This window comes from Suricata suricatta, chromosome 15 (genome assembly GCF_006229205.1).
Source record: "Suricata suricatta isolate VVHF042 chromosome 15, meerkat_22Aug2017_6uvM2_HiC, whole genome shotgun sequence".
Lineage (NCBI taxonomy): Eukaryota > Metazoa > Chordata > Mammalia > Carnivora > Herpestidae > Suricata > Suricata suricatta.
The window spans coordinates 13,810,192-13,882,280 of record NC_043714.1 but is presented as its reverse complement, the minus strand read 5'-3'; the positions used below and the strand labels follow the sequence as shown (position 1 = coordinate 13,882,280).

At 36.4% G+C, this 72,089-nt stretch overlaps 1 pseudogene; it reads right to left on the bottom strand.

Moving 5' to 3' along the window:
- Nucleotides 1-44,197: 44,197 nt before the first annotated feature.
- On the bottom strand, nt 44,198-69,704 carry LOC115278784 (annotated as a pseudogene).
- Nucleotides 69,705-72,089: the final 2,385 nt, after the last annotated feature.

Here is a 72,089-nt window from a genome sequence, read left to right as displayed (position 1 = left end):
CCTGAGGTTGAGGGTACAGGAAGGTGAGCCTTCTCAATCCTGGGAGGCGGGGAGGCTAGGGGGTGATAAAAATAAGCAAGCCAGGGGTGCCTAGGTGACTCAGTCAGTCAAGCTCCTGACTCTTGATTTTGGCTCAGGTCAAGATCTCATGGTTTGTGAGATTGAGCCCCTTGTCAGGCTCTGCTGACAAAGCAGGTTTTGCCTTAGGATCCCCTTTCCCTTTCTTTGCCCTTCCCCACCCTGTCAAGATAAATAAACATTAAAAGTTCAGTTATCCTTCTGAGAGCAAAGTTCCTCTACCTGATTAGGATTCTCTCTATCTCCTACCCAGCGTAGAATTTTATTACATAAGGCTCCTTTGTGTTGCATCAGCCCCAAAAAGTATGAATGTGTTTGTGTGTGCTTGCATGGGGGAGGTGGCATGGTGAGGGGTGAGGAAGGGGAAGAAAAACTCCTGTCATTATGAAACCATATAAAATACATCAAGAGAACAAAACTCTAAACAATCTTGTTCAGTTTTGATTCAAGAAAAAGTCATTGTTCATTATGAGTTTCCAGGTCTTTATATGAAATATTTTTTTTTACTAGGAAAAGTACTGTAGATTGTAATTTTTGGCATCATTTGCACCTCACTTCATAAAGATGCTAATCCCTTTTCACCCAGTAATCCATACCAAGAAGCCATGCTTCTTGATAAACTGCCTACTATTTCATCATCAGAATGTTGTAAGCGTAGCTTTAATCCCTAATCAAGCTCTCAGCACCAAACAAATCATAGGTTTTATATATAATATGTCATAAAAGCAACTGTAAAACAACTATAAACATCTGTGATAATGTTATCATAAAATAAACTTACTTGTTCTATAAAAGGAGCATAAATATCCAGTACACATTATTTATAAAATGGGCCCCAATGTCCAATAAAATGTACATATGAGATTTAAAAAATGAAAAAACCTCTAGTGTTTGTAATTCGACCCATAACTAATAAGATTGATAAAATAAGTACACATATTAATAAACAGAAACAACAGACTCTAACCATTTTGCTTATCTTAAAATTTGGAAGATACTTTAGGAAATAATTTTAATTTTAATCCAAATTTCTTTAAAAATCTGTGAAAGAGTGAGTGGATTCTTTCTTTTTTTTAACTCTCAAATATCTTGGAAGCTAGAAAAACACTTCAAGTTATTTTAATTTTAGAATAGTTGAAAAGCAACATAGTGAGCATTCTATATTTGATAAATTTAGGAGCTTATTCTGCTTAGAATATTATATTGAGGCAATAATTGAGCCATCAACAATAATGATGGATACCATTTATTGTGGACCTTCTGTTGTGCCAGGTACAGGGTTATTTGTGTTCTCCATTACCTCGCCTGATACTTTCATTGTCTCTAAATTTGCAAATTACCTGTGACCACATAATTTTAGATCACATCAGAACTCCCAAGAATATAAATCATAGCTGTAAAAGTACTTCATTTTATTTTTTATTTATTTATTTATATTTTTTTATGTCTTTATTTTATTTTGAGAGAGAGACAGAGACAGAGTGGGGGAGGGACAGAGAGAGAGGGACACACAGAATAAGAAGCAGGCTCCGGGCTCTGAGTTGTCTGCGCAGAGCCCATGCAGGGCTCCAACCGATCCCATGAGTTGTGTGATCATGACCTGAACCGAAGTCAGATGCTTAACCGACTGAGCCATCCAGGCTCCCCAAGTACTTCATTTTAAAGAATAAGAAAATTTTCCTGGTCACCAGGAAACTTGACAGTTCCCAAACCTCTTTCCCCTGCTGTCTCTCCACGTGTGTATTGGAAGTCTGGCTGAAGCCATCCACGGAAAAGGAAAGTATTAGTTCATTTGGAAGTGAGCTGTGGTGTGTTTAAAAGTGCTTCCAGTCTCATATTCTCTACACATAATAAATAATCTATAAAAACAACACTTAAATGTACCACCATTTAGTAGGACCCTGCTATATTGAGGGACATGTACCTTACAGAAAATATTTAGTAATGAACATAAGTATCTCTTATTTACCTATTTGTCATATAGTGAGTTATATACTTAAGTAAAGTATCCTTCTGAGAAAAGCAATCCCCTACCCATTTCACTGTCTCTACTTACGTTAGACTAATTTATTTTACTGAATTGGAAAAATTGATTTCCACTAGAATTATATATTTACTACATTAGAATATGTTGCATGAACAGTGATGACTGGTATGCTTTCTATCAGCTCTTAAATAAAAGAAGACCTTCAAATACCCTTACCAATGTCTAGCAGCAGTGCCTTCCTGCTAAAGGAAGTGTTTTCATATAAATTCCCTCTACTTGGAGACAAGTTCTTGTGGAGTTTCAAGAGCATCTTGACTCTTGAATATTTGTTTTTGTTTTTCCTCAGATGGAGGCCATCTGTGAGCCCTAAATATTCAGAATTATAAACTGGTGAGAAATACAGATGGAAAATTAAAGCTGATATATCTAGTGAGCAAACTATCCTCTGAAAACAAGTCTTTCAGAAAGCATGTGGTCTTCACCTCCATTATGCTATATAAATAGTATTTTAAAACAATAAAATGAGATAGATGTTTTATCTTTTTCATGTTTAGCATACACTTGTATAACTGCAGGTTGTGTGGGGATATTTTTTTGGCCTTTTCTTTAAAGCTGGGAAACCAGGTTAGATGTTATTGTCCCTTGTTTTTCCTTCTATCTTGTTTTATAAGTGTTTATATACTTATAAAGAAATGTATACTAGAAGTACATATGTAATAAATATTTAGAGTATGTATAGTTAGAAATATACATACATATATATTTTTACACAATCTTCACAAATATGGTTCATTTATAGAAATAGTTATTGCAATGATAGCTTTAATAGTAATAATTTTTGTTGATGTGAGTTTTATGTATAGAAACAATGTTTTACAGTTTGATAAGTGACACCAATATATGCAGAATAGCTAACAGAGAAGTGAGTCAAGCCTGATGAATTGATCAGGGAGCAAAGATCAAAGATAAGAATTCTGCAGAGGACACCATACACAAGCACCAGATATTACAGATGTTTTTACTAAGTAAATATTTATTGTGTTATATCTATTTTATCTAATAATGACCAATTCTACTATTTTATCTATCATACTTTGAAAAAAAACAAATTTTAGGTGTTGGTAGGTCAATAAAAATATTTAAACTATGTCAAAAGTATCATAAGTTATGTAAAACTTACAGATTCAGTTCTCAAGGGATTCCTGTAATTATAATAATATCCTAATGGTATGTACTAAAAATATTAATGTAACAATTATTATAATTGTGAACACTAGCCAATCATGTGCTATATTAAACAGTTTACACATGTTGTCTTAATCCCCCAATAAGCCAATTATATCTCTATTATATGTGAGGGAGGTAATGAGGTAATGTAGTTATATGACTTATACAAGGGTCACATAATTAGGATAATATAAATAAACTTAAATTATGTAATACATTATAAATTACAAAATACTCTGTCTTAGAACAATTTTATGATATTATTCTACTTTCAGATTTAAAGAAATTAAGGTTCAGAACATTTAAATGATCTGTTCACTGTTAGTCCTTTAGAAGGACCACTGTTAGCAGGGGCCAAAGCAGAGCACTGTTGGTGAGGTGCAGAAACATTGCCAGTTCATTAGGAAAAGCACATTTATTGAATGGCAGCTTAAAAACTATTAAAAACTATTTGTAGATCATCCATTTGTTTTTCAAAACCAGTGTGGTTAGTTATAGAAATCCCATTTTGCAGGTGAGAAGACTGACATTTAAGAGACTGAGATTTGTCTCAAGTTACAGGGCCAGAGACTTATGTAGTCTGATGTCTAATTTAGTGCTTTTCCATTGCACATTACTCTTTTCAGGAATCAGCAAAATGATTCTTAAGATAATAAATAAGTAAATTAAACATGCAATAAAGTGAGCACTCATATGAATGGATTGTGATTACTGTAAGTAACACAGAAATTGAAAGTCTGGGAAGACAATGTAGGATTATAATAACCAGTAATTTGTTCCTTGCTCCTGGCCTCTTGAATCATGTTAATCTTAATATTCTTCCATTTTTAGATATTTTTCCAATTTGATCTGCAGATCTTCTAGATTAGAGATATCTCAATCCGGTAAAGGATACTTCATATGCTTCATTAATTAGTCATTTAATCAATTAATTCTTTTTTCTTCCAGTTAGTAATTGAGTAGTCTATATGACAAGTACAGAGTATATACAGATATATCAAGTAGTCTTCAAAAGTACACAGACATCAAAAGAAATGGTTATAAACAAGTAATTAAAGTGTTATTCTAAAGTATAATGAAGATTATATAGCAATAGTACAAGCAAAGATCTGATCAGGATAGTCCAGGAAGTCCAAATGTCTCACTGAGGGGAAGATTCTTCTCTGAATCACTAAGGATGAGTAGCAGTTTGCTGGTTGGTCTGGAGAAGAGGTCATCGGTGAAGGGCAACCTTATGTTCTGTGAATCAGCGTGACAATTTAGGAGAACTGCAGGTGGTTGGATTTGTCTTTCTAGAGTATTGGCTGTTTGCCTATGTTTGGCAGAAAATGACATTGGAGAGTCAAGCCGGGACCATAGTGTCTTGTGTGTCATGCCAGATACTCTGAATGTCATATGGTAAACAATATGAGAATTGAAATGTTTTGAGCTCAGGAGAGAATTTACCAAGAAGATAAGGCATGTAAGCACTATGGATAAGCTCTTAGAGAGGGGTGAGATGAAAGTCAGGGAGTCTCTTTGGGAGTCCCATTTGTCTGCTTTGCCTGACATAACAGAAGAGCACACACTGGATAGCTTAAACAACATATATTGGTTTTTTCATAGTTCTGGAAGTGGGAAGTCCAAGATCAAGATGTCAGCAGGTTTGGTTTCTCTTGAGGGCTTTCCCCTTGGTTTGTAGATGTCTGTCTTGACTCTGTTCTCTTCCATGGCTTTTTCATTGTGCATGCACATTCCTGTCTCTTCCTCTTCTTATGACACCAATCCGATTGGATTAGGGCCTCACCCACATGATCTCATGTAACCTTACTTATCTCCTTAAAGATTCTGTCTCCAAATATGGTCACATTGGGGATTAGGCCTTCAACATACGAATTTTGGACAGATACAATTCATTCCATAACATTCTACCCTGTGGATCAGCAACTAATGTCTTCTCCTGTGCAAAATACACTCATCCTATACCAGATATCTCCAAAGTCTTAACTCATTTCAGCATCAACTCTTAGTCCAAGCACTTATCTAAATCTCATCTGAATCAGGTAAGGGAGAGCCTTGAGGTATGATTACTCCTAAAGCAAAATTCCTCTCCAGCTATGAGCCTGTGAAATCAAATTTATGTGTTTCAAAAATACAATGGTGGGAAAGGTATAGGATAGTCATTTCTTGAAGAATGGAAAAATTAGAAAGAAAGAGGTCATGGGTTCTGAGCAACTCCAAAACCTAGTATGGTAAATTCCATTAAACTTGAAGTTTTTAGAATTTTCTGCTTGATGCTCTGTTCTCTTGATGTACTAGGGAAGCAGTTATGCCCCCACAGTCCCAGAAAGTGGCCCTCCTTCCATGGCTATTAGTGGCATCCCTGTGTCCGAGGGTTAAAACAGCTGCATCCTGGCCCCTTGAAATGTGGGGAAGGATAGCCTTGCCTATGGGTAAGGGCACTCTCAGGGTCATTCTTTCCTTTTCTTGAAGGATAAGAAATGTTTGCATCTGGATAACTCTAATGTCCCAGCTTCAAGAATCTCAGAAGTTTAAAGGTCTTCCTTTATTTTGTTTCATCTCTGCCTCCTTTAGTCAAAACTAGAAATGTCCTTTCTCAATTAATTCTATCTCTAGTTCTGGCTTCTGCCTGAGATGCTTGATTTAGTCCATGGATAATCTCTTTATGGGGTGACTGTACAGCCATACCCTTGGCATTCTCTTTGAAACACACTTTCTCATTTTTTGCAAAATAGATAGGCTGAGACTATTCTAAGTCTTCAAATTCTGGTTCCTTTTTGCTTAGCAATTTCTTCAACTAATCTCACCTCTAGTGTTTTACTATTTTCAGCAAGGAGAAACCAAACCATGCCTTTCAACATTTTGCTAGAAATCCCCTCAACTAAATATCCAAATTCATCACTTTTTTTTTTTAACTCAGTGAATTTTAACAATTTATTTTATTTTTTAATTCAAGTATAAATAACATATAGTATTATAATAGTTTCAGATGTACAATATACTGATTCAACAATTCTATACATTTCTCAGTGGTCATCAAGATAAATGTACTCTTAATCCCCTTTATCTATCGAATCCCTACCCCCCAACATACCTCCCCTCTGGCAACCACCATTTTCTTCTTTGTATTTAAAAGTCTTTTTTTCCTTTTTTTCATTGTTTGCTCATTTGTTTTGTTTCTTAAATTCCACATATAAGTGAAATCATATGGCATTAGTCTTTCTCCAACTGACTTAGTTGACTTAGCATTATACCTTCTTAGTTCATTCGTGTCATTGCAAATGGCAACATTTCATTCTTTTTAATGACTGAACAACATTTAATAATATATATTATATTACTATATTACATATAACATATATTGTATTATATATTATATATAAAATGCATGTATACCACATCTTCTTTATCAGCTCATCTATTGATGGATAGGTGGATTATTTCCACATCTTGGCTAATGTAAATAATGCTGCCAATAAGCATAGTGGTGCAGATATCTTTTTGAATTTGTGTTTTCTTTTCTTTAGGTAAATACCCAGTAGTGGAATTATGGATCATACAGCAGTTTATTTTTTTAAGTTTATTTATTTATTTATTTTGAGGTAGATAAATAGAGATTGCATGCAAGCATGGGGGAGGGGCAGAGAGAGAGAGAGAGAGAGAGAGAGAGAGAGAGAGAGTCCCAAGCAGGCTTGGTGCTGTCAGCACAGAGCCTGATGTGGGGCTCAGTCTCAGGAATTGTGTGTTTATTACCTGGGCCAAAATCAAAAGTCAGATGCTTAACCAACTAAGCCACCTACGCACCCCTGGTAATTCTATTTTTAAATTTTTGAGGAACTTTTATATTCCAAGTTCATCACTTTTAACTTCTACTTTCCACAAGACACTGGAAGACACTTGAGTCAAATTTTTTGCCACTTTATAATAAAGATCAGCTTCTCCCCAACTTCCAACAACATGTTCCTCATTTGTCTGAAATCTCACCAGAATCAAGTTTATGTCCATATGCCTACTAGCTGTCCCTTCAAGGCAATCTAAACTTTGTTTTTACATATTTTCCCAAACTCATCCAGCCTCTGCTCAATATCCAATTACAAAACTACTTCTACATTTTTAGACATTTGTTACTGCAGCACTTCATTTTTTTGGTACTAAAATCTATATTAGTCAGGGATTTTCAGAGAAATAGAACGAACTGCATATATAGTTTTGAGAGAGAGGGGGGAGAGAGATTATAAGGAACTGGTTCATGTGATTCTGGAAACTGGCAAGTCCAAATCTGTGGTACGGACCAGCAGTTCTCAAGACCTAGGACCAATGATGCCGATGAAGTCCAAAGGCAATCTGCTAGTCTTTTGTTCTATTCAGGACTTCTACTAATTGGGTGAGGCCCTTCCACATTATGGAGAGCAATCTGCTTTATTCCAAGTTCATCTATTTGAATGTTCATCTCATTTAAAAACACCCTTCAAATTGACACATAAAATTAGCCACCCTAGGAATGTGTTGTTTACTCAGAGCAAGAGATTATGAATATTTGATCTACAGCAGCACTATGAATGTGAGGTCAATAACTTTTAATTTTCAGACTAGGGTAACTGAGTAGTTGGTGCTATTACAAACTAAAGATGCACTTGCTTAAAGAAGAAAAGCTTTGTGAATTCAGTTTTGAACGTATTGGGTAGGGTGTGGCTATGGAATAAGAGTACAGGATCTACTGCAGGGAGAAGAGCCTATGATAGAAAAAGAGATTTGGGAATTCTCAGCTTATAGACAATTGTAGGATTTGTGTGGACATGAACAAGGCATCACTGAAAATAGAGAGAGAGATGGGAACAAAATGGGATTTTGATATGTTAGTATTCAGTTGGTTTTAGGCAATGAAAACTTACTAGAATAAGCTTAAGTAAAAAGGAGAATTTGTTTGAAGGTTATATGTTTTTCATGGAAGCCAAGGGTTCTAAGTCAGCAATGAACTAAAAGCAAGTTTATTTGTTTTTTTAAATTTATTTTATTTTTTAAGATACAAAATATATAAATTTTTATATGTTTATATGCAGTTAAGAAGGAGCCAGTAAAAAGGAAAGATGTTCAAATTTATAGATGAAACCCCATATACTCATTAGCCAGTTTTGATAATTACCAGCATTTTGAAATCTTGTTTCATTGTCTCTTACCAACACCAATCCTCTCACTTTACCCCTAACTCTGGACTATTTTAAAGAAAATCTCATTTATCTTTTTGTTCATAAATATTTCAATATGTATCTCTAATAACTAAGAATTAAAACCAAACAAAAAGTGCCATGAATCAATTCAGAATTATTAATTGTCTCAAAATGTATTTTCATACTCTATTCTTTTGAATTCGAATCCCACAAGGTTCTTACATTCATTTTTCTTGACTTATCTATTATGTATATTTTAATATAGAACAATTACTCCTTCCCCTTCATCTATCAAGGCATTTATTTGTTGATTAGACTGGGTATTTTATTTTCTATATCACCTCCCACACTCTCCCATTCTCATGGCATCTTCATGTGATGTTATTTAACATGATCCACTATCCACTTGTTTCCTGTAAGATGATAGTGGATCTCGTGAATTGATTCAATCTGTTAATTATTTCTCGACTAGAATACTTCATGGACAGTGCTCTGTAATTCTTTGCATCATATCACAAGGCATGAAATTTCTTGTCCTAGTTTGGTGATGTTAATATTAATTGTGGGTTCAGGTGTTGTCAGCCTCCTCTATCCATTTTAAATTCCCTATTAATTTCTCATGTATGATATTAACAGCATTGATGATTGCAACTTAGATACATTATTCTAACAGAAGTTTCAAAATGGCATTTTTTATGACATTTCTTTTGTATTTATTAACTGTAATTCTTCCGTAGAGAAGAATTTTCTATGATCAAATGTTTCATGCCAGAAAGACAAGATAAATAGATTAGTTTTATACTTAATCGTTTTCAGAAGAGTGATTGGTACCCTAGCAATTTCCAAGAGTGACCACAGAGATGCAATTACCAAATTCAGATTATGGGGAAAATCCATAGAATGAAATTCTCAGTTTCTGCAACTTCAAATTGAAAGAGGCAAAGATAAGAAGATAGTAGAGCAATGAACCTATAGATTAAAAGATTCTAAGTGCTTACTTACCACTTTTAGTGTGTGAGTCTTATTTAGCCCATTTTAAAATAAATTTTAAATATGACATCTAAAAATCAATTTAATATGGATCCTGATGAAATATCCGATGTTAATAAAGTACTGCTAATTTTAAGCATGATAATAATATTGTGTTTATCTTTAAAGATACATACTAAATATTTATGAATGAATGATATGGTTTAATAATATAGAAGAATATGGGATAACATGAAAAAGGATATGAATAAACAAGATTGTCCATGAGCTGATAATTGGTTAAGTTGGTGATGTAAACATGTGAATCCATTATGATCAGCTGTCTTTTTTGTATATGTATGAAATTTATCATAATGATAATTTTGACAGTCTACCCAGGACAGGAAAACTAACGTAGGAGGCAAATTAAAGTCACAGGGTACATTTTCTTCTTTATTTGAGAGCCTTAAACATTTGCATATATTGTTTTGATATTCAGAAATAGCTCTTATCATATATATAATTTTATCTATTTAGTTGTTTCATTTTTTAACCATTTGGTGACAAGAAAGCAGATGCTTTTTTGTTGTTGTTTTATATTTTCAGCATCTAGCACAATTTCTGATACATAGAGTTCTTATCAAATGTTTGTTTGGAGAAATGGCTAATGTTTTCAATACCAGCCTCATATGTAATTAGAATTCTAATAGAGAATTTACCATTTGAAAGACCACATGCATATGGTCAAAATGATCATCAAAAAGGCTAAGGGATAAAAAAATTAGGTAATAGCATAAATTCAGATCTATTTAAAACTTCGGGAGCTATTGTCACTGTCCCACAGGACAACCTTATCTGTTCCATCATCTTTTTCTTTGGGACTTGTTCATATGATATTTTATGTTTTCAAATCGTGATGGAAAGTGTATTTTATTAAGAAATCATTGGATTCTTGCATTAATCAGAAGTTGAAAATGAGGACTGATTATTAGTTTCTCTAATGCTCAACTTACTGCATATTTGGTTGCTCTCCAGTGCGCCTCTCAGGGCAGATTGGAACTCTAATTAGGGGTCTAGTTTCCCTTTGATGTTGACGGCAACTCTTATTAGTATTAATGTATATGGAGGAGAGAATAGATCTTTAAATAATTTAAAAACAGCTTTGTGTATTATGAATACAGACATATAAAAGATTTAATGATCTGACTTTTACATATTTATACTGTGGTGCACATAAACACACCCTCCGTGTATTGTATATAACTATGTCTTGGGGACTAAATGAAGTTCATAAAATCTTCCCATTAATTATGTTGACGGAGAGAATATCCTTTTGTGTTTATTCATTCATTCCTAGAAATGGCTGGAGCTTCTTTTAACAATGATCTGCCTAAGTTTTAATGCTCCGTCTCTTAACAGAGAGCCTCAGCTTAGATTTCCCTAAGTTGAGGAACATTTTACAGGAGTGGGAAATTAACAAAAACGGAGGACTCAGCTCTATGTCTTTATATGTCAGGCATATGAGAGTATACATTTCTCAATAAAAATGTTTCACAATAGTTGACATTTTCTCTTTTTTTGTGTGTGCGTTTCTTTCATAAATATTGGGAACTACAACTGTAATCCTTCCTTGGGCACAAGTGACCTACAGTGCGATTGTATCATATTGTATTTTTAAGTCATAAGTGGTGCTTGACATGGCAGTAAGAATAGCTTGTCTGTGACTTCCACTGTGAGAGGAGCTGGGGTTTTGTTGGTCAGAAGGTGTATTTTTCTCCTATTATGACACAGCTTCTGTATTTGAATGGTCTAGTTACGTTTAACCTACACACTCTGGCTTTGTATATGGATTACTTAACACCTAAATTGTATCTTAAAGAAATTTTCAAAAGCAGAAAGGGGGGGGGGAATAATGCCAAGCAGGTTTTCATTCAGGGATCACAGAAAAAAAGCTAGAACAAACTTCTTCTGGGTTTATTCTATTAGCTTAGATGTAAGACCAGAGCATCTCAAATTTCCTATATGCATAATAATTTTTTCTCTTTTGAAAACCTTGCCCCTGAAAAGAAGCCCTGAAATGGTCATAGTAAAGGCCCTTTTGAAGGACTCTCAGCTCCGGTCAAGGAACAAACAATGCCAAGGGGCAGAGTCTTTGTTATGCAGGAGGCTGCTGGCCATTTCAGAGCAGCTCTGGGTGTCAGGGAACCCGGTTCATGACAGATGGTGTGACTGTCCTTGCAAATTTTTCACCTTAAAATGACAGCCTATGTGGAAATACCCTGTAATCATTGGGGAAAGATACTCTAACAGCCTCTTGAAAATTACATAAAGGGAAACAGTTTTTATTTCAGACATAGGTCTGGGTTTTTGATATTGAAGAAAGCTTAGATGTTTGTGATGAAGAAAAAAGAAAAGAAGGAAAATGTTTCAGTTCAAAGGGCCATGCCTCTACACACAAAGCAATAAATGGCAAAAAGAAAAATAAAATATAATCAATATCTTTTCAGATCCGACCTTTTAAGTGCATATATTGTTTGGTTTGGTATACTAAGTCGGTTAACCATATAGTCTCCATTTTGGATGAAAGACAATCTTGAGCTAACTTAAATTACTGCAGAAACTGATAGAAATAGGGAGCTGTTCGAGTTATATCCCAGGCCAGATGTATGATACAAAATTAAGCAATAAACTGCTTAAAGCAACTTGCTTCAAAAATTATTATCAGTATATGATTGGAAGATTTAAAAAAAAAACGTTTCTCCTTTCTCCTTTTGTTCTTACTAAATCTACAAAGGAAGATGAAAATGGGAAAAGAATTCTACAACTTCAGCAACAGTTTTGTATTTCCGATACATCTTTTAAATTTTTAATTATGTATGTTTGTTCAAAATCATCAAGGAAATATTGCTAAAATTCCAAATGACACTGAGGGCTTTCTAGCTTATGTACTCTATAGATTTCCAATGATACTCAGTATCATAAATTAAGATATATTAAAAAGACTTTGTTAATTCTGAATGCAAATATGGTTTTAGGTTGGTTTTAATGAAAAAATCATAGCTGTCATTTCTGCTTCACCTTCTCCTTCACGTGCCATAATTTGCTGATATAATACAGTGTGGTCTCAAAGTCTATGCGAAGGAACAGATTGAGTTCACAACAAAAAAATCAATAGTTCATTATTTTTTGATTTAATTACTTGTGTGTTCCTTTGAGCAACTTCGTGAAAATTAGAAGACTGAAAGTTAAAACAATATTGAGATCAATTCATTAAGTTGTTGGTTTATGTTCTTAAATGAGATTTTGCTTTAAGCTTTGTGTAAGAAAGGTATTGGTTTTCTTTCTATAAAATGTGAGCAGTGACTAAGGGAGGTGCATTGTTAATGGGGAGCAGTGCCTTCCTCACATATCCCAGATTGGCCAATTTTATAAAACACATTCTTCTGTTGTTCATCAGTTACTCATTTCTGCTGTAAATTCCTGTGGTCCACTATCAGGATTATGATTCTTGAGGTATGGATGGAGTTTAGCTATATTTTATAGTTTACTCTCTTATTTTTAGGGAATGTAAACTTGACTAAATTTGAGGGACTTGCCTTTGGCAGACAACTATATTATGAAAAGGTAAAGAAAGGCAAGGAAGGAGGAACAAAAGAAAGAAGGAAAGGATAGAGGAAAGGAAAGAAGAGAAAGAATTTGAAGCCTTCCATACAGATATGGCCAATTCTGCTTTAATTTACTTTTTATTTTTTGAATGTATTTATTGATTAATTTTGAGAGATAGAGAGAGCACACGAGCATGTGGGAGTGGCAGAGAGAGAGAGAGAGAGAAAGAAAGGGAGAGAGAACCTCAAGCAGTCTTGGCACTATCAGTGTGGAACCTGATGTGGGGCTTGCATGGGGCTCCAACTCAGCAATGGTGAGACGGTGACCTGAACCAAAAAACGGGTCAGATGCGTAACCAACTGAGCCACCCAGGTGGCCTGAATTCCACTTTGATGTATAGGAATTCGAAATTAGTAATTTTCCTCTATAATTTTCTAGTGTGGCCACGTGCAATATAAAAATTGTAAAACTGTCTCCCAAAAGGCCAAAAAATTCTCTTCAGAAATGGTCACTTGACGTCATTTCCCTACATGGGGAAGTTTGCTCAGGTGACAGAAAGGGAGTGGGAGCTCAGAGCTCTGCTGAAGGCTCACCTTACCGTCTGTAGCTCACTCCCATCCCATTTGCAGTGGTCTTGTTATCTTTCTCAGCATTCTTCAACACTCTCTCTCCAAACTGTAGTACACTGTTCCATATGTCATCAGTTAGTTTCAATATGTTAAAAATGTGTTCTGAGATTTGCTAATGTTGAAGTGTGCTATTCAGATAAGTTTAAATAGGTTTCTCACAGACGCTACTTCTTAGAACCTTTGTATGTTAGATTGTGAGGGTCAAAACAGAAGCTATACTATGCAGAAGGTTTCAAACTTAATTGACCATCAAGAGGTACTTGCTGCCATTCTGGAAACAGTTCTCTGGAATTCTGGTCCAAGGACATTTGGGGGGAAATTCTGACTTGTGTCATAGTGCCCTGAAGTTATACAACCGAAGGCCATGAATCCGGGGCAGGATTTAACAGAGATGGGTGGAGACAAGTTTCATCTCAGTCCTGGTCTGAAAAACTAGTCTGACTGTGTTCGCTAAAGGAACATGCGGTACACAGAAGTAACATGTGTTTGTCAGATAAGAAGCACCAAAGTAGGTACTCACTTAATACCTACTCACTGAAGCAGCCTTAGCTGTAAGATCAGCTAACTCTGTCAAGGCTTTCTTTACAGTGTTATAGAGAGTAAATTATGTTTGCAAAAGCACTGTAAAAAATAGCGAAGTACTAATACCAATTTATTATTGTTGGATGCAGTCATAGAGTGAAAAAAAAGTACAGGATCTAACTTTGTTAGTTTGTGATCCAGTTTTGCAGTCATCAACAGGCATAAACTTGGAAAGTCTCAATTTCATCATCCATAAAATGGGCAGGGCGCCTGGGTGGCTCAGTCGGTTGAGTGACCCATGTCAGCTCAGGTCATGATCTCACAGTTTGTGGGTTCAAACCCCACATTGGTCTCCGTGCTGACTACTAGCTCAGAGCCTGGAGTCTACTTCAGCTTCTGTGTCTCTTTTCTCTTTCTGCCCCTCCCCTGTTCACGCTCTGTCTCTCTCTGTATCTCAAAATTAATAAGTATAAAAAACCAACTAAGCTTAGGATCGTCAGTACTAATTTAAAAAAATGGGCGTAACCATGTCTTCACCAGAAGCTGCTGAGAAAGCCAGATGAACAATGTCTCAAAGCTAGGGTCATGCAAATGTGATACACACAATTCTGTTAGAGTTTCTTGCTGAGAAATATTCTTTTGGGCCTGACAACTCCTGGGATACTCTGAGAAGATGATTAAAGTTCCTTCTTATCCAGGCCTTGAGACTTTAGCCCTACTGCATTTATGAAAGAATATTCAAAAAAGTAATAGGGCATGAATAAGGAACTAAGATTTTATTTATCTATTTCATTTATTTATTTAACATTTTTTTAAATGTTTATTTATTTTTTAGAGAGGGAGACAGAGACAGAGTGTGTGAGGGGGAGGAACAGAGAGAAAGGGAGACACAGAATCTGAAGCAGGCTTCAGGCTCTGAGCGGTCAGCACAGAGCCCAATGTGGGGCTCGAACTCACTAACTGTGAGACCATGACCTGAGCCACAGTCGGATGCTTAACCGACTGACCAGGCACCCAAAGGAACTAAGAGTTTAGAAGTAAGAAATAAAGAAGTGGCATAAATGGGAGTCATCAAAATAGCCATAAACTCTATTAACCACTTGGTAAACTGCTCTGAAAATGGCCATATATTCCAGTCTGAGAGGATTTAAGTCTTATGCAATTATTGGAGAGAAAAGCTCTCTCTCATTCTTTCAGAGTTCCCTGTGTGGCTTGTATGACTTCACCAAAAGACAAAAGAAGATGAATAAATGCTATTTAAATCAATCACTTAGATATCATGCGGTATCATGTATTATGTGCCCTTATATTTAGATTTGATGATATTTGTTTCCCATAAGCCTATGGCAAAACACAGAATGCACCATTCATTAGTCATACTGTAAACTATGGAGGGAAGAGCCTCCTTTGCTGCTCCAGATTCCCATCTTCACAAGTCTATCAACAGGAAGATGCAGACTTGGCTCCAAGCACATAAAATGCACATAGGAGAGAGAATGTGAGACTTGTTAACAGCCCCATAGAAAGGGATTCTTAGTTTTCTTTTTCTTTTAGACGTTATACATAAGATAAAAATGTATACTTTCACAGGAGTTGATTAAACATTTGCCATACAATAGGAAAGGGACAATGCCATCAGACTTTCCCACCTCAGAGGCTGCACCCTTGTTTCCTTTCCTGAGAACACCCTGAGGTCTCCCCAGGAGGCTTTCCCTGCTTCTTTTTCAGATCTTGGCTCAAATGTCACCACTTCAGAAGGGGTTTCTTTGACTACCCTCTTTAACCTACTCCCCACACCCCTGATCCCTTCTACTTATTGATTACATGTTTACTTATTATTTGTTTATTGTCTGTTTCCATACCAAGCACTCTTTTCTTCCCCTTGAAACTAGGTAGGTATTTTAAAAAATTGTTGAGGGGCGCCTGGGTGGTGTAGTTCCTTAAGTGTCTGGCTCTATAGTTCAGCTCAGGTCACAATTTCAAGGTTTGTAGGTTCGAGCCCCATGTTGCGCTCTGTTCTGACAGTGTGGGGCCTGCTTGAGATTCTCTCTCTACCTCACCTTTGTTTGCATTCTCTCTCTTTCAGAAATTAAAGAAGTAAACATGGAAAAAAATATTTTAAATTGTTGAATAAAAATATGTACTAGTTTGGACTAACAAACATGTTCTTTTTAATATTTTGCTATATGATGATAATTATTGAATACGTATTACAGTGAAACCTTGGTCTGTGAGCATAATTTGTTCCAGAAACATGGTTGTAATCCAAAGCACTTGAATATCAAAGCAAATTTCAAGAACCATTGACTCAGTTATGATCATGTGGTGTTTGTCATCACATACTACTTTTATTGCAAAGGATCACTCCTTTATCAAGGTAGAATTTATTAAAAATGTTTGCTCATCCTGTGGAACAGGATTGTGAGAACAAGTTACTCACAATTGAAGATTTTACTGTATAAGTATTAAGTATTATGTGTTCGACATTGTTCTGAGCCTTTTGTATGTACAATTTCATTTAATTGTATTTAAATGTAAAAACATATGTATTTAAATTTTGTACAATTTCATTTAATTATAATAACAACTCTACGAAATAGATACCACTGTTAACCCCACTTTAAAGCTGCATTTTTAGTAAAGGAAGAGAACTGTAGAAAGCTCAAAACATTGAATAATGATTTTCCCATTCAATGGTTGTATAATCTTAGACAAGCAACTTAATTTTACTATCTTAGTTTCTTCATCTGTTAAAATAAAATATTAATACCTTGCTCTTGGGACTTTCCTAAAGATTGGCTAGACAGAGGCAGAGGACAGTATTATTAAGGACAAACTGCTTTGCAGAAAAAAATGAGTATTCTTCCTGTGTTTTCATCCCTCTACTTTTACCCCATTCTTTTCATGATATCATTGGAATTTGCTTTTCCAGACAGCTCACTCCTGGTTACAGTCCTCTTATAAAACCTAGGTAAGATGGTAAGAAAGATTCAGCCTGGTCAGATATTTCTAAAATATAAAGCTCTCCAAGCTCCAAGTGAGTCCTGCCTGGAGTTGACCATTCATATGAGAAATGGGGAGGTGAGACAAGGTGGATGCTTCCCACCATGGAGAGATTTCCCTGGGAATAGAACTTCTAGACTCTGTGCATGGCTGACATCCATGAACCGGTAGACAGCACACATGGGAAAGCCAGAGGCAGCCAGGCAGCAGTGGGGCCTCTCCTTTTGCTCAGTTGTCCTAATATGTCTTCTGTATTGAGATTATGGCTATAAGTTTAGCAACTGAGCAACCGTGCAGAACTCAGATAGAAAGTTAAAACTGTGGGACATTAGAGATCAGTCGGTGATAACATATATAGCTTAAACACATTTATATATCTGAATATAGGTACATATGTATGATATTGCATATGTATGTATATATATGCATGTACATATCAGCATACACATGCACACATATTTAGAAAAAATAGAATTAAGAAAAAAAAACTTTCCCAGGATCTAAGGTTATTTTGTGGCAGGCCTGGGATTGTAATCTGTGTCTGACTCTAATGCTTGTTCTAGAATATTATACTACCATTTTAGGTTTGTAATTCCATATACACATAGGGTTATAGTCACTCTTTTTTCAGCATTTGCTCACTGTCCTGTGCTTATGCTTATGCTGTGTCATATAAGCCTTCTAATTAGTTTACAATATGGATATGTTGAGGTTCACTTTACAAATGAAAAAATGACTTTGAAAAATTTATCCAAGGTTGCATAGCTGGTAAAAATCACAGTCTCAGAGCCAAACCATGTTCTTTCTTATCCCAAGTTTTAACCAGGCTTTCTTTTCCATTGTTTTCCCTTTCCACTATGCTGCTGCTCCTAACTTACTAACTGTAGCCAAGATCAGAGCTGAAAACATGTCTTTTTTCTTAATGTTCCTTCCAGCATGATCGAGCCTACTTACTAGTATTAATCACTCCTGTTGTTTTCTTTCTAACCACACACAGGTATTTGATTTAATGGTATAGTGGGAAAATGTTAAAAGGAAAAAAAAAACAGAGGTCAAACAGTTTCTATATAAACTCCACTGTCTCTTCACTATTTGGCTACGTTATAGTAAATCAAATCCACTTTATATAATGAAGCCTGTCTTTATTATCCCATTATGGCTGCCTTAGAAATGAAATCATGTGTATGCTTCAGTTTGGGGTCATTTGTAATTATAAAAAAGATATACAGGAAAGCTATGTACTCCTTGTATGCTTTTAAAATCTTCTCCTTTGGTTGTTCTGCACGTTTTTACTGTTTCATAAAGAAAGTGTTGGAAAGCTGTGTTTTTATTGCCTTGATGCCTTTAATAGTACATACTGTGAAGCTAAGCTGGATAGCTGGTTGATGCCATCCCTACCTGTCTAGGAAGATAATGATCAAACATCGAGGGGTCTGTTCTCCAGGTGATGTGTGCATGGAACTCCCATTAATGTTAATGGGAGTCCTGCCGCTAAGCGCAATGACTGGAGACAAGAGGCTGAAGGTGTGGTAGGTCCATTAATACTCCTTTCTTTCATAGCAGCTGGTTGGAATATAAGTGGTAGGCAGTCCTTTTGGAGCTAACAATCAGCCATATTTAAAAAGTACTGCTTGTGCAAGATACACAGATGTATTGTCGACAAACTCTTTGTATGAAGCATACTTAAGCTGAATTTTACTATTCTGAAAGTGCTCATATGACATGCTTGCTTTTTTTGGGTAATAATGCCATCCATACTTCATCTTCTTCAAATGGCTGATTGTAAGTTTATGAAGAATGTTGATAATTGGTGGTTAATTGAAAAATACCACTACAAAATTTAAGAGCCAAAAAAAGAGGCAGTTTAAAAAATTGATGACTTCCACTGATTAAAATCTAGACAAGAGGGGAAAAAAAGAATAATGCACAGAAAGTACAAAATTTCATGCTTAGGCTGAATTATTTAAAAATATGACTTTTTAGGGTGCTCAGGTGGCTCAGTTCGGCTCAGGTCACGATTTCACAGTTCATGAGTTCAAGCCTGCCATCGGACTCTGCCCTGTGTGGAGCCTGCTTGGGATTCTCTCTCTCTCCCTCTCTGCCCCTCCCTCTCACTCACTTTTCTTTCCTTCCTTCCCTCTCTTTATCTCAAAATAAAAGAATAAACTTAGGGGCACCTGGGTGGCTCAGTCAGTTAGGCGTCTGACTTTAACTGAGGTCATGATCTCACGATTTGTGGGTTTGAGCCCCCGTCGGGCTCTGTGCTGACAGCTCAGAGCCTTGGAGCCTGCTTTGGATTCTGTGTGTGTCTCTCTCTCTCTGACCCTCCCCTGGTCACACTGTCTCTCTCTCTCTCAAAAATAAATAAAACATTAAAAAAATAAAGTGTTAAAAGAATAAACTTAAAGAATTTTAACTTCTTATATTCTCATTGTAAAAGTTATTTTAATGGTTGTACAATGTTCTATCAGGTAAATCATTCAAAATGTGTGCTTACTCTTAGGGTCCTACACATTCCTAATTGTTATGCTTTTCAGATGGATTATTCTTGTTAGTAGTGACTCTTTTAATCCCTAATAAATGTCTTTTGCATTTAAGTCTACTTTATTTGATATGTATATGTAAATATATGAGCTTTCTTTTGGTCATAATTGCCAACTCTGTTGTTTTCATTTTTTTACTTAGAAGTTTCTTATGGCACTATGTTTTAGGTTCATCTTTTTGTATACTATAAAACTAGTATAGTCTTTTTGTATAGTATAAAACTAGATGTTAGTTGAATCTGAAAATATGTTTTAAATAAATATATAATACTTGAAAAATGCAGCATAGTATATTTAATATATTTATGTTTATATAAATTTGTGTTATATATATATTTATATAGGCATACTTTTCCAAAAATAATACTAAAATGAATACTTGTGAGCTCACTACCCAAGTTAAGAATTCAGATATTACCAATTCAAAAGAAATGAATAAGTAAATAAATAAATAGCAAGTTGAGAGTCTATATCCATGGAGAGAATGATGGAGAGGGAGTATTGGAGATCAAACAAATATTGATTGAGAGAGGCATTGAATACTAGGCAAGGAATGTGGGCTCAATATTAAAAGGATCCAGAAAGCATTACAGTGGAAACAGAGAATACAATCAGATGAATGAATTTCAGGTGATATTTTGATGGTTGTTGAGATGGACTGAATTGAAAGATGGTTTTCAGTCATCAATTTGAATATATAAGTGATCTTTGAAGCAGGAGGAAATAAGGGCTGGAAAAGGTAGAAATCAGAGTGAAGACAAATTTTAATTGAGAAATATTGGACGGTGGATTTACAGGCGTTGGTGACTACTTAAATGGGAGAAGGAAGAAGATTTAAGAAATAGCTTTAAGAGAGAATGGCATCTTGTGAGTTGTCAAAACCCAACAGATAGGGGAAGTACCACAGAAAAATGGAAGAGATCTGAGGACAGGGTGCTGGGGCGCAGAGATTATTTATCAGGTTACTGAAAAAGAAAATAGGGCATGTGAAAATAGATGAGGAAGAGTTGGTGTCTGAGGTTTTTGATTATTTATTTCCTATGATGAAAACATTTATTCCTTATGGATCTTAAAAGTAATGGTTAAAACGGAGATTGCACTCTATTGCAATAAGCTACCTGAATTTAATTGAATAATAAAGATTGTTGACAGCCACAGTATGAGATTGATATATTTTGGATTGGATTTGAAAGTGCTTTGAAGAGTGTATACTTGTAAGAATGTAGGCTTCTATCATCATCAGCCCAGTTTTACCTTTCATACGAGGTCATACATGGGGTGCCTGGGTGGGTCAGTTCGTTAAGTGTCCAACTTTGGCTCAGGTCAGGATCTCATGGTTTGTGGGTTTGAGCCCCGTGTCAGGCTCTATGCTAGAGCCTGCTTTAGATTCTGTGTCTCCCTTTCTCTGCTCTTCATGTTCTGTCTGTCTCTCTCTCTCAAAAATAAATAAACATTAAAAAAATTTTTGGGGGGCGCCTGGGTGGCTCAGTCGGTTGAGCGTCCGGCTTCGGCTCAGGTCGTGATCTCACAGTTCGTGGGTTCGAGCCCTGAGTTGGGCTCTGTGCTGACCACTAGCTCAGAGCCTGGAGCCTGCTTCGGATTCTGTGTCTCCCTCTCTCTCTGACCCTCCCCTGCTCGTGCTGTCTCTCTCTGTCTCTCAAAAATAAAATAAATAAAATAAATAAAAAAACATTTAAAAAATTTTTTTAATGTCTTTATAAGAGGTCATACAGTAGACTTCTCTTAAGTCATCTACCAGCAGTAGAATGGTGCTAGACTTAGTAAATACACATTATATATTCTAAATTAACTTAGGTATTTGGAGTATATCAGGCCAGAAAGATAAGCAACATATTAATTCAATGCTATACAAACTTAAACTTGATTATACTTTTCAAAAATTCAGATATTGTGATATAGGATATATTTTTTAATTGTCCTACCCACTTTTTTCAATTAATTTAAAAAATGTTTTAGAGTTTTATTTGTTTTGAGGGAGAGAGAGAGGCACGGGTGTATGAGTGGGGGAGGAGCAGAGAGCTAGAGCAGGAGAGGAGCCAAGCAGGCTCCTCACTGTCAGTGCAGAACCCAACACAGGGCTCAAACTCACAAACTGAAATCATGACCTGAGCCAAAGTTGGACATTTAACTGACTGAGCCACCCAAGGACCCCTGTTTTACCCACTTTTAAATGCATCTGTCATACAGTCTTGCCTCACAAGCTAGAAATTATGGTGACCGAGTGATATTTCTACAGTCCACTTAAAAAAGGAAATTACTAATTCAACCCTTTTCTGATGTGGTTAGCTGCCTGGGGCCTCAGTGGCTTCCCTTCCTTTAATAGGAAGCAATATAAACCGGCATAAACATGCCCTGGAGGGCCCAGTCAAAACTGTTATTTTTAAAAACTTAATAAAAGTTTTTATACTCTATATAAGGCCTTTAAAATATCAATATTCTTTTCTAAATAAGCACACTAATTTATGTCTCATTGCAGAAGGCTATAAATTTACATTTTCTTCTATATGTACTCTTGTTTCTATGCAGTCTTATAGAAGCCATAATATCATTTTATCATCATCACTATATAATAAAAATATTAATAAAGCATTTATTACATTCGTTAAATCGATGTATTATAATTCACATAAAATAAACTGAATACACCCATTTTAAGGCTAATACTTTGGAGAGTTTTGATACATGCATATACCATATAACCACCATCCTAATCAAGATCTAGTACATATGATTATCCAAAAACTTATGTCCCTGATGCCCCTTTCTGGGTGGTCCCCTCAGCACCCTCTCACTTTTCATCTAACTTCTATATCTATCAATTAGTATTGCTTTTTTAGAACTTTATGTGAATGGAGTATATACACTTTAATGCCTAGGTTCTTTCACTCAGCATTTTGTTTTAAGATTCATCCATGGTGTTTATGTATTGATTGCTTGTTCCTTCATACTGCTAACTAGCCTCTTGCTGTATGAATATGTCACGATTTGGACATTTGGTTTCCATTTCGTGATGATTCCTAATAAAGATCTGTGAACATTCATGTTCTAGTCTTTTTGTGGTTAGGTTTTCCTTCCGTGAGTAAATACAAAGAGGTGTGATTTTGCAGAGTCCTGTAGCAAGTGTATATTTAACTGCATAAGAAACTGTCAAACTGTTTCTAAGGAGATTAAAACCTAGTAAATCCAAGGAGCAAATTTTCCCAGCAGGAGTCCTGCTCCTCACCAACTCTTGGTGCTATCAATTCAAAACATTTAGATATTCTAGTGTTAAGTAAAGATAAGTCACTGCAGATTCAGATTATGTTTGATGGTTTTTAATGATGTTGAACCCTTTCTCGTAAGCATATTGATAATTTTTATCTTTTTGTGGAGTATCTTTTATATTTTTGCCCATTTTTATTAAATTGTTGTCTTTTTCTTTTCTTTTAATTTTTGACAATCATTTATTTATTTTTGAGAGAGAGTGAGTTCAAGCAGGGGAGGGACTGAGAGAGAAAGGGAGACGCAGAAGTGGGAGCAGGCCCCGGGCTCCCAGCTGTCAGCACAGAGTTCCACAGCAGGGCTTGAATGCATGAACCGTGAGATCATGACCTGAGCGGAAGTCAGATTCTTAGCCAACTGAGTAACCCAGGTGCCCCCCAAATTATTATCCTTCTATTATTGAATTGTGTTCTACATGTATTCTGGACACTGGTTTTTGTTAGGTTTATGTATTATGACTATCTTCTTCCAGGTTTTGTTTCACTTTACATTTTCTCAATATAAATAAAATACATTAAAAAAAAAAAAAGGAGTGCCTGGGTGGCTCAGTTGATTAAGCATCTGATCTCGGCTTAGGTCATGATCTCACGGTTGGTGGGTTTCAGCCCCGCGTCAGGCTCTGTGCTGACAGCTCAGAGCCTGGAGCCTGCTTCGAATTCTGTATCTCCCTCTCTCTCTGACCCTCCCCTGCTAGCACTGTCTCTCTCTGTCTCTCAATTATAAATAAAAAACATAAAAAAAAATATTTTCTCAATAGTGTCTTTTGAAGAACAGGTTTCCAATGTATCATCTGTTTCTTTTGCGGTTTGTGGTTTTTTAATGTTCTGTTAAACCAATCCTTGCTTATCTCAAGTTTGCAAAGATTATCTCTTGTTTTCTTCTTAGAAATTTTAATTATTTAATTTTATATTTTTTTCTATGATCTGTTTTAAGTTTAATTTTGTGTATGGTGTGAGATAGGTTTGATCTTATTGTATATTTCATTCCAGTTCAAAAAATGTTCATTGAAAAGATTAATTCTTTACTCACTGTATTGCCTTGAAATCAATGGGTCTTATTTTTGTGAGGCGAGTTTCAACTTTTCATTCTATTGTGTTGATATATATGTCTATTTTTATGCCAATTCCACATAGTCTTGATAATTTTAGTTTTATATTGACTATTGCAAGTCTAACAAATTATTCCTTCTTTTTCAGAATTATTTTAGCTATCCAAGGACTTTCATATTTCCATATATATTTTATTTTATTTTATTTTTTAAATGTTTTTATTATTTTTGAGGGAGAGATAGACAGCGTGAGCAGGGGAGGGTCAGAGAGAGAGGGAGATACAGAATCCAAAGACAGGCTCTAGGCTCTGAGTTAGCCATCAGCACAGAGCCCAACACTGGGCTTGAACCCACAAACCATGAGATCGTGACCTGAGCTGAAGTTGGACGCTCAACTGACTGAGTCACCCAGGCACCCCAATATTTCCATATATATTTTAGAATCAGCTTTTGAATTTCTACAAAGAACCTGTGGCATTTTGATTGAGATTACACTGAATTTATATGTCAATTTGAGGTGAATTGATACCTTAATAATGTTAGTCTTCCAAACTACAAAATGATATATCTTTCCTTTTATTTAGGCTTTTTAAATTTTACATGACACTGGTCGTTTTCAGTGCATTTTGATGGTGAGTGTAGCCATTAAATACTTTATACTTTTAATGCTATTGTAAATGGCATTGAAAAAAATTTTTTTAATTATTTATTTATTCTGAGAGAAAGAGAGAGATAGAAAGGCAGGAAGGGGCGGGGGGGCGGGGGGGGGGAGAAGGAGAGAGAGAGAATCCCAAGCAGGTTCTGCACTGTCATCCCATAGCTTGATATGGGGCTCAAACTCACCAACCATGAGATCATGACCTGAGCCAAAACCAAGAGTCAGATGCTTAACCAACTGAGCCACCCACGTGTCCCATAATGGTATTTAGAAAAAATTTTTCTCTTGTCTAGTGCCATTGAATTTAGAAAACTTTGGTCAGACTGGGTCACTCCTCTGCTCAAAAACTTCTAATAGTTTCTGAGTTCATGTAATAAGATCTAAATTCCTCAGTGAACTAAAGGATTTAGTCCCATATAATCTTGCCTTTGCTACTCTACTGGCCTCTTGTCCTTCACTCACTCTGCACAAAGCATTCTGCCTTTCTTGCTCTTATTTAAATATACCAAACACTCTTCTACCTGAGGGACTTGCTCTTTTTCCTTGAAACTGCCTATATTCACACCATAGGGATGCTCGCTTTCTGGGAGGCCTTCTCCGAATATAGTAAATAAAGTACAGCCTTCTCCTCTGCAAGCTCCAGATACTTCCTGACTCCATACCCTCACTTGATTTTGTTCCATGACCTCACATTCTCTATATTTATTTGACTATTTTTTCATTTCTTGTCACTTCCACCAGAAGCTCCCTAGGAAAGAACGTTGTTTTGTTTACTGCTGGAATTATAACAGTGCTTGCATTTTTTAGTTGGCACTCAATAAATCCTAGAATGAATGGCCTGATAATAAGAATTATTTCAGCTCTGAGGGCAGAGATCAGATTGCTATGGGTTATAGGGTGACAAGGCAGTAGAAGAAAGGATGGCTAGTAAATAACAGTACTCCTCAAGGAGGCTTGTTTGAGGGGAGTATCTGAGTAAAATGGAAGCCACTTGGGGAGTTGGTGGCAAAAGAAGACTTTGTTGCTCGTTATTTTAGCAACAAAGGAGAGATTTAAGCATATTTATTTAAGGTATCCAGGAAGTTCTCTTAATAAAATCAAGTGAAATTCTTAAGTTTCCTAGCGAAGGGGGAATTTTTACATAAGTTGAAGCAATGGGCCCTGCAACTTTAATATGTAACTCTTGTCATTCTTCACAGTAGAGCTACTTGCTCATATCTGCTGACCCTGAGTTGGAGGGGTGTGTGTGTGTGTGTGTGTGTGTGTGTGTGTGTGTGTGTGTCAATGTCTTCCCTTTGTACACTGGCCAAAGCCTAAACCAATCGTTGTTCCTTCACCAACTGAGACAAGGATAGTCAGCATAGGAAATCCACGGTTCTCAGACTCATTTGGGAATGGGACAACCTCAAGGGCTTGGAACCAGAACAATTTATGATGGAATCCCAGTTCTGTCTTCTTTTTAGAGATTTAAAAAAATTGTTTTTTTTTTAACATTTATTCATTTTTAGAGAGATAGCACGAGCAGGGGAGGGGCAGAGAGAGAGCAGGAGACACAGAATCCGAAGCAGGCTCCAGGCTCTGAGCTGTCAGCACAGAGCCCCACGCAGGGCTCGAACCCATTAGCAGTGGGATCATGACCTGAATCAAAGTTGGACGCTTACACAACTGAGCCACCCAGGTGCCCCCGTTCTGTCTTCTTCATTGTGGTTTTTAATTCTCTGAACCTCAGTCCCTGTAATAGGCTTTCTATAGGCTTTCTCCATATAGAGCTATTAAGGGAATATAGTTAGATATTATATGTAAAACATAAAGTTTCTGGCATGTAATAAAAACTCATTAATTGGTGTCCACATATATCATTCATTTTGAATGAGCATTAAATTCTGATATAATTTTATCATTCATATTTTGATCTGGCATATATATTTAATTATTTTTTGCTTAAATTTTAAGTTTTTTTAACATGTTAATATGATTAACTTTGTAAACTGAAGCACAATATAAAATCAAAAGCATTGTTTTCATTTAAGAAAGCAAGCTTCTGAATTGAATAGGGCCAGGTATTTGGAGTTTTTGGTTCATATTTTTAAAAATATTTTTCATCTGTTTTGTTGCCTGTTAATGACACGAACATGTAATCAGGAATAGGTACCAAATGTTTAAGATAAACTTTAAGGTCAACAAAATGTAAAATCTAGAACATCCTATTCATCATATAATTTATTTGTCATTTTAAAATAAAATATAATTCTTTTTTTTAAATTTTAGTATTCCAGCACAAATCACATGAGTGTATTGTAGTGGAATATGTCAGTGGTCCCCACAGTCTAGCGTATGTCAGAATTACTTGGATCCCATACCAGAGTTTCTGATTCTGTAGGTGGGGAATGAGAAGCACAGATTTTTGTTTGTAACACCTTCCCAGGTAATAATGCTGATACTGGTTTGGAGACCACACCATTAGAACCTTTGGTCTAGACTTAAAGCAGTGGTTCTCAAACCTGGCTGCACATTAGACTCATCTTTGAGCATCCCTTCTGATGAGCTTGAGCCCCACTTTGGATGAGCCCAAGCCCCACTTCTCTCTCTGCCTCTCACTCACTTGCACTGGCTCTGTCTCAAACAAACAAACAAACAAACAAACAAACACTATAGATGCCTGGTCTTAGCCCCAAAAGTTTTGATTGAATGGTTCTAGAGAATGTTCTGAGCAATAGAATTTGTTTTTTTAAATATTTATTTTTGAGAGAGAGAGAGAGAATGCAAGTGGGGTAGAGGTAGAGAGAGGAGAACAGAGGATCCAAAGTGGGTGTACCATGATAGCAGCAAGCCCAGTGTGGGGCTCAAACTCACGAACTACAAGGTTATGACCTGAGCTGAAGTTGAATGCTCAGGCACCCCTGAGCAATAGAATTTGTAAAAGGTATTAATTTAATTTTTAATTTTGAGACCCATTTCTCTTGTTTTTCTTTGTTCTTTAATGTTAGGCTGTTTCCTTATACCTCTTTCTGATGACATACACATATCAAAAATCTATTATGGGCAAAGTGTTATGCTAGTTATAACATAAAATATGAAAGGAGAAGGTAAGTCTTTTTCTTCAAGTAGACTACAATCTAATTGAGGAGATTAAGGGCTATAGACATGAAAAGTTAACTAGAAATATAAAATGTCTGGGATTACTCTGCCTGAGAAGATTAGAAAAGACTCATGTAATACAAGTGAATTTAGTGTTTCAATCCTAGCTAACTGAAGCTTTGAAGATATTTGATTTCTGGATTTTAAAATATAACATTTAAAGTAAAGAGAGATACCAATGAGAGGCAAGATTTGCTTAGTCACTCAAATATATTAAAATATAATGAATTAATTTTAACAATAATAGTACTTATGACATAGTTTCTGGCAAAGACATCAATTATTGAAAGACTATTTTTGAAAAGTATGTAAAATAATTCTTATCTTTATTGTGAATTTTCAGAATATTCACTTATATTTTGTCTTACAAAATGGTCAATGTGGCTCCTTTTTCCTGTGTAATTTGGAGTTAAATTAGCACATTTGGTTAGAGGTTTGTGCTAATGATGCTAATCTAATTAGTTTGTTCTCTCACATAAACTAGGTAGCTTTGCTTTGTTTTCTATCCCCAATTGCACCCCAGTGACCATTTTGAAATTGTATGACAGTTTTATACAAGAGGGTGTCTTAACAAGGAACTGTGGATATATTTGTGAAATCCATAACCTTTATTTCAAATAATAAATGTGCTTTGCTTGATTGATGCTGAGTCAGTGATGTAATCTTTATGTGTTAATTTCATCTAGTTACCTGTCTGCCTCTTCATGTGGCATTTCTTCTTGGGCATCTGGTAGTGTGAGGCTTATCTGGGTGACCCACAGCTCCGCTGACGACACTTCTGCGTTCTATTTAAGGCTATAGCTAAAAACTATTGTGAAAACTTTGTCTCTTGAGAAATGCCATGGCCTATTTACTTTAGAATTCACAGATCCTGAGTGTTACAGGATGTTGGTGGATTTAAAACTTAGAAAACCCATTATCCTCATACGCTTTCCTTAATATGTATATCCAAATGCCTTTTTAGAATGTAGTGGATGTCTAGTTCATGTCTCCAAGGTTGAAAACCATACTCCTTGTGTTTTTTTAATTGCGTCATGCTTTAACAAATTAAAAGAGTGGCAGTACTTTTAGTAATCTCACCATGCCATAGTAACAAACCATTGTGTTCTTAAACAGGATGGAGAAGAAAATAACTTAGTTATAAACAACATGAAAAAGGAAAGAGGGAGACTGCTTTAAAATAGCCCTTGTTTAAAGGCTAATGTCGGAAGCTTAGAAAAGGACCACTTAACCACTTAACAGCCTTGATTCCTAGTCTTGAATGAAACATAACCCTCTCCCAAAATTTTTAATATACCACACAGGAGTTTTTGATATTTCATGGAGACAGAAATTTTTGGATAGCAATAGTGAGAGCAGTAGTACGCCAAAGAGTGGGTAAGTATGGGATGCGTGCTGGCGGCTGAATAGACAGAAGACTTAGTAGGTGACTGAATGTCACAGCATCAAGGATGGTCCCCCAGGATCTGTCTAAGTAAGAGCATGGATGGGGTTGCTATTGACTGAGATGCGGAACACTGGAATTGGGCAGTGATAGATGATCAAGGACTGTTTTTGATATAAGCTCGAGATCTTGGGTGACATATATGCTTTGGATTGGATTAAACATTGAGAATATAACTGAGCTGGATATATAAATTGAGGATTTGTTGGCAAATGGGTAACATTTCAAGGTGTAAGAGTGATGACATAATCTAGAAAATATGGTATGGGTTGGATTGTCAAATTTCCAGATTCACAAGTCTCCAAACCTCTCACTTCCCACTTCCCCCTAAAAAGAACTGTGGAAGTCTTAACTTTCCCACCATGTGGACTTATTTGGAGATAGAGTCTTTACAAAGATCATCAAGTTAAAAAAAGGCTATTAGGATTCCAATCCAATATAACTGATGTCCTTATAAAAAGGGGACATTTTAGCACAGACACATTCAAAGAGAGACTGTTATGTGAAGATTAAGGCAGAGGTTGGGATGATGCTTTTTAGCAAAAGAACCCTAAAGATTGCCAGCAAACTACCAGGAGTGAGAAGAGAACAGATTCTCCTTCATGGCCGCCTGGAGGACACATTGATCTTGGACTTCTGAACTCCAGAATCATGAGAGAATACATTTGTGTTGTTTAAATCACCCAGTTCGTGGTACTCTGGCAGTCCTAACAAACTAATACAGAAAGCATGTTAAATGAGAATATAAAATATTTCAAAACTGAGCCCTGCTGTGCTCTGCTATATAACAGAAGAAAAACTCCTAAATGAGGCTGAAATTGAGAGGTCAGAGAATTAGGAAAAATTGCAAAGATGTGATATGAAAGCCAGGAATAAGGAGGAAGTCCAAGGAGGGCTTTATCAACTCTCCTGCATGTTACTGAGAGAGAGGCACTGTGTCTTTAATGTGGTATCTGATTCTAAAATGCTATGAATCTATGGGGCAACTGGGTAGCTCAGTCAGTTTAGCGTCCAACTCTTGGTATCAGCTTGGGTCCTGATCTCATGATTAATGAGTTTGAGACTCTCATTGGTCTCTGCACTGACAGTGTGGAGCCCGCTTGGGATTCTCTCTCTCTCCCTCTCTCTCTCTCTCTCTCTCTCTCTCTCTCTCTCTCTCTCCCCCCTCTCTCTCACTCTCACTCTCATTCTCCTCTCTCTCTCAAAATAAATAAATAAACTTAAAAATAAATAAATGCTATTATTCTATTATCTGCTTTAGGTCTGAGGTTGATCAAGGAAGAATAAACTCATTTTTTTTATAGTTATAGTCCTAACAGCAAGATCACAGAGTGTCTGTTGGGCTCAGAGCTAATCTGTCTTCTCCTAGAGATCCTGAATGATGTTTTCAAAATTTTATCAGTAGATAACTCCAATTCTGATACCAATTCCGATGCGTGGGTTTTCCGATACCATCAAACAATTCTTTGACACCAACTGGAAGTTCCACAATTCAACTCAATTCTGAACCTGCTTACCTAGATAGTCTCTGGTCCCACAGGGTAAGAGCTCGTCTTAGTCCTACAAGACTGTCTCTCACCTCAGTCCTACAAAACTGTCTCCCACTTCAGATGCCAATTGCAAGTTCAGTGCTTCTGAACAACTGCCTATAAAGCAGTGTTTCTGACCAACTCCTTATCAGGGTCATTTAATTTGCGATAGCAGTTTACAGAACTCTGAGAAACATTTTGCTTACTCGATTACCAGTTTATTATAAAAGAATATAACGCATGGGCAACCATTTGGAAGAAATACACAGGGCAAGGGATGGGGGTGGGGTACAAGAGTGTCCAGCCTCTTTGAACATACCACTCTCCCTAAATCTCCACATGTTCACCAACCCTGAAGCTCTCCAAAAGCCATTGTTTACTGTTTTTATGGAGGCTTCATTAATAGGTGTGCTTGATTAAGTCATTGATTGAACTCCATCTCTAGCCCCTTTCCCTGTCTCTGGGGGACGGGGCTGAAAGTTCCAACCCTCTAAATCACAAGTTTGGCTCCATTGGCAACCAGTTCCCATCCTTAGGTTACCTAGGGGCTTTCCAAAAGTTACCTTATAAACATGACAAAAGATGCCTTTTCTGCTCTAATCTCTTAGGAAATTACAGGTGCTTTAGGAGTTGTGTGACACAAATGGGGATAAAGACCAAATATATATTCTTTCCTATAAATCACAATAGCACAATAACATAGTAACTTGGTTCAAAACTAAAAAGTGAATAGCCTGCTTCCTATGCCTCCCGAAGTGTTCCAGTGTCCCTCCACAGGGGTATCTATGTTACTATTGTATTTTGTAGGCTTCCTGAGATCCCTTAGGCATATACAAGTATTTACAAGAAAATGTGAACATATATTCTCCCTTCTTTATAATACATAGAGTGGCATGTTATAAGCATAGTTCTGTACCTTACTTTTCCCCTTGATAATGTGGGGAACAAAGGCAAAAGAAAAAGAAATTAAATTTCCTTATATAAAGAAAGTATATTTCCTTAACAGTCCACTGAGAAATCCTTGAGATAGGCAGAGTGACCTTCCTTCCTCTAGGAAGTCACCTCTCTCTCTAAAAAATAAATAAACATAAACTAACAAATAAATAAATTCCTTTGGAAAATTCCTTTATCTCTACACCTCCAAGATGTATGTTAGCAATCATTCTCCATGCATATGGTCCACTGATATACATCAGAAGGGTCTCATGACTAAGGTTTTATTATTAGACAGTAATAAATGACATGACCTTTTCCTAACAATAGTGAGCCCCTCAAGATCCTGAAACACTTGCTTCCAAAATTCCTTAGAGACTTCAACTATACCTAACTCCCTCCCAACTTGAAAGTGTATAATCAGTTGCTTCTCATAATCCCAGAGCAGCTCCTTCTGCCCATGGTTCCTTTCCCTGGGCTTTAATAAAACCACCATTTTATATCAAGGATGTCTCAAGAATTCTTTTCTGACCATTTGCTCTGAACCCCATCATTTCCACGTCACTAATAGATTTCCAAGTTCTTTCCATACTAGTATGCAAAGAACTTTCTTATTCTTTTGTAGAGTTGACTTATGTTCCATCTCCTGGATATAATTTTTCTAATCAGTCTTCAGTGGATGAACAATTTCCCTTTCCTAGTAGAAAATGTTCTGTCATGAATGTACTTGTGTTATTTGAATGTGATCAAGTTTATCTGTAGGATAAGTTCCTAATAGTGGAATTACCAGGTCAGTGATGATGAGGTTTTAATTTTGATGACTAGTGCCAAATTGCATTATGTAGGGGTTTCATCAGTTTGAATTTACACCTTCCAAATAAAACAGAATCTGTGTTTTCTATACTCTTAATAGTGCAGTTGTTACCAAATTCTTAATCCTTGTCAACGTGGTAGGTAAAAAATGTCATCTTAGAATAAATAGTTTGAATTTGGGTTTCTCTAATGCTGAGTAAAACTGAACATCTTTTCTTATGTTGAAACATTTGCCCATTTTTCTGTTGGGTGGTTAATATTTCTTATCATTCTATAAGGAGAAAATTATATATTAGGGAAATAAGTTCTTTTTCTATGATGTGAACTTGGAAAGTTTTCCAAAGTTGTCTTTTTTTACCCCTTGCTTACAGTTCCCTCCACCCCCTCACAGACTGTTGATTATTACAAGGTCAAATTCATCAACCTTTTCCTTTATAAGCAGGCCCTGCTTTTCTGTCCATTGGGCACACTTTAGAGTATGGTGTAAACTACTCTTGCCTTAACCTGAAATCATATTATGACATTAACTGCATTGAGTTAGGATATTAATGCTTGTTAATGTATGCCATAGATTTCTTAGAAATCAGTTATGACTTCTTAAGTCATTTAAGATTTTTCTTCAATCTTATTTCAGTCGTAAAGATAGTTTGAAAAAAAGAAAGAAAATGGAAACTGTAATTTAATTCTGATATTACGTAAGTAAAATTGAACTTAATGAGGATATGAAATAAATAAAATCTTAAAACATATTTGTTAGGCATAGCTAGCATTCCAAGTGTTGATTTTTTTCTCCTTTTCCTCTGGTGTATATTAAATTACATGTAGCCAGCCAATTTTTTTTGTGGTATTATGAAAAGATAAACAAATCTTTCAGAAGCAAAATTTTAAAAAGGATTCTATAACGAAGTCCTTTAAATTATCATTACATTTGAATTTTGATATGGAATCAAAGTATATTTTTTATAGATATATATATATATATATACAATATATATATTTTGTGTGTGTGTTTGTACATATATATACTGTTTGCTTGTTTTTTTTGGATATTCTATTTAAAACAAATTGTAAAATAGGTAATATTGACAATAAGAAAAACCCAGGATGGGATTGCTTAACAGTCACTCCATCCTGTTCATATTAAAAGAATTTTGTTGTAACATGTACTCCTTATGAAAGAAAAATGATTTCAAGAAGCACTTTTATATGACCAAAGTCAGAAGTGAAAGATTGACCCCAGGAGCAGAACCACAGTCCTGCAACTGAGAATGAGACAAGTAGAATTGATATTTGGTGGGTTCAGGAGGAAAGATGTCTCTTGATGCTTAAAGGGAAAGTTTTGCAAATGATATCTGATAATGTGAGTTTTTATCTGGATTGAGGTGAGGAACCCCTGATTGTTCACTGGACTTGACTTTTCTTTGACTTAAAAAGAAGTGGGTTTTGCCAAATTTGTCCCAGGTAAATAAGACGGAAGCTTACAAATGACCAGAATTTATATTATCTTATACTTGTGTGCTCCTGCTTATAGACTTGATTGGAAGAGCTATTAGAAAAAAGAGAAAAGGGGAAAAAACAGGCTTTTTAAAAAAGTGTTAGATACAGAGGCTAAGCATAAATTCCAGACAAACAAGTTCATTAGGTCTCTGTGGGCCTAATTCACTAGAGGTTTGAACAGATCAATGCTCTTCTTGTAAAAGGTGTTTAAAACTCTCTGTGGTCTTGGAAGGCTGTCCTGATGAGTAACACATCACAGTGTGTGGCAGAAGCGGGTGAGCCGGTTCACTGACTTACTGCCTGACCTTGGCCAAGTCACTCTACTGCCTGTAATTCGGGCCACTTGCAGAGTCGACACAAAGGGACACGTTCCATTTCAGGGAGGATTTTATAGAGCCAGACTTTAAAATTAGTTTAAATTAGTCTAAAATTCTTGGCACAAATTTTTGTTCATACAGTCATGTACCTGCTGACAGGATCCATTTAACTTTGTCCATTTTGTATTTGTGGTTACGATATATTTCACTATATTTAAATTCATTATTTATTTATTTTTCCTGATAAATTGACGCTCAGGTTACCGCAAATAAAAGCTGTAGTTTAATTTCAACAAAATCTGTGTTAAGATAAAAAGGATTGCCCTTTGTTAAGAATGATTCCATTTAAACATCATGCATTAACTAACTCTATGCAATTGATAGAGTTTAACACTTTATTTGCTACTCCAGCCACATTTTTTTTCCATAGAAGAGCTAAAAAAAAAAAAAAAAGAATGAATATTCACACTTAACTTTTAGCTTCAGGCTAAAATGTATTATGCACCATATTTTGGTTTTTAAAAATAATCACCTTGTCACAGTTCAATGGCAAAGTGAAGTCAACTCTGTCAATAGAGACAATTGGAGGGGGGAAAACACTCGTCACCCCCTTGAGTATCATTTCATTTGAATGCTCCTGATTTTTTTACCTGCTACTTTTTTGGGAATGCACCATGGGAAAATATAATGAAGTCTAAAATACCATACGGTGAGAACTCATCTTTGCTGACAGCATATAGCTGACAAGTCCTGGTGTTCTCATACATTGTCCCTATTTGAACACTATATTTTATGTACCTAAAATGCATGTCTAGAAGGTTCCTTTTAAACTCCACAAGCACAGAGAAAACCTGGATGCCCATATGTCTAACAATGTATTGCATGAATATATTAACACCATTCCAGCACCAACTGCTTTCATTGTTTTGCTCTAAATGGGATCGCAGTCAGGATATACATTACTTAAATTGTATTTTTCAACGTATCTGAGAAGAAAGCAAAATCATTTGTTAAAAATATTTAGGTAATAAAAGAAAATGAAATAAAAGTAGTATATGTTATCTATAAAGAAGACATTGGCAACTGAATACAGCTGACATGATTATTTTTTGACAAGTGGGTGATAAGGATGTAGAGGTTTGTGTTCTATTATTTTAGAATCTACTCTCCAAGAAAGACCAGAATGGTTTCCACCATTTTGTCTTGATATTTTAAAGACCAGAGACTTTTAAATTTGCCTTTGTCTCAAATAGAGTACATTAATATTAATCCTTAAGAAAATCAAGATATCTTTAATGACTTTAGTAGTTCAATTTTCCTATCACATTATTATTATTATTATTACTAGAGATCAAAACCTTTAAATAAGAATGGCTACTACTCTGGCATGGAGTGTTTTCAGATAATGCATGGAAAATATGAATAAGCAAATCAAGGAATTAATGCTTAAGAACAAATAGAAGAATTCCAGCATCCTTCTACAAATTTTAGAAAAAAAAGATTATTCCTCTTATGCATGTGGATATAATGAATATAGGTTTTGCTTTAAAATTTTATTTTTGGCCCTGGTTTTGGCCTTGATGAAAATCACTTAAGCTTTCAAGGTTTGAGATGACAATGGCCACAGGACTAATGGTATCAGGCTTTGCCTTCTGAGAGTGATATTCTGAGGTCCTAAGAGAGAATTATAGAGACTTTGAGCTCCCTAGAAGAAAAGCTGCATATGAATTCAAGTGGCAGTCACTGCCAGGACTTAAATATACTGCATCTAAGAAAATCTTTGGTTTACTCTTTTCTTAAATTTCAGGAGAAAAAGTTAAGAAAACTCATATTATGACAGGAGGCAAAAAGCCAGAAGTAGTTCAAAATGGTTGATCCAAGAAAGAAATTGTATTGAGCTGTGGTAAATGAGCAGGGTAAGAATAACTTCAGTGAATTTCATAAAGGTCAAAGACAGCTTTGAAGACAAAAGTCCCAAGCTGTGTTCTGTAGCTCCTCATGAATTTTTTGTTGTAGAATTCCATATATGTGGACCTATTTTTTTCTAGGGGGTTATGATAAAAGCCACCAAAGCAAGTGTAGGCAACTATACAAACTAATAAGTATATCTACAGAGAGCTCCATAAATGCCAAATACATACACATTTAAGAGACAAGTATAGTTTGTGAGTATTTTAAATTTCATTTTATAAACTTATAAACTTTCTAGGCAAAATGAGAAAGATAAAGATATGCAGACAGTATGAGATTGTCAATGTGAGAAAGATTAATGAACTAAGGATATTTTCACCATGGTTTACAACTGTCATGGGGTGCCTGTGTGGTTCAGTTGGTTAAGCGTCTGACTTCGGCTCAGGTCATGATCTCACAGTTTGTGAGTTTGAGCCCCATGTTGGACTCTGTGCTGATAGCTCAGAATCTGGAGCCTTCTTCAGATTCTCTGTCTCCCGCTCTCTCTGCCCCTCCCATGCTCATGCTCTGTCTCTGTCTCTCAGCAGTAAAAATATTAAAAAATTTAAAAAAATAAAATTGTCATCAGTTGCATGCCATTTAGCAAAAGCCAGTTAGGTAGTCAATTATAGGCTGCTCATTTCTTTACGTTGTGTCTCCTTTTTCTTCTAAGATGGTTTATTAACAAGATAAACTCCTTGTGCTATTTGAGAACAAAGGAGGTGAAAATCACCTTGAGTCTCTTTCTGATATCACTAATGCCTGTGCACAGTGTTTGGGGATTAAGTAGTTTTTATTGAATTGAATGGCATGCTGTCCATATGCTCAAGAAATACCACAAGGTGGTGTCTCAAAAGGAAGGTTTTGCAACTTTAGTAACAGCTTAAAAGAGGCATGGAGAGCCTTTAAACTATTAGGGTAACCATGGTCTGCATCAATCAATACATAACAATGAAACGTAATGGTATACCTCTTCTGGGAAGACTATATTGGGAGTAATGTGACTATTTCTCAATAACGTATTTTGGGAGGTCATTTGTACAATATAGTTGGAGAAAGGCTTGAGAAAACTAGAAAAGTTCAACCTGGAGAAGTCTTTTGGGAGCATTTTCTTTGTTTTGGTTTTGTCAGTTTCTTATAAAGCATGATTATATAATTTTTTGTGGCTTCAGAGGAAAGAATTAAATGAGTAGCTACAGTTAGAGAGAAGCACATTTAATTGTGTCTAAGAAATTTTGATTTTTTTCATTTTTAGTACTTTCAATAAAGACAAATACATCATTCCATTTGCTATTACCATTTTATAAAGGTAACAATGTATTCACATTAAAGTAGAATAGTCATCATCTCATAGTAGAGGATATTCTGTTAATATGAATAAATTTAACCTTAAGAAAAACTCAGTGCATTCTTATTCTCTCAGTTTTCATGGGCCAGTGAAAACATTGTGAATGGCCTTGACCAAAGAACTAATTTTGGGAGGGGCCCTTGGGTGGCTCAGTTGGTTGAGCCACCGACTTCAGCTCAGGTCATGATCTCATGGTTTGCAGGTTCGGACTCCACATCAGGCTCTGTGCTGACAGCTTGCACAGAGCCTGGAGCCTGCTTCAGATTCTCTGTCTCCTTTTCTCTCTGCCCCTCCTCCGTTCATGCCCTGTCTCTGTCTCTCAATAATAAATAAATGTAAAAAAAAAAAAAAAGTAAAAAAGTAAAAGAACTAATTTTGGGAGCCATTGGCCTCAGTTCTGGGAATTCAATGCCAGGGTAAAAGACAACTATTGGTAGTAATTTTAAATCAAAGATTCTAAAGTAACTTTAGAGTATGAAAGCATATTTTATCTTTTATTAATGGCTAAACAAAATAGTAATCCCTCTTGAAATGGAAGAGAAAGATCAGATTAAAAAATAAAAGAAGTCTTCACTTGCTTAAAGCCTTCTAAAATGCATCTGGGCTATTTCTGTTCTTTGCATTAGGCTCTATTTAGATGTTGGTGCAAATTGGTTAGTGAAATGGACTTTTCTGCTCCTCATTTTCTCTTCATTCTTTTGATGGGCCGACTGGTTTCAAATATCATGCACTACAATGATGGGCCGTAATTTATATGTCAGAGTTAGCAAACTCTAGATGAATGGTTGTATGAATGGCAGAATGTAGTCAGTATTTTTCAACTGTCCTACAGCCTTTTTCAGCTTAAGAAAGGAATGTGAAGCTATACAGAGAGCTAATAACTTCTTCCACTGGAAAGTAGCCACCTTTCTATCCAATTGCAACTAAAGAAAATTGTATTTAATTTATTATTTCAATTTACAGAAGTGCATCCACAGCCCAGGCCTCAGTGTAACATAGAGTATATATTTCATTTCAGTAAAGAAAGACCGAGCTGAATCAATATTTGAAGGACCTGCGCTGTGTGGAGGTCAACAGATTCTGGATCACTCAGACAACCCAGGCTATTGGTCTGTTTGAGTGGCTGAGTATGTGTTCCTTACTCATTGCCCTACATATTTAAGAATGACACACCTATGGGTGTTTTTATCTGAGTGCACAAGAGTCCCTGTGAAATCTGATGCATAATCAATTCCTAGTCCTTGCCTCCATCACCACACATGCAGCTTGTCTGAGGCTTAAACAGAATCATTAATTTCAGAACCTTACTCTTTACTTTCTGGACTGAACAATTCCCATATTCAAAACAATGCATTTATTTCTGAATTGCAGGCTAAAGTGATCTATTGGAACATTGTAAATAAAGTTTTAAGTTTCTTCAAAATCTTCCTTTAGAAGTGTTCATGCCCCACTTTTCTTTTCTTTTCTGAGTTTCCACAAAGTTCTAAGAGTTTAGCTGCAATATCACTAACTACCTTTGTTTAAGCACTCCCAAAGCCTTGAGTTCTGTTATGCACTGAGTTAGTCTTGTTTCTGTGTTCAAAGTTGTATGCACTTTCCCCCCTGGTGATCACAAAAGTAGGCTAGTGATTCCAGCAGAATAGAAGATAATCACTGTTACAGAGGATCATCCCAAAGCCACTGCTGATATGAATCTCCTTGCTAAGTTAAGCAAAAAGAAAGAGCACAGAATGAGTCTTCTTTAAACAAAGACATTCCGAGATCTAAACTTAAACTTAACTTCAAGATCAGTCCTCCATCATAGGACCCTGTTTTGTGTGTGTGTTTTGTTTTTGTTTCTGTCTCCCCATCCCCCAGCTCTTCTCAAAACGTTCTATATATTCAGTAGTGTGTGTATGTTTGGGTGTATGTTTTCTTCATTCGTAGAATCAGTCATACTACAGCATTCTGAAGAACATTCTACAACATCTCATTGGACATCCGGGACATGATCAAAGTCGTCTGTGTAAAAGTTAGTGAAAGGCGTGAGGTAGTCTGAAGGAAGCATTCCATGATTCTGTCATGGTTTGGCACGGGAGTTCTGAGATAGACATCCAGAATAGGATTAACAAAAATGAAATTGTCTCCAGCTGAAGGGTATATACACTTACTTTCATCTTTATCATAAGACTCATTACATTTTGATATTGGCTAAGGTATAGCCACACTGTTGTTTGAATGCCAAACAAAATAATGTGCTAGCCACTTACTAAGAAGCCCCAAATACAATCATGTCTAGAATAGAATTAAATGACAAAGTCATTTATAGGCATTTATTTGGAATGAAAAAGGAATATTCCAGTAATTTGTTAAAATGCCATTTTAAATTATTATTTCCTTTTTGAGAATATTTTGTTATTCTAGACATTTTAGCTGATCTACATCATTTTCTCTTAAGTTTAGGGAATTTTCTAAGATTTGAAGTATAATTTTTTATAGCAGATGCTACTCTTTGTGTTCAAGCAAGGCATTTTGGTATTTCATGAGAAGTTTTTATTATGCTTAATGACTTTCATGCTCATTTGATTCTAGACCCTAAATAGACTCTAGTTTAATCAATGAGCCTTAGGCCAAAAGAGCAAATGGAATATTAAATCTGCACAGACAGAGAGGAATGGAGAGACCGATTAAGAAGATATGAGGAATTCACTCATCAGCAGAAAAGATGAAGAATGGATTAAGGCATTATCTGGAGAAGGTACTAGAAAATTACCATTGCGGGGTCAGCAGAAGCATTTTTGCGGTATTCTAGAAGTGCTTTTGTTCTAGTAAGAAAATAGGAGCCTGTGTGGCACAGTCACTTCTGTGGCCTTACTAGCACATAAAAATAAAATTCCAGAGGTAATCTACCTTATTTTTATTATTTCTAGATTATAATTTGGGTTGGAGGCAAATGAAAATATAACTCTAATTTTAACTATTTTACAAATGTTCAACAAATGCCTAACTTTCTCTCTCCTAAAGATTGTCTTTTTATATATGGAAATATTTAAATACATTATCATTTCTCTTTTATGTATAAATTGCTTACTGGTTGTTGTTAATTTCTTTAGAGTTGTGAATCTATTTGAGAAGCTCAATGAACGGTCTGGACCCTACCCCAGAGAAATGCATACCTACTCATACAATCTTAGAAACAAATTTATGGCCTTTACGAAATGCTTGAAGTTCATCCGTGAATGCGTTAAGAAGCCCTAAATTAGAATAAGATGAGATTTCAGGGTAATTGACAGCTTACCATGACTGGAGTTTTGTTGGTGCCTTAGACATAAAAATAGCTGACAAGGCACATAATCCCAGTTGCAATCTTTAGAAATGATAGAGTTTATTAGCCTGTAATGAATGTTCAGGATTTTTTGGAGTTTCACCAACTTCAGTTTTAAAGTGAAACTTCATTGCTATCCTATGCCGCGTTTATTTGAGAAGTGAGAATAATTACCAGTGTGCATTCCAAATAGAGTCCAAGTTAATTTCTATTAGTGACAGGATGTGCAATATCATATGTAAACAACAACAACAAAAGACTACCTAATTAAAAGATTTTAGAAGGAGATTTCAATTTTCTAAATGTTGGTGCTCAGACTAAATAATATGTCTCAATTGAGCCAGCTTACATCTTTGCCAAGTTTCTGTCATTTGGCAGGTTGTTCCAACATTTAGATTCAGATATTCAATGAAAAGAGCTCTGTAGCAAGGGCATTTTTCTGAATGACCAGTCTTACCTGCTATATCCATGGATAAAACGAACTCTTGCCCCACCTCTGTTATCATTGCATAGCCAGTCATTAAAAATTGACTGAGTGCTCACTGTATGCTAGGTATTGAAGTCTAACATATAATTTTTATCTTAGAAAGCTGCAGTCTACTGAAGAAGCAACTAGAATTTAGTGTGATAAATGTTATCATGAGGCAATCCGGGGCAATCCGGGTTCTCATTCACCTTGTTGTTATAGAAGATTTATTGACCCTGCACATGTCTAAATTTAGACATAAAGAGCAGTGGAACGTGGGATGAGCAATGCAAAGATATTTGGGAAAATGAAGGTGGAATGGAAAAAGCTACTTTGGGACCTAAGAAGGTATAGCAGGTTTAGGGTACAAAACGCTAAGGATTTGAGTCCAAAAACAATCTGAAACTAGTACAGAATTTTAAGCAGAAGAATGACATACACTATTTTGAAATTTAGAAACGTCACTTTGGCTGCAGTAGAAAATAGTTGGATGCCACTGAAAAATTGTAGGTAAAAGATATTGGTGACTTCAGTAAAGGTAGCTAGTGGACAGGAATGGAGTATTAAAAAATTCATCAAAATTAGCATGTGAATGATTGTGGGGGGGAAGCAAAGAGTAAAAAACGATGCTCTCACTTCTGTCTTATGTAACTTGGTAGTTTTAACTTCTGTTTTATGTAAATGGTAGGACAATTTACAGTGAGTAGCACTTCCTTTTGGAAGGAAAGAAGATGAGTTCAATTTGAAGTATTTTGCATCGTACTTGAATATGGAAAATCCACAGAATGCCCAGTTAGTTGTTAGATATGTGGACTGATGTTGGCTATGTGTATGTATGGATATTATTCATATATACACAAGTAAATGGTGGTGTAGAGGAGGAGATCAACTAGGGAGAATGGGGAGAAGAACAGAGGGAGCGATTGGGATTGAGAGAAGGAAGGGAATGGAAGGGAAAAGATGATGAGATGCAATCAGATTTGAGGACAGAATTCTGCAGATGCCAATTCTAAGGGGATGGTGGAGAAAATGAAGAGTTGGAAGAGGCAGCCAGAAAGTCAAAGGGAAACTAATCTACCTGGTTGCCCAGCTGTCAGGGAAAAGAGTGCATCAAGAAGGCAAGAATTACCAACAATGTTATATCCTACATAGATGTCAAATCTCAATTAAAGTACAAATGAAAATGAATTACTGAATTTACTGACAACAGTCATGAATGTCCCTGACAAACATGAGCTTTTGAGAAGAAACTTAATAAAGGTAAATGTATAACCAAAATACTGCAGGTTGAGAAACAGGAAGTGAGGAAGTGAAAGCAGTGAATGGAAGCTCCTGTCTTGAGTAGATGGCTGCTGAGTGGAAGGCAGATACCATTAGACAATAGTAAAAAAACCCTATTTTGCTCATATAAGCTATATTTTTTCATATATGTAAAACAAAATTCTACCAGCTATGTATTATTGTTAAACTAGAATTAAACCACTAAACATAGATCAGAGATTCATTAGGCTTGGTATATTTTATTTTCCTTCCCCCCATCAGGAAAATCAGGATGTTTTCAATCTCTGCAAATACTATCTGGCTTTTATTTTCATGTGTAATGTCAAGATTGGGTATAAGAGTCAGCGACAGATAAAGAGAAGAGAAACCCAAGCATATTTCGCTTGGGTTTGGATCAGCTGAAGTTCTCCCTGAAGGAAGGAAGGAAGCTTATTAAAATGAAAGTGCCTGTTCCCTTTTAATTATTATTTCAAAATGTCAGATCACTGGCTTGAAGGTCTGACTAGCTGAGCATTAGCCCTTGAAACAGTCAAAACGCACAGGGTAAGAAAGTGAGTTCAAGTGTGATGAAATCTCCCTGTTCTTTTGGATTCTAGTGATCAGAGACATGATAGCTGCCATGGTAGAGAGCTGTCCCTGAGAAAGGTCAACAGAATCTGGGTGCCAGTGTATTTCTGCAGAACCCACCATTAGCTTAGTGTGCAGAGATATTGCACACCAAATTTATGCAGTGTAAGCCTTCTGATCATAGGTCTTTCATCTTTGTTAGAGAAACCATGGGCTGAATTGTGCATCCAGTGTTGACCTGATGCTATAAATGTGTAAGTTGATAAAGTTAAGAAATTTGTCAGACTCACGATAATTATTTTTCAGCTTGTAGTGGATTCTGATTCATTGGTCACCTTGGTGAGTGTGCCAATGCTACACGCTATGATAGCGATGTCCTGATAAGATAATTAGGTGAAAATTCTTTGATCATTTGAATTCAAATAAGGGAAGTGATCTAAAATCTGTTAAAAACTATTTTTAATATATGTAGCTGAATTAGTATCTAAGTCATATTTTATTATGCTTTTTATTTTGCTAACTCATCTAATATATGTCATTACAAAGGCATTTACTTGTCTCTATTTAGCTAGCAGGGTTTTTCCCCAAGTAATGTGGGATGAAGCTGTACATAGGAGTTAGGAGGTTGGTAGAATCAGACAAGCTGGGTTAGAATTTCTGTTCTAGTATTGACTAGCTGGGTAGTCCTGAGTGAACTGCTGCTTTCCTCTGAGCCTCAGTATCCTCATCTATAAAATGAATGGTCATTCTTGCCTTGGGATATTGTGGGGACTGAATGAGATAACTCAAACCTAGATAAAATAAGCATTCTAAGTGTTACTGAGTCTGACTTTGGTATTTGCTGCATGCTCTGATTCCCAACATTTCATAAATAAGTTATCTTACATATTTCACAGGTCGAGCCGGGGGAGCAAGCAAAACAGCCAGCCATAGCCTCTGAACGAACGAGCAGGGCAGCCTAACACTGGGCAGGTGCACAGGAGGACACAGTCTGCCTCTTGCTTCAGCTGCTGCCAACTCTCCCCAGCTGTGCGTACAGATGGGGCTCCTCGCCCCTGCAGGGACGGGGCTCACATTGGCCCGGGCTGGACTGCTTGTTGCTGTATATGCTCCTCTTGCTGAAGCTGCTGGGCCAGATCCAAGCTGCTAAGGCCCACCATGCCTGGTAGCTGCTCCCACTTTTTGCTTCTGGCCAACGTGCCCAGGGAATGACTTAAGTTCAGGTCAGAGTCACAAAAGCAGCTGTGTCCATCCACATTGGGCAGCTTTCCCGCACTACTTGCTCCTCCTGTAGAAAGTCCTGGTCGGTGACCATTAGGTACAAGTGACTTTCATGCTTAATCGTAGCTTAGAAAAAGACACTAAGTTCACTTTTCTGGGCAGCTGCCACTGGCTCAGAGACCACTGTAAGTCCCAGCCCTATCTCAATGGTCTCCAGGAACCCCCTGATACCAGGCTTTCTGTTATGAGGTTGGTGTCGCTGGCAAACTTTCAGGTAAAGATCTTCTCTACCAGCTCAGTTATTACTGTTTCTGAACCGCACTCACAGCCTCAGAAGTATGGGATCACAAGCTAGCCATGGTATAGATACGCAGGTGAAAGGCCCTGCACTCCGATGTGTTCTCAAAGTATGAGACTCCTGTGATTTACACATTGCCATCCAGACCTGTGGCCAGTTTAGGCAGCACTGTCACTGCACTGTCCACATTCTGCTGAAAATAAAGCTGAAGTCCCTCTGACTTCTGGGGATTAATGGATAGGAGACCGTCTCCAGGATGAGCTAGTGGAGCTCATCTTTCTACAAAGATGGTATCTTTATGAACAATTGTTGCTTTGGGTTTTATTGGCCCTTACAATGTGCTCAAAGCGTTCTTTTAAAGTAATGCTTTCAATGGCTTTTTAAACAATTGTCTAAAATATGTTTATATGTTGTTAGTTTATATAACTTATTTTGATTTCTAGCCTCTTATCTTTCACATTACCTTTCAAGTATAGCAAGTAAAAACATTTAACATTTGAGAGAGAGAGAGAGAACATAGAAAACATTTTATCCTCTGTTATAGAAACTAAAATACATGTGCATATATGTAGGTATGTGTGTGTACAAACACACATACATACAGACATATACATGTGATATGTATATACACATTTACAGATATATGCATACATATGTATATGGTGTAAGCAGATTAACATTATAGGCATATTATATGCTATGTAAAATGGATGTGTATGTTTTCCCTTACATTTTAGCAGTGGAAATATATAAATTTTAAAATAGTAAAATATAAAAAGATGAAAAAACTTATTTAAAAGGTAATTATTATCTTGGACAATAATGTTCTCTTCTTCAGACAACTAACATTAAAAGACTTCAAATTCAGGGTGCCTGGGTGGCTCAGTCAGTTAAGCATCTGACTCTTGATTTTGGTTCAGATCATAATCGTAGGTTTGTGAGTTTGAGCCCTGAGTTGGGTTCTGTACTGACAGCACAGAGCCTGCTGGAGATTTTCTCTTCCTCTCTCTCTTTCCCTCCCCTGCTCATGTTTTCTCTCTCTCTCTCTCTGTCAAAATAAATAAATAAACGGTAAAAAAAAGGACTTCAAATCCATCTTAATTTATATATGTGACTAACATATTCTGTGTTTTCTTGAATGAAAAATAAAAGAATCTCTACATAATCTGATACTAACTTCATAATGAGCTCAAATGAAGGAAATGTAGGAATTGGCAATTCTGAGTTTCATTCTTATGAAGTTTGGTTACTCTTCTAAGCCTCATATGGTTCTACTTTACTATTGAGGGTTATGAATAATTTTGATAGGAATAATAGAAATGACTTTTCCTATAAAAATGTTGTCCAAAATTTTTAATCAACTTCAACAAAAATTGTTCACAAATGTATATCACCACCATCAAGAGAATTTCAGTAGAGATAAAAAAAAAAACTGCGCACGCGCGTGCGCGTGCGTGTGTGCGTGTGTGCATGTGTGTGTGTGTGTGCATGTGTGTGTGTGTCTGAGTGTCTTAATCCATTAGAAGATTTAGTCTGGTCTGCCTGACATAGGGCGATGGGTCTCTATCTCTTAGTCTAATTAACACCTTTAATCTTTTTTAATGGTTAGGCATTCTCTCTTTGGTTTTGAGGCATGCTAGAGATAAAAGCATGGAAGGCTGGAGGTTACTCCATCCTGTACTTTATTTCTTAATTTCTGCCACAGGGATTCCCTTTGTATCATGGCTATTTATTCAGGAACCCTGATGATATGCTTTGAGTAAGAGACAACAGATAGTTGGTTTAGAACTATCATTCAATATTAACTTAGATATCAAATTACAGGGGCTGTAATTAATAGCTGTTACATGAACACAACTCCAATTTCTTATATGTCTTTTTTATTATTATGCCTCAGAAATGAATCAGATTAGTGCTTTTAGAATTGATATTGAAAACAGATAGCACCATACCTTGGATTATTCTAGCAAAAAGGTAACAACGGTGGCAAACATCCCTCAGATTTAGTTAATCAAGGGTATTATAGATAAATACTAGTATATTGATGATGACTTGCTTTTTTTCACTAAAGTGAAGAATGTTGAATTTCCTGATATCTATAATAGGAATATGTTAACTAAAATTTGGCAATCAATGCATAATAGAGATTTGACTTGTTTAGAATTAGGATTTTTTAGGGTTAATATGTCTTAAGGTTTTTTTAAGTTTATTTATTTATCCTGAGAGAGACAGAGACAGAAAGAATGGGTGGGAGAGGAGTAGAGAGAGAGGGAAAGAGAAAATCCCAAGCCAGCCCCGTGCTGTCAGCACAGGGCTAATGCAGGGCTTGAACCCACAAACCGTGAGATCATGACCTGAGCCAAAACCAAGAGTTGAATGCCTAACCAGCTGAGCTACTCAGGCTCCTCTGTGATTAATATGTCTTACCTAAGGTAATGTTTTGACCATTTGCCCCAAGAAGCCTTAGCATATTTTTAAGTCAAACTTTTTTCAGAATTTTTGAAAATATACTGAGATTTTATGTGTAAAGATGCATTCTTCTTCAAAATCTTACATTTGGAATTTTAAGCAAGCTGTAGATGGTTAAGTATTTTCAGATTAATAAAAGCTATTCAATAAATTTGTATGACTTGAGATTTAAGCTCAAATATTATATATTAGATATATACATTTATATATCTTCAACAAATTTTGCTTTAATTGAACCAATCTGTCATCTCTTCAGAACTGTAACTGAGTAAGAGCCTTTGAAAATGGATGGTTTCTTGAAAAAAAAAGAATTAAAATATTCTCAATTTGACAAGAATTATTAATGTAAATATTCCTGCATTGCACACACACATTCTAAAGGTCTTTAAATAAATTTAGGTAGAAAAAGCCAGGAGTCAAGGAGTGCTAATTAAATATTTTTAAATGGGACAAATTTCCTAGAGAAGGTAGAAATATAGGCAAATTATAAGTTAAAGCACTTTCAGAATTCTCTATTATGAGCTTTTTAGAGTGTTTGGTGAAACATATGTATGGAACACATTTGCCAAAAAAAATATAATAATCATCTCTACCTGTATTTCCTGCTATGAGCCCTGAATTTATTCTGCATATGTAACTATATAAAGTACAATATATGGGTCTGAAAGAGATTTAATTTCTTTCAATAATATTCTCTTTAGTGATTTGTGAGGGGGAAAAGAATAATGAATAATATAAGAGAGGTCTAATGAATTCATGCATTACCTGCTTCATATTTTTAGAAATGCAACTTGTCCAGTACAAATAGATGATTACTATTAATTCTTACTTTTCTTTATATTTTTTGGACTATGCAACTTTTATGCGCTCATTGAGGAAAATCTAAGTAAAAAATGCTTTTTTTCCTGTCCTTCCTCCTCTCCTGCCATTATACTTACTAGCTACTTGTTCTTGACCAAAATAATAATTGTCCTAAAATAACTGTTGAATTCCACATCTTTAACTGACAAATGAAGATGATGTCTGCTTTGAATTGTGTGTGTATAAACCAAATATGTTTTTAAAGTTCCCAGTACACAGACTTGCACTTAACAAATATTAAGGATGCCTTCTCATTTGAGAGATTTCCCATCTTTTAAGTAGCTTCGTTCATATCATGTGACCTAGTTAAATGGATATAATATGGCATCTTTTGCAAAGCCAGAAAACCATGATTTAAATAAATAGTACCTTTCTTGGGGGAAGATTATCTTTTTTCTTCTCCTTTTTCCTTTCCTTCATTATTTTTATTTATTTTCTTTTTTAAGTTTATATATTTATGTTGAGACAGAGAGAGGGAGAATGCCCGCGTGCACATATGAGCAGATGTGGGGGGTGGTCAGAGAGAGGGAGAGAGAGAATCGCAAGCAGGCTGCACACTGTCAGCTCAGAGAACCATGTGGGGTTTGAACTCATGAACCATGATATCATGGCCTGACCTGAAGTTGGACACTTAACTGACTGAGCCACCCAGGCACCCCTCATTATTTTTATTTTTAAGTGTCTGAACCAAATGCTTTGCCATCTTTCCAACTTCTTTTCCTTTTCTTCAATCATTGTCTTATAGCAACTATAGCAAGTTGATCTGCAATAGAAATCAGAAATCACAGCACATGTGAGGTCTGCAGGGAGATTAGATGGTGCGGTTGGATGTGCTGTGGATGCCCGCAAGAATGCACCTTTGTGCTCTACCCCTCACTGTCTTGTCAAGAGCTAAAAGATGTAGCCCCTGGCTTTGTTTCCCTTTGGAGGTCTACTCCCATGGGGACCACTCATAGGAGTGGTCACACACATTCAGGAAGGTCCCATTGTTGGGGTTTTATGCTTTACTCTCCAGTCTTGAAATTCTTGAGAATTTTATCTGTAAATTTACAGCTTGTACATGAGATGATATGGGACACGGGAGCGTGTCGCCAGAATGTAGACCCTGGCTCACACGCTCTGCTCCTCCTCAGGATGGGTTCTCAGGCCAGCTCCCAACTCCTTGTCCTCTGCTTCCTCATGCCCAGGGCCCTCTTCCTGCCCCTGCCTCTGCCCCAAGACTGCTTTGCCCTCTGCCTGGGGCAGCCATCCATATGAGACTCTCATTTCTCCTCCCCACGCTGACAGCTGTGGGGTCTGGGCAAGGGCTTGGGGTGGGTTGGGGTAAAGGGTGCCCACTAGTGTTTCAGGGCGGACAATGGCAGCAGCATCCCTGCTCCAGTAGGTGACTCAGTGGTGTTGAGCCTCATCATCTGGGGTCCTGGAGCACGGCGTGTACAAGTGTAGGAGCTCCGGTCTCTGAGGATCCCAGTAGGTCTCTGCTATGTTGGGTATCGGTGGTGAGAAGCGGAGATTGACTTCCCTATGCAGCCAGGTCTACAGGTTTGTCAGACGTCTTGCAGGGGTGGCCCGAAAGCCTATCAGGGTTCAATTGAGGGCTCCTGGGCTCCAGCAAGTGTCTGCACTTTGCGGGCAAGTATGTCCATGGCGAATGAGTGTGACTATAAATAGCAAATAAAAGCAACGTGACAGGTCAAGAAAGAATCCATAGAGAAAGGAACAAGTTTCATATTTTATTACCTTTATTGACCCTTTCATCTTTCTTTTTAAACAAGAGACCCCTCGTTTTTATTTTTCACCGAGCTAAAACTACATAATAAGTCATGCCTTTTGGTTTGTTCTCTGAATCTTCCGCATTGGCAACCAAAGACTCTATTTGCCTTCCCTCCCTCTTCTCTCTTTCAACCCAACCAGTTACTTTGAGTTCCAGTAAGAGAGCTGATCTGCTGAAGGTACTGGGCGACCACATTGCCCCATGACTTTGCATGCCCTATGGTGCCTGAGTATTTGTTACCCAGGAAGCCACACCTTGAGTCAAATGTCAACTCCAAAATGTACAGTAGTAGTTCTAAGGGGTTCTTAAAAGTATGTTGGAAATATTTGCACATGTTCCTAACTTTGACCTTACTATGTATTCCTTAATGTTTGTCATTTATTATTTTTTCCATTTCATCAACATTTCTTGATTTTTTACTAAACACCATGCACTCTGCCAAGTACTGGAGATACATTAATTCAAGTAATGTATATTTATTGAATGTTTACTAGACTCTGAGCTCTTTTCTAGAGGTTAAGGATATAGTGGTAAACAAGAGAGCCAAGATATTTGCTTTTGTGGAGTTTATATTTTAGTGGAATGAGGAGGAATAGACAGACAATAAACAACTAAATAAATAATGTCTGACTTTTGTAAAGTTTAGCAATATTTAGAGATTCCTGAAATTGAATTTTTAAATTACTTTTATAGAATAGTGCGCGCACACACACATACACACACACCTGTTCTTCTAGTTACTAGAAAATATAGATTTTTTTTCTAGCATGAGAAATTATTTTTTCTATGTATCCTATGTTATCAGTAGCCAATGGAAGTTAGTGATAGATATAATCAATAAGTCCCATGTGCCTAAAGGAACACAGGTTAAGGAAGACTAAAAAGCTTGAGCAAATTATGAAAAAAACATAGGTATTGGGGAAAAATTTTAGACATTAGTTTGTAGATCATGTAAGACACTAAAAATCTAGGGGAGACATGGTTGGAAATGAGAATTTTTAAGAGATTAACATAGTGGTAATCTATTTGGTGGCCTGGCTCACATAAAAGTAAGTGAGGGATCAGTTTTGATGCTCTTGAAAGTACACAATTGTAAGGTGACCAAAGTTTGAATTCGGATAAGGACATTTGAATTAGACAAAAATTGTGGATTGAGGCACCTGGGTGGCTCAGTAGGTTGAGCATCCAACTTCGTTTCAGGTCATGATCTCATGGTTCATGAGTTTGAGCCCTGTGTTGGGCTCTATGCTGACAGCTCAGAGCCCGGAGCCTGCTTTGGATTCTGTGTCTCGCCCTCTCTCTGTTCCTACCCTGCTCATGCTCTGTCTCTCTGTTTCTCTCCCTCTCTCTCTCTCTCTCTCTCTCTCTCTCTCTCTCTCTCTCTCTCACACACACACACACACACACACACACACACACAGATAAATAAACATTAAACAAAGTTTTAAGTGAGACATAAAATGTGGATTGACATGATTTGGGATGGGTGCTGTAGAAGACAGAAGAATAAAAAATGACTGACATTATTACCCCAGTGGTAAAGAGAAGAGTGGAACTTTCATAGAATCAAAAATAGATGATGAACTTAAAACAACAACAACAACAACTAACTAGCAACCAGTGTGCACCCCTGGCATTCCACCACCCAATGTTGTTAAAAGCTGGAACCTACCATTTTCCCTCCCTCTTCACTAGCTCCTTGACTGTGTCAACTCAAAACTTGACAATGTGGCTGACAGTCCTATTTGCCCTAAGAGGCCAAATAGCATTCACTGTCATTGCAAATAACAGCATTTCTTCAGTGAAGGTTGACTAAATTACTTTAACAAGGCTAAATTAAAAATCAAACATGTTGATGCATTTAATGTGAGGCACAGAGGACACAAAAGATCATCAAAAATGAGTGGCAATATTGATTGTCATAAACAACCCTTCATGGAATAAAATAGATTCAGTGCTGACCCCTCGGAATGCAGTTACCTTATTTCTAGTATATTTACTCATAGGTTATGTAATTTAGGAGAATTAGTTCTTTTTGGCTATACTTTACTTTTAATGTGTTACCTTAATCTTTCTTTTCTTACCACAATCTATTTTTCTCTTGTGTGAGGATAATGGTGATAATAATAATTCCATGTTGAAGCTTAGAATTATATGAAAGTCATTTATTTTTTATATTAAGTGTTAAGTGTATAAAATAGATGAACTATATCTAATTACACCTGCCTCACAGAGAAAATCTTATGGATTTTAAATATGTTCTGACAAATAACTTGTATATTATGAAGCAGCAAAATCTTTATTGACTCTGCTCAATTTTACTTTATTTCTACCCATTTTCTTTTTTTGAGAGGGGGAGACACAGAATCTGAAGGAGGCTCCAGGCTCTGAGCTGTCAGCATGGGGCTAGGATTCAAACTGCGAGGTCATGACCTGAGCTGAAGTTGGACGCTTACCCAGCTGAGCCACTCAGGCACCCCTATTTCCATCCGTTTTCTAATGGAAGTATATGCAATCTCTCTGCTTTTCTATTTCAGAAGTTATTCTGTAAAATAGCAAGGGATGGTCTTTTAATTTGGTTGTGTTATAAAATGTTGGAAAACATCATGATATTATCTGAGATTTGTTTAGAATCACTTTTAACCTTCTTAGATTATATCCAACAACTCATTTCTAAGAAAATTGAGATGAAGTCAAAAAATTTTTTTGACAGAAATTATGGGCATTAACTTAATTTGTTATGGAAGATTTGGTGAGCTTCTTTCACAAATTTAGAAAAAAATCTATTTTTAATATGCATTATTTATCTTCACAGACAGTTTCACCAACTACTAGAATAACATGTTACCATCCTAAAGCTCTAGGTAGACAAATTTAAGAAAATTTCTATCTACAGTGTCAAGCTATGGAAAGTATTGCTCCAAGAGTTTAAATATAAACAAATAAAACTTGGTTTCATAAATTTATGATTGATCCAGCCATAGTGGGGTATTATGGGAAGGTAGTATTTTTTAAATAAGTGCATAAGTCCTTTATGTGTTTAATTACTATAAAATGTGGTAATCATTCTTTCCTACTTAACATTTGTATCAGAATTGCAGTACTGGGTAGGATATTAAGCAGATTAAGAGTTCTTATTTTCTTCTTACTGTATATTCAAAATGTAATTCAGTCCTGACATAGAACATTGCATGAATCATATCCCCATTCTTCAACCTAATATCCCAATAAATCCATAACTGTGCCTCCAGTCATTTTTGCCAACCCTACAACAAATATATCCCATCTTTAGCACATCAATTACCCTACCCAAGTTTTGTCTCTAACACATAGATTCGATTATATCCCTCCTATACTTCAGAGCTATGTCTATAGAATAAAATTCTTTTTTGTGATATTCAAAGTCCAGAATCTGGCTTTGGCAACTATTTTATTCTTTCAAAAAATAATTACTGCACCCTTGCTCATTCTCAAACCTCTGTGGCAGCAGGGGTTTCTGGGGACAGGAGAGGGGAAGGCTGGTCTCTGCCCTCATGTAGTGCATGGTGAACAAGCAATCACAGTCCAGTATGGTTAGAGCTTTATACTTATGCATGTGTTAAGATCAACTCAAATTGGAATGGTGTCTGAGACTTGTTTAAAGGCTAGTTCATCAAATGGAAATGGAGTGAAAGGATCTTCTGGAAAAGGACAATCCCTTACACAAAGTCTCAAAGGCATTACTAAATGTAGTATGCTCCAAGAAAGGCAAATAGTTCCATACATACACTGGTGCATAGGGTTTCAGGCAAACCTTGGACAAGTAGGATGTTGGAGGGAATGACAAGCAGTTTCCTGTTCAGAGGGATGTGGTCTTTATTAATCTATGGAAGGAATTATTAAAGGGTTTTTGAAAAGGTACATGAAAGATTTTCTGTGGAGGAAATAGAACAAAGGAGAATAAAATGAGGATTTGTGCAGAGGAGAGTAGGTAGTTGAGCGAGATTATAAAGGCAGGGCATGTAATAAAATCAGCATTGTCATATTTTCATGATGAGGAGAGGGAAAAGGAGGAATGCAAGATGACCTTTCTGTTTCCAGCTTGTGCAAAAGGATCGATGCTAGTGTAACACTCCAAAGAAGAGAATGCAGAACCAGAAGGAAATCTGGATTGAAGTAGGGCAGAGAAGAGATTAAAAGGTTGGTTTGGATCCTGTTGAGTCTGAGTCTGAAGTCCCATTGAGGATGTGAGTGGACATATTGTACCATATGCAATTGGGTAGAAATGTCTCTAGTTCAGGAGACAATTATAGACTTAACTATTTCTCTGGGAATCATTGGGAAGCAGACATTTACTTCAAAGGCAGATAGTTTTTACTTGGACAATCTGCCTGAATTATTGTATGTATTTATTATTACTCTAGATTTATTCATTCTTTGTTCATCCCCTTAATGTTCACTACGATGTATTAGTCTCTATTTGACCCAATTCCACAAGTACTTTAATTTGCTTGAATGCCCTAAATCACTCACAATTTAAAAAGAGAAAACAATTCCAAGGGATTAAGCTAAAACTGATTAAAAAATAGGTAACTATACCTACCTCAAGTTCTCATTCATAAAATATAAAACATTGGCAAATTACTCTCAGATGTAGACAAAAATTTAAATCTCACTGGCATTCACTGAAGAGAAAAATGAACATTTTCTAAAGATAAAAAATTTCTGGTAAGTATTCTACTATTTTGCACAAAGACAATGTCATAAGTAATAACATTATGAAAATAGTATCCAAATATGAGGAACCCAAAACATGAAATATATAACTGTAAATAGAGGAAACTATATTTCTTCCTTTTCTAAAACTAATAAATCAGACAAATAAGGAAACCCTTCAGTGATTCTTACATGTGTCACTTCTTTCAGCCATGAATCAAAATGTTATGCCAGTTCTATTATCCTTCAGTAACAGAGCAGTTTTAGGCTTATAGATAAACCAAATAAAAAATACAGAACCTAACACTGGTGACAGATGTTGAGTTTTAATTCCTCTGTAAGACCTATAGAAAGTCTGTTGATTTGTGTGGGCATCAAGATCAAGAAGATTTGAGGCATCGTAGAGCTTTGCTCTTCTTGTGCTGGATTTGCTTGTCATAAAGAATACAACTTCTTGAACTCAGTCATCCAGTCTTGCATGGGATGACACTACCATGGAAGTTAGGAGGAAGACAAATGATACCATAGAAGTAAAACCCAAGCTTAAGTCTGAAGAACAATGCAAAGAGAGGAACAATTTATATGGGACCTTTCGCTGCAACATGAGAACATATCCCCGTATGAGAGAGATTAGACTCAGAGCAATTGGACTAAACTTGTCTCATACACTTACCGTAAATCCTTGATATATGTGATGATTATTTGCCTTTTAGAGTTTATTTTGAATTTTTAGGGCAGAAAAATTATTCTGTGTGATAATGTAATGATGATACATGACATTATTCATTTGTCAAAACCCACAGAATGTACAACACAAAGAGTGAACACAAATGTAAACTCTAGAATTTAGTTAATAATAGTGTGTCAATATTAGCTCATCAATTATAAGAAATGTGCCTTTCTATGCAAGGCTTTAATAATAGAGAAAAATGTGTGAGGGAGGAGAGAGGTATATTGGAATTCCATACTTTTTGTTCAGTTTATGTGTAAACCAAACACGGATCTTTTTAAAAAGTCTATTAATTAAAAAAAATCAAATTGCTCTCTGTAAAAATACAAACTCCAAAAAAATAAAGAAAGAAAATATTACCTAAAATCTTACAACTCAGAAATAACTCCTCTTAAGATTTTTTTAAAGTTTCTTAATTTTGAGAGAGAAAGAGCATGAGTGGGGCAGAAACAAAGAGAGAAAATCTGAAGCAAGCTTTTAGCACACAGCCTGATGCAGGGCTCAATCTCACCAACCATGAGATCATGACCTGAGCTGAAATCAAGAGTCTGACGCTTAACTGACTGAGCCACCCAGGTGCCTTTTAGGATTTTCTGGTGACCACTATTCATTCTCTGCTTCTGTCTCTTTGAGTCTCTCTCTCATTTTCCTTGTTCACTCCCACTCCTTCCCTTTCTTTCCCCCTTGCATTTTATTATTTTTCAGAATTCAAGGTAGAAACATAGAAAAATACTGTGTCTGCCTGGGTTTTAATCCTGGTTCTGCTTCTGAATAAATGTGTGGATTTAGACAGGTTATCTAACCACATGTACTTCAGTTTCCTCTTTTGTAAAATAGGAACAATTGCAGTTTTTACCTCATTGAATTGTTGAGGGGATCAGACGTAGTACTTGATAAGGGTTGATCTCACTGCCTGGTGCATAATAAGTACTTGTGCTCATCTTGTGCTCCTTCATAGTCTTATTCTTAATACAGTGTTATTCCATGTCAATGAAATGGAATGTATGTCATCATTTTAAGGTTGCCAACTCCATCAATTATTTCTCTCAATCTCCTTTTGATGAACCCTGAGTTTACTTCCATGGGTGCAGGGGCATGGGTGGCTGTTATATTATGCTGTAGTAAATATCCTGGTCCATGAATCTTTATTGATTTATTATCTTTTTAGAATAAATTTCTATTCATGGAGTTGCTGGACTCCCGATTAATTTTAGGATCAATTACCTTTACGTGGTGTAATGGCTCTCCATGAACTTTCACTTACTTGCTTCTCCAGTTTAACTTCTGAGCAGCTTCCATTCCTCCCTCACCTTCCAATCATATTGAGATACTTGCAGTTCCTCCAAATGCACTATACCCTTTTTTTTTTCTTTGAGCACTTGCATAAATATCTCCTTTTGCCCAGGACATAGCATGTTTTTCCTTTATCATCTATCTTCTTATGTATATTTATTACTAGACTGCAAGCCTCATGGAAACATCTCTTTCTGTCTCTGCAGGGTGTCTCATCTCACTTTTGACACCAACTGAAGTAATGTTTCTGGTGATCTAGACCAGAAATCCCTGGCTGTCCTGAAATAAATTAGATCCCTATTTAATTATCCCTATAATGAAATCTTATAAAACAATGTGGCTACATTATGTATATCTCACAGTAGCTTCCCATAGTTCACTGAAACCCTAAAAGCAGCTCATTGTTTCTGGCCCAGAGTAGGATCTTCAATTTGGGAAGCTCCATTTTATAAGAATTTATGCTAATAATCTACGTGTTTGTCTTTATATTTACTGTATCAATTTTTCTGGTTCTTGAACCAAAGTCAGCATCAGAAAGGCCATGGTGGGGATGACTTTCAAAACTTTCTGTTTTCCTTTCTCATGTGTATGAGTCCTGAATAATCCCTAAGACGGTGAATATGATGAATTTTATTTTTGTGATGAGCTTGTGTTAAATGCCACAGTTGACCTTAAAGAAGATTATCTGTGTGAGACTTAGCTAATCACAAGACCTTTAAAAGCTGAGAGTTGTCTCCATCTGGTTGCAGAAGAGGAAGTCAGAGGTTGGATGCATAAGGACTTGACACACCATTACCTACGTAAAGATGGAGAAACCATGTGACACAAGGAATTTTTATGGTCTAGGATCTTAGATCAGCCCCAGCCATCTTGGAGCCAGCAAGAAGATAGAAACTCAGTCCTGTAACTGCAAGAACTAAATTTTACTAATAACAGAAATGATATTGTAACCAGATTTTTCTCCAAGCCTCCTCCATGAGAACTAAGTTTATCCAACACCTTGATTCTAGCCTTGTGGTATCATAGAGCTCAGCCAACAGAATTGTACAGTGATAAATGGATGTTGTCTTAAGCTACTAATTTTGCGGCTATTGTAATGTACTAGAAAACTATTACAGTGGAGGTGAGGAGCAGGAGTGGAAAAGCAGAATAAGTGCCCAGGTATCTCTGAAAAATATCTCTGCTTCCCATTTTGAGAATTCTTGAAAATCCATAAATATTTGTCCAGTGAATGAACATGAATCAAATCAGTGGAGGACATAAACAAGAAGACACACATTGGGAAAGAACTGTGGCCTTCTGTGAATGGTACCAAGGCTCTGTACAGCTATAAAATCCCTGATTTCCTCTCAACTGATGATAAATGACAAGATTCTATTCATGTAGCTGATAATTTGGAGCTTGACACTTTTAACCTCACTTTTCGAAAACTTAATGACTGTTAAAAAGTTTTCCTTATTGACTAAAAACATTCTTACAACTGTGTGAAAGATGTGCTAGGGAGTGGAATGAGAAGAGAAATCCCCTCTCCAGGAGCATAAGGTATTATCATGAATACCAATGCACGGTAATGGTAGGGAAAAAACCTCTGCACTGGTGAGGGAGCCCTCACCGAGTAAATGAATTAAATTCAAAGACTTAGAAATATTTGTTAAATACTATTAGGCATATATCAAGAAAATAGGCATATTTCTGTGCTTGAGAATACATTTATAACCATAGATTGGAAAGAAAGAACTAAGAGAAGGATCTGATGAAACAGAGCCATGAACTAGCTCACTAAAGACATTATTAAATGGTCAGGGATTTTGTGATCTGGTAGTCAAGCCACTGGCAGCTTGAAATCAATCTTTTATTGTTTTCTAGCTCTATTGAGATGTAACTGGCACATAACATTATTTAAGTTTTAAGGTGTACAATAGCATGATAGAAATCAGTCTTATTAGGGGTATTTAATCAGCCAACTCTATTAATCAGGGCTTTCTTGGAAAAAGTTGGGCCATCAGTATACCAACACTTCACTACTTTGTTTCCATATAACGTGCTAAGTGCCTTCCATGTCTAACTTAAAATCAAATATTTGTCCATAGGTAATGCACGTGCTGGTAATTTGTAGATGGCACAAGTACATCCTAAAGAAATCTCTAGTCAGAATCACTTTTTTAAATTAATTTTTAATGTCTTTATTTTATTTTGAGAGACAGAGACAGAGAGTGAGCAGGGGAGAGACAGAGAGAGAGGAAGACACAGAATCAGAAGCAGGCTCCAGGCTCTGAGCTGTCAGCACAAAGCCCAAGGCAGGGCTCGAACCCACAAATCGTGAGATCATGACCTGAGCCGAAGTTGAACTCTTAACCAACTGAGTCACCCAGGCGCCTCTCTAGTCAGAATTAAAATGACCTGAAGATGGAGTTAGTGGAGGCGAAACTTCTTGAGGGTATTCATATTCAGGCAGGCCTTCCTGTGTCGGCAGTGAGGAAAAGAAAGGGATTTCCAGATAAGTGGGGGAGCATTATTCAAATCAGAGATGTGAAAAGACCAAAAACCCATAGTGAGATGGCTGCATGGGTGCATTCATTTCCAACCACAGTTATAACAAATTGCCGCCAATGCAGTGGCTTAAAACAATATGAATTTATTATCTTACTGCTCTGAATGTCAGAGTGAAAAAAGAAAAATGGGTCAGCAGGGTTGCGTTTCTTCTGGAGGCTTTCGAGGAGAACCATCTCCTTGCAACTTTTGCTTCTAGAAGCTGCCCACATTCCTTAGACTGTGGCCCACATCACTTTGACCTCTGCTCCCTTTGTGGCACCTTTTCTCTGAATCTCCTGCTTCCTTCTTTCACTTAGAAGGATGCACGTGATTACATTGGGCCCAACAGGATAATCCTGGATAGTCTCTGCATCTCAAGAACTTTAAGTTAATCATGTCTGCACAGTCTCTTTTGCCATGTAATGTAACATATTTAAAGGTTTTGGGATTTAGGATATGGACATCTATCTTTGAGAGGCTTGTTATTTTGCCTAACACAGTGGGTACCACTGGCCAGTTGATTATGGGTCTTAAATGGCAGACTGCAGAGATTAGAGATTTATTGATATCAAGCAAGGGAGTGATTTAATGAAAATAGTATTTTAATAAAATTAATATTGCGACAGCTGGCTCATCAAAACTGGAAGCAGTTTCTGTAGTAGATTACTCATCATAATCCATGTAAGAGTGAATAGATTGTGCACCAGGGGCTAGCACTATTGTCAGACTTTCGCGTGGATGGATCTTAAAAAAAAGTTATCTGAATTTTCTAATATATATGTAACAGCTTTTTTGAAACAGAATTCATACCTCATACACCTAGCACATTTGAAGTGTATCAGTCGATGGTTTCTAGTATATTTTCAGATTTTTATAACCATCACCAAAACCAACTGTAAAACGTTTCACCACCCCTAAATAAACACTTCTCATTAGCAGTCACTCCTCATTTCTCTCTAATACCTCAGCTAGACACACTGCTGACCTCTCTGTCTCTACAAATTTGGGTCTTTTAATAAATCATACAATATATGGTCTTTAGTGACTGATGTCCTTCATTTAGCATGTTTTTAGTGTTCATCCGTCTTGTAGCATGGCTTAGTATTTTGGTCTTTTATTGCCAAATAATATTCCATTATATAGAGATGCCATATTTATTTATCTACCCATCAGTTGATAGACATTTGGGTTGTTTCCATTTCTGTGCTAAATGAGTAATGCTTTTAGGAATGCTTGTGTACACGTTTTTGCATGGACATATGCTTACATTTCTCTTGGTATATACCTAAGAGTTGAAATGCTAGGTCTTATGGTAACTATGTTTAGAGGAACATTTTGAGGAACTGCCAGCCTAATTCCCAAAGTTGGATGCAACATTATACATTCCAACCAGCAGTGTACAAGGGTTCCAATTATTCATTCCCTTGCCAAATTTGTCAAAACATGTCTTTTTAATTTTAGCCATCATAATGTGTGTGAAGTGGTCTCTCATTGTGTCCTTGATCTGTATTTTCCTAATGACGAATGGTGTTAAAGGACTATCCTTTTGTTTATTTGGTCATTTGTATATCTTCTTTGATGAGATAGCTATTCAGATCTTTTGCCCATTTTGAAATTGTGTTATTTATCTTTTTACTACTGAGTTGTAAATTTCTTTACATACTCTGGATACAAACCCCTTATCAAATATAAATTATAAAATGTATTGTGGAAATATGTTCTCTTGTTCTGTGAACTTCCTTTCATTTTCTTGGTGCTATCCTTTGAAACACAAAAACAATTTAATTTAATGAAGTCTAGTTTATCTCTTTTTCTCTTCTCACCTTTGTTTTCATGTCATATTTAGGAAGACTTTGGTTAGCTGACGTTAAGGAAGATTACTCCTATATTTTCTCCCAAGTTTTAACTCTTACATTGAGGTTTATGACCCATTTGTATGGTGTGAGGCAGTGCTCCAGCTTTATTATTTTGCATGTGAATATTCAATTATCCCAGCACCATTTGCCAAAAAGACTACTCTTTCACGATTGAAATGTCTTGGCACCTTCATCTAAAATTAACTAAACTGTTCATGTGAGAGTTATCTCTGGATTCTCAGTTCTATTGCACTGGTTTCTATGTTCACCCTTGTTCCAGTACCTCACCCTCTTGATAACTGTAGCTTTGTTGTAAGTGTTGAAATTGTGAAGCGTATCTTCCAACTTTGTTTTTCTATCTCATGACTTTTGCCTATTTTGGGTACCATGAATTTTTACATGAATTTTAAGAACAGCTTGTCAATTTCTAAAAAGGAATACTGCTGAGGTTTCCAGTGGAATACATTGAATCTGTAGAACAATTTGGGGAGTATTGATATTTTACCAATATTAAGTTTTCTGATCCAGGAACTCAGCGTGTCTTTAAATAAATACATTCAAATCTAAATAAAGATCTCTAATTTCTTTCAACAATGTTTTTGACTTTCAGAATATATTTTCTGTCTTTATTTTAAAATTTTATTCCTGGAGTGCCTGGGTGGCTTAGTCGGTTAAGCAGCTGATTTCAGCTCAGGTCATGATCTCACTGTTTGTGGCTTTGTGCCCCTCATTGGGCTCTGTGCTAACAGCTCAGAGCTTGGAGCCTGCTTCAAATTCTGTGTCTCCCTCTCTTTCTGCCCCTCCACTGCTCATGTTCTGTCTTTCTGCCTCTTGAAAATGAATAAAAATGTTAAAAATTTTTTTTAATTTTATTTCTAAATATTTCATTCATTTTGAAGACAATAAATGGAATTGTTTTTCTTAATTTCATTTTTTGATTATTCATTTCTAGTGTATGAAAACATAATTCATTTTTGTATGTAATGTGAACTCTGCAACTATATAGAATTCATTTATTAATTTTAATAATATTTTTAGTTGCTGCCTTATGATTTTCTATATATAAGATCATGTCACTTGTAAGATTAAAGAGTTAATCTTATTTTTTTTCTAATCTGGAAGCCTTTTATTTCATTTTCTTGCCTAATTGACCTGGCTAGAAACTTCAGTACAATGTTGAATAAATGTGCTGAGACAGGACATACTTTTCTTGATTCCAACCTCAAGGAGAATTCTTCAGTATTTATTATTAAACACAATGGTGGCTTTTCATTGATGCTTTTGTCCTGTTGAGGAAACTCCCTCCCATTTTCAGTGTGTTGAGTGTTTTTATCATGAAAGGATATTGGGTTTTGTCAAATGATTATTCTGAAACTATTGAGATGATTATCTGGCTTTGTCCTATTTTCTATTAATATGATGTATTATATTAATTGATTTTCAGATGTTAAACCAACTTGCATTCCTGAGATAAATCCCACTTACTCGTGTTGTATAATCCTTTTTATATGTTGCTAGAATCTATTCTCTGGTACAATCAGTCCTCATTATTTGCAGTTTCCATATTTGCAAATTTACTTACTCACTAAAATCTACTTTTAATCCCCAAATCAATGTTTCTGGCACTTTTGTGGTCATTTGTGAACATGCACAGAACACTGAAAATTTTGTTAACCATTGTGCACATTTTAAGTTGAACTTGAAAAAGACAATATTCTTTTCTTTTTTTTTTTTAAGTTTATTTAGTTTTGAGAGAGAGAGAGAGCCACCAAGAGAGCACAAGTTGCGGAGGGGCAGAAAGAGAAGGAGACATAGAATCTGAAACAGCTCTAGGCTCTGGGCTGTCAGCACAGAGCCCAGTGCAGGGCTCAAACCCAGGAACCTGATCAGATCATGACCTGAGCTGAAGTTAGATGCTTAACTGACTGAGCTACCCAGGCACCCTGAAAAAAACAATATTCTCCCTTCTTATTTCATCTTTTATATTTGAAACATGTATTCTTTTGTGGCCTATTTAGTGTCATATTTTCCATGCATTTGTGACATTTGTTGATGATTGGTGTTTAAAATGGCTTCCAACATTAGTTCTCAAGTGCTAGCTAATACTTCTAAGTACAAGAAGGCTGTCTGTCAAGTGGCTTACATAGAAAATGCTTGTTAGGTACAGTTTATTCAGGAATGAGTTATAGTGCTGTTGGTCATGAGTTCAATGTTAATGAGTCAGCAATATATATTAAATAAAGTGCCTTTAAACACAAACACATATAAAACAAAGCTATTATTGATTAGTTGATGAAAAAGTTATGACCAAAGGCTCTTGAGAACCTAACCTTGTAGTTCTCTTATGAGCAATGGCTCACTATTCACTAATTCAGGATTCTCAGTGACTCTATAGAACATAACTTCTGCAAATAATAAGACTCAACTCTCTGGAGTTTTTGCAGAACTTTCGCATATTTATTCACTAGAGAATAGTTGGTGATTTCTCTTTGTGTGATGTGTTTTTCTAGGTTGGATATCAAAGTAACCTTATTAGATCTTAACCTAATGTACTGAGACATGTTCTTTCCTCTTTTTTGGAAGAGTTTGTGAAAATTTGTTATTAATGATTTATCTATCTATCTACTTATTTTTTTTAATTTTTTAATGGTTTTTATGTTTGAGAGACAGAGACAGTGCGAGCAGGGGAGGGTCAGAGAGAGAGAGGGAGACACAGAATCTGAAGCAGACTCCAGGCTCTGAGCTAGCTGTCAGCACAGAGCCCGATGTGGGGCTCGAGCCCATGAACCGTGAGATCGTGACCTGAGCCAAAGCTGGATGCTTAACCGACTGAGCCACCCAGGTGCCCCTACTTATTTATTTTTAATGCTTGGTAGACTTTACCAGTTGGGGAGGAGAGACTGGATCTTGGCTTTGCATTGTGGAGAGTTTAAAAATGTTTAATTGTGCAAAAACCAGAAAATTTATAATTGGTCAGAAAAAAGTTAACATAGCAGAATTAAGATCCTTAGAAAAGCTAATTTACAGTTGGCTGGTATCTGGGGACTTGGATTTGGGGAGGGTTCCCACCATTTCCAGAATTGATAAGAGTAGCTTACTGTGTGTTACCTATTTATGCAAACATTGTGATTTATGCTGAACTCCTGCATTTCTTCTGGGAGTCTAGAATTTTGATATGGACCAGGCAGATGCTGTCTACATGACCAGCCCCAGGATGTTGAGTCTCTGGTGAGCTTTCATTAATCAACTTTTCACGTGTGTCGTCACAATTTTTCATTGGGAGAATTAAGCATGTACTTTGTGACTTCAGTGAAAGATGACCCTTGGAAACTTACACCTTGTTTTCCTTGGACTTTAAGACATGTACTTTTTTCCTTTGTGGTTGTGTTTGATATCCTCTCACTAGCCATGGTATCCTCATAGCCATGAATACAATCATATGCTGAGTCCTGTAAGTCCTCTTAATGGGTCTAATCCTCAAAGTAGTCTTGGAGATCCCCAATATATTATTCAATCTCATACCTGTTGAAGACCCATTCAGATTTCTTATTTCTTTTAAACTTCAATACTTTGTTTCTTTTCAGGAATTTTTCTGTTTCATCAAAGTTAACTAACTTGTTGGCATGTAATTATACATAGCATCACTGTACTTAATAATCCTTTTCTTTCTGTAAGGTTAGTAGTAATGTCCCCTTTCATGCCTCTGTTGAGTCCAACTAAAGGTTGTCAATTTTGTGGATCTTTTCAAAGAACCAGTTTTTATTTCATTGATTTTCTCTATTACATTTCTATGCTCCATTTCATTAATTTACACTCTCATTTTTATTAGTTCTTCCCTTCTGCTTACTTTAGGTTTAATCTGTTCTTTTTCTAGTGTTTTAAGGTAGAAAGTTAGCTTACTGATTTGAGATCTTTCTTATTTTATTGTTATTTTTATTGTGAAAAGGCCTTTATATACTATAAGTGGATAACTATAAGTTAAAGTTTCTATTTTTATCAGATGCCAAGTTCTGTACACACCAGCAATGAAATATCCCTTAAATTAGTTATCTTACCAGTTACCAACACTAAAGCCCAGCCATACTATTTTTTCAATTGAGATATGATTGACATATTTTATATTATTTTAAGCGTATAACATAGTGATCCTGTATACATATGTTGTAAAATGACTACCACAATAAGTCTAATATACATAAGTATATATAGTTAACAGCTTTATTTTCTTATTGATGAGAACTTTTAAGATCTATTCTTTTAGTAACTTTCAAATACATAATCCAATATTTACTATAGTTATCATGCTTCACAGTATATCACCAGGGCTTATTTATCTTATAAGTGGAACTTTGTACCTTTGACCAACTTCACCCATTTCTCCCACTCCCAAAACCCATATCCAGCAACCAGCAATTAATCTCTAACTATGAGACTTTTATTTTTCCTGCAGATCCCACATATAAGTTAGATCACCCAGTATTTGTTTCTCTCTGACTTATTTCACTTAACATAATACCCTTTGAGGTAGCGTTTTAAAGCTAACTGGTTCTTTTGCCCATTTAAATCTATTGTTGAGAGTTTTTAGAAATTTTTTGTTTCAGTTATCTTGTCAACTCCAGAGTTTCCATTTTGGTTCTTTTTAAGTTTCTTTCTCTTTGCTGATATTTTCTATTTGATGAGACCTTGTAATTATGCCTTCATTTACTTAAGGGTGATTTCCTTCAGTTCTTTGAACATATTTATGATGACTGCTTTGAAGTCTTTGTTAAGTCTGACAACTAGACCCCCTTACAATTAGTTTCTATTGCTTACTTTTGTTTCCATGTGTAGGTCACACTTCCCCATTTCTTTACATGTCTCATATTTTCAATAATAAACTGTAGTAACTCAAGATCCTAACTCTCCCACCTCGTAAAGGCTTTTTATTGTTGCTATTTGCATACTTATTTGTTTGTTGACATTGCTGAACTACTTTAGTAAAGTCTGTTTCCCCATAGTGTGAAGTCACTGGTGTCACTCTTTAGTGGGTACAAAGTTGGGCATGCACAGTCACCCTGAGATGACAGTGGTTTTATCCAGCTCTCTTAGACTTTTCTTTTCTCTGGTCACTCCAATGCTAGGCTACACTAATTACCAACTAATTGTGCTACTATGTTTTGTGATACTCTGGAAACTAAGCGCCCCTACAGGATAATTAATTTTGAGCCCTTTTACAAAGATGGTTGTGAGACCAATCTTTAAGGTTTATTCTAATCCCAGGAGAGTTCCTCCTATTTTTCTCTCCCCCTGATTCTCTTTTATAGACTAGCTGGTCTTAGGTCTTGCTTGTTGCTCTCATGGATTTTAGCCTCTTCTTATGGATTACTACCAAAATCTCCATTGGTTTTGAGAACAACCTTAGGCTTGAACTTTATTTCCTGTAAGAGAGATCCTTGGAGGTCTCTGTCATGGCCTACCTCTCCCCTGGGGAAAAATCTCTGAGCCACTGCTCTAGAACTGGGAGTGGAGACAGTAGCCCACTTCTTTAGAGGGACATCCCTGCTTCAGTGGTGGGGAACTGAGGAGGAGACGTTGCCTCTTGTCTTTCCCACACATCTCTCCCCATGTGAAATCTCCTCCCTAAAAGCAACCTGGGGTGTTAAAAGGACGTTATTGTCAGTCTGCTATATCTGGGGTAAAGCGTCAGACCTACAAGTGAGGGCTTCATGGAGAAAGGGAGTCCTTGAACTCTTAGATGCAGCCATTGGAATTTAGTTTCCGCAATATGGAGCTCGGAGAAAAGAGAAATGTAGTAGCCTGTTCCTTCCAAGGAGATATCATAACTGTTGACTAGGAGCATGGGGTAGTGGGAGTCCTATCTTCTTGGCCATTCCTGCACAAAGTAGACCTTCTGCCATGCTGAGCTGGGATTGTAAAAAGGAGGGAGACTGTAAAGGCTCAAGAGCCACAGAGTCTCATTATTTTTTTTAATGTTTTTTATTTATTTTTGAGAGACAGAGAGAGACAGCGCAAGCCGGGGAGGGTCAGAGAGAGAGGGAGATACAGAATCTGAAGCAGGCTCCAGGCTCTGAGCTAGCTGTCAGCACAGAGCCTGATGCGGGGCTCGAACGCACAAACCTTAAGATCATGACCCGAGCTGAAGTTGACACTCAACCAATTGAGCCACCCAGGCGCCCCTCTCATTATTTTTTGTCTTTGCTTTTTATTTTATCAAATCTACTGTTGCAGTAAATTTTCTTTTTAAAAAAAATTTTAATGTTTCTTTTTGAGAGAGAAAGAGATAGAGCATGAGTAGCGGATGTGCAGGGAGAGAGGGAAACATAGAATCCGAAGCAGGCTGCAGGCTCTGAGCTGTCAGCACAGAGCCTGATGCAGGGCTTGAACTCATGAACTGTGAGATCATGACCTGAGCCAAAATCGGACACTTAACTGACTGAGCCACCCAAGTGCCCCTGTTGCAGTAAATTTTCTTGAAAAATAAATGTTTCTTGGTTTGTTGTAATCCCTGGGAAAGCTTCCAGATATTTAAAGAATTTGTGTGTGTGTATAATTTCTATCAGTTGTTGTTTCACCACGGAGGGGTCTGCAGTGCTCCCCTCACCACCGTTGACAAAGTGGTCAACCCTCAGTGTTAAGAAACTTGCCCTGGCATTACTTTGGCATGAAGGAAGCACAATATGAGAGAGAGAGAGGAAACAATAGCTCAATAACATTGAGTACATTATTGAACCTCAATTTGGTCAACTGTAAAAATGCAGATAATAAAGAGTTCCTACATCTTAATGTTATTTTATGAATCAAAAGTAGACAGTGAAACTAAACATTTAGCATAGTGCCTATCACATGCCACATACCTAAAAAATGTGGTTGAGCAGCTGAATGAATAAACATTTGGAACAGAATAAGTGTCTTCCTCGTTAATCAGTCCTGCTCACAGGTGGCGTTCCCTCCTTCTTCCCTGATCATCATCGCTTTGAATTTTTTATCATTAAGTTATGCCAATGTCTTTGTTTGTAGTAGTCATCTCTACACCACACTGGATCATTGGCATACTCTCTAATATGCCTCCTTTCATAATTCTTAATGATTTCAACATCCACACAGAAAACCTTTGTAGTATTTGGCTCCTCAGTTCCTTGACTTTCCCCCCACCAAATGATGGTGTTTCCTTCCCTACCTCAACCTTACCTCCAGGCTCCTTCCTTTGGCCTTTTTTCCCCCATCACCATGACTCTGCCATCAACTCTATTGTAAATATCCAACTCTCTGATTTTCAACTCCTATCTTTTGAGTCACTATCCTTAATATCCCAACGATAGCATTTCTCAGCACTACCAAGACCTAGTTAGCATCAACTAGCCAGCTTTGTACTTCCCCGCATCTCCTAATAATCTTTTATTTCCTCTATACCTACCTTAAATTTTGTGTTCAATCATTATAATCTCTCCCTTGCATATATCATCAACCCTCATGCTTCCCTTTATCCTGATGAAACTATAACTCTACTAAAACTTACTTTCTGTGATGAACATGCACCTATACAGTTAGATGAATCAAATATATGGCTATGGTAACTGATCTCACTTTAACTTCATTATCAATAGCTTCAAGGGTTTTTTTTTTTAATGCAAGCGTACTATATTTTCTTCATCCTCTTTCCCTTCCACTCTCCTTGATGATTCTTCATGATTTCTTCTATTTCTTCAAACCTCCAGTACCTCCTCCTTCACCCTTACTTCTAGTTGATGTCTTAGTTTCCCCTTTCACTGGAAAAATTGAAGCATTTTAAAGAGAAATTCTGTAAGTTTCTAGTGATGCATCACCTACCTAAGAGTATCTATACTACTGTATTCCAGTGTCTCTTTTTTCCGTGTTCATTCATGTTTCTAACCAAGCTGGGTCTCCATCTGTGCATAAATACCATCCACTTTTGCCTGTTCTGTATTTCTCCAAACTTTCAACAACACCATGTTTTTTTCTATCTCATTAGCATATAGGCATGCTATTAATTAACTCATCATAAAAACCCTCACTTAATACCACTTTGTTCTACTAGTTCTACTAGCTGTGTTCCCAAGTTTCCCTATCCTTTATAAGCAAAACTTCTCAAGGAATTTCTCTATTTACTGTTACAAGTTTCCTTCTTGCCATTCTCTCTTATATTTATTGCAATCAGGTTTTTCTCTCCGAGTCCATTGGAATTGCTTTTGTTAAGGTCACCAAGACATTCATATTGGTCATTTTAATTGCCAGTTCTCGTATTTGCACTTATCTGTAGCATTAGACACAACTGATGCACTTCTCCTAGAATCATTTTTTTCTCCTAATGTCCATCACTTCTCTGACATTTCTGACTACTTCTCAGTTACTTTACAGGTTCCCCCTTATTTTTCTAAACTCTAATTCTTCGGCCTTTCTTTTTCTACCTTTATTCATTTCCAAAGTTATGTGATTTTCCTCTCATGGGGCCAAATACCATTTTTATGTTTATGACAACAAAGTTTGTATTCTGCAGCTGAGATCTTCCTCTTAACTTCAAATCTATCTATCTAACTTCCCAGGCAACATGCATTTATCTATCAGATAACTCCCACGGGGAGTGCTGAAAACCCTACCACAAGCATGCAGCTTCTTCTCACTTACCTGTATTGGTTAGTGGTGGTGACATCCTTCCAGGCCCTTGGATCAAAATCTTTGGCATTAATCTTGATTCCTTCTTCTTATATCTGGTCCATGTTATCATTGTCTCTCTCCTGAACTGTTGCAGCACTTTTAAAATTGATGTTTTAGCTTCTGCATTGGTCCCTGTAGTCTAAATTCAACTTCCCGCTTAAAATTTTAAGTCCACCCAGGAGATTTCACATATCCCTTCTTTGCTTTATGTTTTCCCTTTAACACTCATTTCCATGATTTTAATATTTACTGTTATCATGTTTATTTTCTGTCTCCCTGAATAGCATACATACTGCATGAGGGCAGGTAATTTTTATTTGTTTTTTTTTCACTACTCTATTTTCAGGGCCTATACAAATGTCTGGCATCTAGGTAGAAGTGTGAACAGTTCTTTTTTTTTTTTCTTTTTTAATAAATAACAAAGGGCGCTATAATAACTTTTGGAGACTAGGAGAGGAAAGAATGGAGGAAATAAGATGTCCAGGAGGCAAGAATTTTAGTGTAGAAGAGATCATTAAAACACTTGAATGAAAAAAATACATAAGTGTAGGGGAAAGTCAGCAGATAGACAACAAGAGAATCACTAAATTGGGGCATAGAAAGAAGAAAAGGCCCAGTTGGTGAGAAATCCAGAGAAAAAAATCATAGACAATATAATGAAAACTAAAAATGAGATGAGCTGTATAAAGGATAGTGGAGAATCTGAAGAGGGTCAGAATAAAGAAATACAATTCCATTAGAAAAATGATTTAATTAAGCATGTGAGGATTCTGATGGGTCCGTACATCAGATGACAGCAGATTAAGGAAGTAAGGGATTCTCGTAAGAGCAGTGGGGTCTGGATGTAGGTTGCTTGTTTGAGGATCTTAGCTGTAAAAGAATGTCAAATAATAAAGCAGTAATTTAAATGGAGCAGTGGTTTCAAATAGGAAGGATTTCAAGGTTTTGGAAATTCAAACATATTTCAAGGAGAGATAAAAGCTAAGGAAAAAATATAAAGAGTGAGCACTAGTATAGGGATGTGGTCCCTTTGGAAGGATGGATCCCATCCAAGACAAAGGAGGTCAGATTTTACTGAGAAGGGTGTGTGTGTGTGTGTGTGTGTGTGTGTGTGTGTGTGTCTGTGTGTGTGTGTGTGTGTGTGTATGTGTGTGTGTGTGTCTGTGTGTGTGTCTGTGTGCCGGTGTGCGTGGGTGTGGGCGTGCGTTGGGTGCACACATGTGCCTATAAAGGGCATCATGGGAAGAGAATTGCTGTGTGAAAGTGATAACAGTGAACTAATGGCCAACAAGTACTTTCAGGGATTGATTAGAAAATTCATTATTGAGAGAACATAGTTTTAAGTGTCTAATATTAAACTGACAGTGTGAATTGCCTTTCAACTTTCGTGAAGACCTCTCAGAAAGTCAGTAACTCTGACTCTCAAATAACAAATACGTGTGCTTAACGCTGCTAGCATGTCGAGTGATTTTGTGGTTAGTGCACACATAATCCAAAGACGCAGAAAGCTCTCAGGCTGTGTGTAGATGTTAGTCTGAGGCAACCAGAATGGGTGCCTGCTTAATAAAGGGGTGGGGCTCTCCCTCTGAACCCCCTGCTCCAGGCAAGCTCCTCCTTTGACTCTGCCTGAGGCGGCCTCCGGTCTGAGTAGAACCTGGGAGGAAAGGAACTGCTCAGAAGCCCTGGTTTCACCATTTTTCCTTCTCTGATCTCGCCCCTTAACCTATTGAATCCCCAGGTTTTTGTAATCTGTACCTTACTTTCCGCATTGCCCATCCTAAGAGCTTAATAAGTGAGTAACTTTTATAGTATCTAAAAACATCACATTTAAACACTGCTGATGTTGTGGGTTAAGGTGGAAGATTACTCAGTTTATGGAAAAAATAGTAGTGATGATTGTGATGTTGAATATGCTGATTTACTTCCAAAAATATCTTTGTTCGTTTGTGAGTTCTGTCACAGTAGTTATTTTAATACAAAATTGAATGTTATTCCTGGCGAGGTAGACAATAAGGCCAGTCCTTGAGGGGGTCAAGAATAATACTTTTTGGTGAAGACTGAGGTTGGCCTAGGGTGGCCCACTCATTGTTACGATTGTTTCGTTACGTAAATAAAAGTGGCCTTTCTCTTCTGTGTGGTGATGCTGTGGATTTAATTAAATTTGAAATTAAGGAAGGGCAGGGAGGCTTATCAGTTTCTAAGAAATTAAAAATGGGTTCTAACAATTTAGAGTATAAAGCAGTGTAGTCTGTTTAAAGTTAAGATATTAAAATAGGTTCTTTAATCAACCACTGTTATATTAACAGATTCAATCCATTAAAAGCATTCAATAGAACTATATTTCCAACATAAAATTATCCCACATCAGCATTGCTGCATG